We start from the raw sequence: 72,089 nt of genomic DNA on the forward strand, positions 1-72,089 counted from the left end.
ATATAGTCAACTAATCATAGACAAAGAAGCAAAGGCAATACAATGGAGGAAAGACAGTCTTTTCAACAAATGATGCTAGAACAACTGGACATCTGCATTCAAAAAAAAAATGAATCTAGACACAGGCTTTAAACTCTTCACAAAAATTTACTCAAATAGATCGCAAAACTAAATGTAAAACACAAAACAATAAAATTCCTAGAAGATAACATAGGAGAAAAATCTAGATGATCTTGGGTTTGGTGCTGACTTTTTATATACAACACCAAAGGCATGATCCATGAAAGAAAGAACTGACAAGCTAAACTTTATTAAAATTAGAAATTTCTGCTTTGTGAAAGACACTGTTAAGAGAATAAAAAGACAAGCCAGGGACTGAGAGAAAATATTTGGAAAAGATATATCTGATAAAGGACTGTTATACAAAATACACAAAGAACGCTTAAACTTAAAAATAAGAAAACAAGCAACCTGATTTTTAAAACGGGCCAAGTTGTGTATGGTGGCTCATGCTTGTAATCCCAGCAGTTTGGGAGGCTGAGGCAGGAGGATTACTTGAAGCCAGGTGTTCGAGACCAGCCTGGGAACATGGGGAAACCCCATCTCTACAAACAAATTAAAAAAATTTAACCAGGCATGGTGGTGTGTGCCTATGGTCCTAGCTACTCTGGAGGCTGAGGAAACGGGTTGCCTGAGCCCGAGAGGTAGAGGCTGCAGTAAGCAGTGATTGTACCACTGCATTTTTAGTTTTGGTGACAGAGTGAGACCCTGTCTCAAAAAAAAGGGGGGGTGCTAAATGCCTTAACAGATATCTCACCAAAGAAGACATATAGATAAAAAATCATCCCACAAATATATGGTCGACTGATCTTCGACAAGGGCGCCAAGTATACGCAATAGGGAAAAGGCAGTCTCTTCAACAAATGTATTGGGAAAACTGGATATCCACACGCAATAGAATGAAACTGGACCCTTACACCATAAACAAAAATTAATTGAAATTGATTAAAGACTTAAATATAAGACCTAAAAATGTAAAACTCCTAGAAGAAAACGTAGTAGAAAAGTATCAAGACATTGGTCTTGGCAATGACTTCATGGATACAACACCAAAAGCACAGGCAGCAAAAGCAAAAATAGACAAGTGGAAGTCCATCAACCTAAGAAGTTTTTCCACAGCAAAGGAAACAATCAAAAGAGTAAAAAAGCAACCAAAGGAATGGGAGGGAATATTTGCAAACCATATGTCAGATAAGAAGTTAATTTCAAAAATTAAATATTTCTTATTTAACTTCAGAAATTAAATTATCCAGGTGTGGTGGCATGCACCTGTGGTCCCAGCTACTCAGGAGGCTGAGGCAGAGGATTCCTTGAGTCTGGAAAGTAGAGGCTGCAGTAACCAGTGATCACACCACTGCACTCCAGCTTTGGTGACAGAGTGAGACCCTCTCTCTCAAAAAAAAAAAAAAAAGAAAAGAAAGAAAAAGGGGGCTAAATGCCTTAACAGACATCTCACCAAAGAAGATGGATGGAAAATCATCCCACATGTATATGGTCATTTTTTTTTTTTGAAACAGAGTCATGCTCTGTTGCCTAGACTGGAGTGCAGTGTCATGAACTCAGCTCACTGCAACTTCCGCCTCCCAGGTTCAAGCAATTCTTCTGCCTCAGCCTCTTCAGTAGCTGGGACCACAGGCGTGCAGCACCACGCCCAGCTAATTTTTTTGTATTTTTAGTAGAGATGGGGTTTCACCATTTTGGTCAAGCTGGTCTTGAACTCCTGACCTCAAGTGATCCTCCCACCTCAACCTCCCAAATTGCTGGGATTACAGGCATGAGCCACCATGCCCAGCCTATATGGTAATATTTAATTTCAGAAATTAAATAAACTCCTGCAACTCAATAGCAAAAACACTAATAATCCAACTTAAAAATGGGCCTGGACTTGAATAGACGTTTCTTCAAAGAAGACAAAAATGGCCAACATGTATATGAAAAATTGAAAAATACTCAACATCACACTAATCATCAGAGAAGTGCAAGCCAAAACCATGAGATACTACCTCACACCTGTTTAGATAATGGCTATTATCAGAAAAAAAATAAAAAGCATGTTGGTAAGAATGTGGATAAATGGGAAACCTTGTACTATTGATGAGAATGCAAAATGATGCAGCCACTATGGAAAACATTATAAAAATTCCTCAGAAAATTAAAAATAAAAATACTATATGATGCAGCAATCCAATCCAAAACCATTGAAATCAGGATCTCCAACAGATATTAGCACTCCAATGCTCATTGCAGCACTACTCACAGTAGTCAAGATGTGGCAACAGCCTGATGTCCTTTGGCAGATGAATGGATTTTTTAAAAGGTGCCATATACATACAGTGGGATATTATTTATCCTGAAAAAAGGACATTCTGACACATGCTGCAACATGGATGAACCTCGAGGACATTATGCTAAGTGAAATAAGCCAGCCACAGAAAGACAAATACTACATGACTCCACTTATATGAGGTACCCAGAATAGTAAACTCATCAAATCAGAGAGCAGAATTGTGCTTGCCAGGGAATCAGGATGCGGGAATGGGAAGCTGCTAATCATCACACATAAAGTCTCAATTATGCAAGATGTGGATCTAGAGATCTGATGTACAGCATTGTCTCTATAGTTAACGACAGAGTGTACAATAACTACATTGTACACTTAAACATTTGTTAAGAGGTTAGATCTTACATTAAGTATTTCTTATCAAAATTAATTTTTCAAAAAACAACTACAAATGGCAAATAGGCGTATAGTGCTCCCCATTATATGTCTTTAGGGAAATGCAAATAAAAATGAGAGGCCACTACACACCTATTAAAATAGCCAAAAGCCAGAACACTGACAACACCAAATGCTGACAAGGATGTGGAGAAACAATAACTCTCATTCATTGCTGCTGGAAATGTAAAATGGTCCAGTCACTATGAAAGTATGGCAGCTTCTAACAAACCTAAGCATAATTTTAACGTTTGATCTAGCAGTCACTTTCTTTGGTATTTACCCAAAGGAGGTGAAAATTTATGTCGACACAAGAACCTGCACACAGATGTTTACAATAGCTTCATTTGTAATTGCCAGAACATCGAGGCAACCATGTTCTTTAGGAGGTGAATGGATAAAAAACTGTGGTATATCCAGATGATGGAATACTATCCAGTGCTAAAAAGAAATGAGTTATGAAGTCATGAAAAGCTATGGAGGTAACAAATACATATTACTAAGTGAAAGAAGCCAGTGTTAAAAGGCTACATAGTACATGATTCCAATTATACGCAATTCTTGGAAAGGCAAAACTATGGATATACTGAAAAGATCAGTTGTTGCCAGGGGTTACGGAGAGGGAGGCATGACCAGGCAGAACACAGAAGATTTGAGGGAGGTGAACTGATTCTATATGATACTATAGTGGTAGAAACATGTCATTATACCTTTGTCCAAACCCATAGAACGTACAACACGAAGAGTGAACCCTAATGTAGACTATAGACTTTGGGTGATAATGATGTGTTAATGTAGGTTCAGCAATTGTAACAAATGCACCATTCTGGTGTGGGATGTCAATGAGAGAAGCTGTGCATGTGTGGGGGTAGCAGGCATGTGGGAAACTTCTGTACCTTCTGTACCTTCTGTTCAATTTTACTATGAACCAAAAACTGCTCTAAAAATTAAGCCTATTTTTTAAAAAATACATGTAGGCTGTCAGTCCATGGAGCACACTTGGAGTCGCACTGTGGACTGTGGTCTTTCTAGGTGTGGAGACGATTCCTCAACCCTGGGTCCCCAGCCCTTTGTTCAAGTATCTCTGATGGTGGAACAGATCCAGGTGTGAGCTTTGAGGGGGCTAGAGGGCAGAATTGACCTAATCTGATAGGGAGGAACATGAACTGATTGGGTAACTGGGGCAAGAGTGATGCCGTGACCCAAGACATAATGAGGAGGAGGGTATGGAGAGAGACAGGCTTGGGGAAGAGGAGCCAGACGAGGGGCAATTAGGAGCTGTCCCAATAGACAACTGAGCTCCCCATACCCAGGCTTGGGCCAAGGAGAGCACTGAGGTGGAAGGTGGAGCTCCAGAGAGGAGCTACCTTTGAGGGATACACAAATGAGGTGGCCAGCAAAAGCAACACAGGCAGGGGCCAAGGAGGAACCAAGCAATGAGGGACACTGTTCCCTGCACAGAGAGAACAAGCAGGATGAGGACTGAAAACCATCAGATTTGGCAACTAGGCCTTCTAAGAAAACTAAGAAAACCAGGCTGGGCGTGGTGGCTCACACCAATAATCTTAGCACCCTGGGAGGCCAAGGCAGGCTGATCACTTGAGGTCAGGAGTTCGAGACCAGCCTGGCCAACATGGCAAAACCCCATCTCTACTAAAAATATCAAAATTAGCAGGACATGGTGGTGGGTGCCTATAATCCCAGCTACTTGGGAAGCTGAGACAGGAGAATCGCTTGAACCCAGGAGGCGGAGGTTAAAGTGAGCTGAGATCATGCCACTGCATTCCAGCCTGGGTGACAGAGTGAGACTCTGTCTCAAAAAAAAAAAAAAGGAAAGAAAGAAAGAAGGAAAGAAAACCAGATGGCATGGGGCTGCATGAGAAATGAGAGTGGGAAAGTCAACAGAAAGACACCTTTCTATCGAGATTTTTCTAAAAGCTCAGTTAAGGACGCAAATGCTCTCAGTGGAGCACAGAAAGACAGTAGGTCTAGAGGGGATGTTTTAGAATGGAAGGAAGTAAGGAAAAGAAATTAAGTGAAGAGGGAGAATTTTAAGATATAGAAAGAGGTAAGATACCAGAGGAAAACGGAAAAGAGAAAGCAAGTGATTAGCTAGATAGGAGAAAGGCTATCATTCAGGGAGGCCAAGGAGGGTGGATCACCTGAGGTCAGGAGTTCAAGACCAGCCTGACTAACATGGTGAAACCCCATCTCTACTAAAAATACAAAATTAGCCAGGCGTGGTGGCACATGCCTGTAATCACAGCTACTCGGGAGGCTGAGGCAGGAGAATTGCTTGAACCCAGGAGGCGGAGGTTGCAGTGAGCCTAGATCACGCCATTGCACTCCAACCTGGGCAACAAGAGCGAGACTCTGTCTGAAAAAAAAAAAAAAAAGAAAAAGAAAAAAAATTTAAAATTACAGAAATAATGTATTGTGCTTTGCTGAAAAAATTATCCCATTTGGTTTTACAATTAAGTCTGCATTACTTCAGCTTCTCAGTGGGTTTCAAGGTTTTCAAAATGAAAATGTCAAGGAAGTACCAGTTTCCAACTTCCTTCTAAAACCTGTCTATTCAATCTCTATTTTTTTTTGTGCTCATCTTTTTGAGCAAATAAGTGATAACCCCTTATTTCTTAGCCACTCAGGAATAAACAGGAGCTACAATCCATATCTGGTCCTGTTTCTGCTCTAAGGAACAATTCCACCAGCTCCAACACAACAAGCAAAAATTCAAGGCAGTACTGAATCCTTCTTTCCTTTTTCCACCTCTGAATACGGCAGTGGCTTCTGGAGGTATACATGTTCACTCTTGCAGGATTTAAGAGTTGTAAGTCGTCCTCACAATGTATGTTAATTACATTAAGCAGATGCAGACAGTAAGATCATTATCACGGTTTATAATCCACAGCGGGGTTATAAACTCTGTGAAGGAAGGACTATGGCTACCGTGGTCTCCACTTATGGCCAACGCTGTCCCAGTACCCAGTACCTAGTAGGTGCTGAATGAGTATAGTCATGTGCCACATAGCAACATTTTGGTCAATAATGAACTGCATATGTGATCCCATAAAATTATAATACCATATTTTTACTGTACCTTTTCTATATTTAGACATGTTTAGAGACACAAATATCATTGTGTTACAACTGCCTATAGTATTCAGTACAGTAACACACTGTACAGCTGTGTCGACTAGGAGTGATAGGTTACAGCATACATTCGAGGTGTGTAGTAGGCTATGCCATCCAGGTGTGTGTAAGTGCACTCTATGATGTTCATGCAACAATGAAATCACCTAACAAAGCACTTCTCAGAACTATCCCCATCGTGAAGCAGTGCACGACTGTATTTGTAGAATGTCTGTTTGAAGTAATAAGACACAGGTAACATTACATGAAAACCTGAAGATACTAATCATTTGAACATATGTTGTAACCAAACTCATCAAATTTCTAAAAACAAAAATATTCTTAAATGCTTTTTGTCCCTGAAATGTTTCACTCCTCTCCATCTACTAATTGCTATGCACAATAGAAATTTACTACATTTAATTCATTGAAATGCTTACGGGACAACCAGAGCTAGGAACATTCTTTCTCTTTCCTTCTTTCATATACTCCCAAACCCCATCTTTTTCAAAACATTGCCCAATAATATTGAACAGTTTGCCTCACAACTGGCTTTACACAGGACCATGACAGCTGTATTACACAAAAACAAAACAAAAAATAAATAAAAATAACGAAAGGAGACACATTTCTTGAGAAATTTGCTCTTTAAGAGGAAAAAAGATGCAGCAATATGAAAGAATAGATTCCAAACACTTAGGTATTTCAGTCGCGCCTCAAAACCAATTGCTGGACCCACACTGAACATGGATCTTTTTCCTTCTAGACCTAATTCTCCTGGGTCCCAACTCAAAACATCCCCATCCCACCACAACCTAATTGTTTAAGCACTCTGGATGCCATTGATATGCTTTTCCTCTGCCCTCACATGGAATCAGTCATCAAGTCCATTTATTTCTAGCATCTGAGCATTTCCCATCAATTCACAGATCTTTCTCCTTTCCCTGGCCACTCTTAGCTCAGGCCAACAACTACTTGCAGAAACCTAACTGATCTCTCAATATCCAATCTTGCTGGCCTCTAATGCATGCCCCATGCTACCACCAAAGTGATATATTTAAAATGCAGACCTGGTCAGGTAAATGCTTAAAACCTTAAGGGGCCGCCCTGTTCGCACGATGAAATGCAAGTTTGTTGGCCACGCATATAAAAGCCCTTCACAGCCTTGCCCCTGCCTGTGCCTGCTCTCTTCCCTCTCTCCCATCTTTGCTTACATCCCTCATAATCCTCTACACTGAACTATTCCAAGGTTCTCCATTGTCATTGGTCTTTGTTCCCCTTGCCTGGAACCCTGTTCCTGCCAGGGCTCAACCCCAATGCTCTCTCCTCTAGGCAGCCTTCCTTAACTTTGCCCACACTCCATTAGATTTAATTAGTGACTGGGCCCATGTACTCCCATGATCCCTGGAGCTCCCCCTTATCATGCTGTGCTGAAATGATCTGTTTATGGCTTCATCTCTACAATAGGTGATAAGCTTCAAGTTCTGCCAGGGTAAAGACTGCATGCCATTTAACATTTTGTCTCCTGGCCAGAGTCAATGCCTACTTTGTTGAATTCAGGGAATATTTGTATTCATATTTGATTCCCTGGATTTATCACAATGTTAAAACACAGCAGGTATGCATGAATAGCAATGAATAAACAGAACATTCTATTGGATAAAATCCAGTTCTGAGATGAACGTGCTGCTTTCTACTTGTACCCACATCTGGTGCCAAAATGTTTGCATGACATGTACAAATGCAAGTAGACATTTATTTCTGACATTTATTTCTAATGTGAAGAAACTATTATTAAGAATGGGGTTGTAAGACAAACACTGATACAGTGAATTTCCAGAAGTTGGGACAAGCATCTTTAAGTTGGCAGCATTTGCTTTGGAGTCAAAAAATAAGTTTAATCGTATCACTTACCGGCAAGTCATTTCACCTTGCTGGGACTCAGTTTCCTCATCTGAAAAACAAGTCTTCTCCAGCTCCAAAAGCCTGCAAGGGGAAGTAGCCTGCTATTTTTATGCACTGCATTTAAAAGGTAGTTTGAATAAATAGGCTCCTGAAAAAAAATAGTGCATAGATGTGTCTTGCAACTGAAACTTTAGTACACTCATATACAAAGTTTAAAGATGGCACATATGTTAAAGTAACTTAGCAATAAGTTGTTCTAAAACATGTTGTGGAGAAAAAATATATAAACAATTATAGACAAAATTATAAAGTGCCTGGTGTTTTAAAAGAATGTACGGTGAATACAGCAACCACTGCAGAGTCAGGAAGTCTAGTGGTAACCAACCTATGATTTGCAGTATTTGTAAAATTTTTTTAAACTGTCTAAAATTGCACCATTTTCTTTTTATTTTACTTTTTTAACTACTACATAAACAGTAGTACAAGATGATTCCACAATGCTTTGTCATTATATGTACTTGGAACTTTTAAGTCACTGGTCTAATACAGCCCTTTCATAAAATACAATTCATTTTGGTCTCCTCATTGGCAGTGCCACAGAGTTGAAGATATTGGAATCAATATTATTACATATAAAATCCTGAGTATCTTAATTTTAATGTCTTTTATAACCACCTTGCTCAAATTTATGATTTACATAAATTTAAAGAAACTCTGATAGAAACTTACATCTTCTGTTTTCCAGGTTCCCAAGCTAATGGGGCCTTGGCTATATGAAAGCTTCCTATTTTAGCCTCTTAAGATTGGATGCACATTTAGAAAAGGCTCTTAGCTCTTACTACCCTGTACACTTTAACAAAATAATGTACAGAAATAACTGTGTTTTCTTAGGTTGTTCAGGAGTTTCTTAATAAAGCCATAAACTCTATGTATAATCTTACCAAAAGTCATTCGCGTGTATGTGTGTGTGTAGACAGTTTCCATCTATTGCCCAGGCTGGAGTGCAGTGGCGTGATCATGACTTATTGCAGCTGCGACCTCCCCAGGCTCAAGCCATCCTCCCACCTCAGCCTCCCAAGTACCTCCCAAGTAGCTGGGAGGTTAAAAAAATTGGTTAACATTTTTTTTTTCTGTATTTTGTAGAGACAGGGTTTCACCATGTTGCTCAGGCTGGTCTCGAACTTTTGGGTTTCAGGTGATCGCTCTTATCCCCCAGGCTGGAGTGCAATGGTACAATCTCACCTGACTGCAACCTCTGCCTCCCAGGTTCAAGCGATTCTCTTGCCTTAGTCTCCTGAGTAGCTGGAATTACAGGCGTCTGCCACCACACCTGGCTAATTATTGTATTTTTAGTAGAGATGGGGTTTCACCATGTTGGCCAGGCTTGTCTTGAACTCCTGACCTCAGGTGATCCGCCCGCCTCGGCCTCCCAAAATGCTGGGATTACAGGCGTGAGCCATAGCGCCTGGCCTGTAGGGCCTTCTTTATGATGAGTTCCCAGTGCTGGAAGGGCCAGAACATGGGATGCTACAACATGGCTCTAAGAATGAATGACTGTGCTGGTATTCAAAGATGTGTACATCCTTTTACCCAGGTCAGTTTTAAGGGCAAAGACTATTTTATTATCTTGTGTCATTTATTTCACTATGGTCATGACCATAATGAGCTAAAGATTAAACTATATTTCATGAGTATTGAAAGACTGGGGTTCCCTGTGCCTAGTATCTCACTCAAAAAAAATGCTAGATTTATAATATTGACTGCTGTTAGAGGGATCACTGTGAGCAGTCCAATGTTTCATCCTTGGTAACTTTTGTTTTATTTTGTTTTGAGACTGAGTTTTTCTCTTGTTGCCCAGGCTACAGTGCAGTGGCACAGTCTCGGCTCACTGGAACCTCTGCCTGCCGGGTTCAAGCAATTCTCCTGCCTCAGCCTTCCCAGTAGTTGGGATTACAGACGCCTGCCACGACGCCTGGCTAATTTTTGTATTTTTAGAAGAGATGGGGTTTCACCATGTTAGGCTGGTCTTGAACTCCTGACCTCAGGTAATCCATCCGCCTCGGGCTCCCAAAGTGCTGGGATTACAGGCGTGAGCCACGGCGCCCAGCTGGTAACATTTTAAAGTCAATATACATGGCCAGCACGGTGGCTCACGCCTGTAATCCCAGCACTTTGGGAGGCCGAGGTGGGTGGATCACCTGAGGTCAGGAGTTTGAGAATAGCCTAGCAAATCCTGTCTCTACTAAAAATACAAAAATTAGCCAGGCGTCGTGGCACACGCCCATAGTCTCAGCTACTCAGGAGACTGAGGCACAAGAATCACTTGAACCTGGGAGGCCGAGGTTGCAGTAAGCAGCGATTGCACCACTGCACTTCAGCCTGGGCGATGGGGTGAGACTCCATCTCAATCAATCAATCAATCAATAAAGTCAATATACATGATGGAAAATCAGAGTAAAAATTATCCTTGAAAATTATTTCAGTGGGTCTCCCCAGTAATATAGCATACATGGTTGTGTACTACCTCACTATGTCTCAGAGAGCATAACGTAACTTTGCATAATTTCCACCAGAAGTTTGATGGAAACAGAGCTGTTTCCTCCATTCAGCATTGTGTAAAGCTGTCATTTTTAGGGGCCATGTACTAGAAAAAGATACTTTTTCTTTTTCCTAGTAAGTGTATATAATTGAATTAAATGAGCATTTTCTCAACAGCACTCAACAAAGCATTGTAAAGATAATGAGTTAATTCTACAAATAAAAACTGCAGGCCTGAGGGTAGTGACAAACGCTAAAGAGTCTATCAATTCAGAAACTATCATAATACATCCTTGAATGTCAAGTCTCTAGTAACACTGGAAAACTGCCCTCAAATTTCCCAAAGTCGCCTGTCAGCTTTGCAACATCTTTCCTAGAGTATATATGTGTCTTTTATTTCTTTACATAGGAATTGTTTGCCAATAAAGCAATTTTTTCAGAAGTATTTCTCTAAAATAAGAATAAAGTCTAGATTCTGGAAAAATCCTTTCTTATATTTGGCTACAACTTATGTTAAGATTTTATGTTTTAAAATCATTAACAAATCTAGTTAAAAACACTACAAAAATATAGAGTTTCTCCTTGCCTCCCCCCTCACAGACACAAAATCAATTCAAGTCTCAAAAAAAAAAAAAAATACTCTATGTAATTACCATATGACTCACAATTTTCACTCCTGGGCATTTGTCCCAGGAAAATGAAAGTTTATGTTCACACAGAAACCTCTACACGAATATATATAGCACTTTTATTTGTAATAATCAAACACCAGATACAACCCAGAAGTTCTAATTGGTGAGTGATGTGGTACATGCATACCATAGAATATTATTGAACTGAAAAAAAGGGAACAAACTATTGACACATATAAGCTGAATCTCCAGAAAATGATGCTGGGTTTGAGTCAAACCCCAAAAGGTTACACACTTTAATTGCAATTATATAACATTCCTATAAAGACAAATTTATAGAAATGGAGAACAGGCTAGTGGTTGCCAGGGTTAAGGGAGGAGTGAGATGGTCTGGAAGTAGGGGTGGCTATAAAAGGGCAGTAATGAGGGATCCTCCTGGTTATAGAAATGCTCTCTATCTTGACTGCATCAATGTCAATATCCAGGTTGTGATGCTGTACTATACAGTATATTGCAAGAAGTTACTATTAGGAGAAACTGGGTAGTGTTCAAAGATTTCTGTATGATTTTGTACAACTGCATGTGAACTTATAAATCTGAAAAAATAAAGTTAGATCAAAAATAAAAAAGGAAATCTCTCTAGCCTAATAAATTTACTTTATGACTCTGAGATCTAAGCTTAAGAATTCATCATAGCCCTTGGATTCTTTGTCATCATCAGCCTTTGTGGACCTTCCCAGTTCCTTCCCTAAGCACTCCTTCTCACCAGATGTACCCCTTCACAGTGTCCACACCAAAGAGGCTGGAGACCTGTCTGTACAGAAGAATTCTTCCATCTTCCTGTAGCTGCTACAAAGGCCACAACAAGGTATTTCCCAATGGCAAGGTAATCTGTCATTACTCAATTACCCAGATGCAAGGATTCTGTGAAGGAGGTGGATGTCAGCCTTCTTTACAGAGATGAAACTCTGCCAGTTAGGGCAACTTTTTCTCATATATGAAATGAGCCAATAGATTTGTTTGAGGAAGAGACATTCTATTCCAGAGGGACTACTACAGAGAATTAAAATACACACAGGAGTATCTTTCAAGTCTTTTTCCTCCCATAAATGTAAGAGTCATATTAGAAAATTATTTTAAATCGAGTCTAATAATAACCGATTGTCAAAAGAATGACTATGATGGTAAAAGGAATTTTTTGAACCTTTTTTTTTCAGGCATAAACATTCAATCCAATAAAGACATTTTTAGAAAAAAGACATTTTTAGAAAAAAGTCAACCTATACAATTTATTTTATTTTTCCTATACTTTGGCTAAACAAAATATATTCAGTGATACTGTAAAATACTAAGCATTTTCAGTAAAATTGGCAATCAAGTAGAGCTTAACTTTCTTCTGCATGACAACTGAGGATTTTAATTGGAAAAGTATTATCGTCTATAAACAGGAACATCCAAAACATATTTAAACCACTCGAGCACTTTGATTTTTCCATGTCCTTTGCATCTAGATTGAAACACATCACAGGAAATTTCAAAGACCGATCGCTGAATCTAAAATTTAAAAAAAAAAAAATCCATTTAGTTACCATGATCATTGTCACCATCAATCCTTAATATCTTATACTTCACTGGTCACACTTAACTCTGCTATGCTGTTTTATGCTTGGGAGAAGACAAATTACTAATCAATTATGTATACTAATTTAAAATGCTACCTTTAGGAGGCATTTTAATAACTTAGTCATAGGGGTGAAGTGCTTCCTCTAACTGCTTACGTGAAAACACCTTCAATAACACATTAGCCAGGATGCACTGAACATTTGGGAACAATTAATGCTATAGTCTACATAAACTATCAAATTGCCCCCCAAAAGTGGTGGTACAATTCTGCAACTGGTTGAGGTCACATGGAAAATAGAATTATATGCTAATTTGTTCCCATATTAAGTTATCATAAAAGGTCAGACTAAACACAGTAAAACGAATTCTGGAAAAAAATTAACTCAGTAGATTGGTATGTACCGTATCAAAGCAAACTGTTTATCTTAATAGATACAAATACAAGACAATCTTAAAGCAGGGGCATTTTCTCCTTTTTAAAAACAAATGTTTAGCTAACCCGAGGCAATGACTTACATGATTTAAAAATACTTTATAGGAATAGTTTTTCCCTAAAGGAGAACAGGGGCAGGGTACTTTTTTTGCTTTCAAGCAGAGAAAAGCAATGGAAAAGGGCAAAATATCCAAAAAGGAAAAATTTCCCCAGAAAACTATTTCCTCTACTTTACATGTTTCTTAAATTTAATTCACATAGTTCTACATATGAACTATAAAATGAACACACAAACACACATGCTTAGTTTAGCTGAAATTAAAGAGGGGTCAGGAGATGGTAACTATAATACATTTATGATTGTACTCCAAAATAAACTAAACAATAATATACGTGTTTTTCTTAGCATACATTTGTGTTTATGCTTTATTTTCCATATCTAACTTTATTAAGAAACTATTGAGGAAAAAAATTTGTATCTTTTTTTTTTTTCCCTGGAAGGCGTAAGTAATTCTATGGTTACCATGTTGACTTAAAAAACTGTAAATCAAATTAATGGTTGATGAATTTGGGCTACTAGTTTCACATATGATGATCCCTCATATTTCTATATTTCAAAGGTCCTTTTAAAGAAAAGGGGAAATAATTTGGAGGCGAGATGGAGAAATGAAATATTACAGCATATGAAATCACAGGTCTAGTATTTTATAAAGCATCCAGTTTATTACAGGACACAACTAAGTGACAGAGATCATCTGTCACACCCTTAGGCAAACTCCTGAGAAAAAAAATAAAACAATAATTTTGTGTTCTAGAGACTATCCTTTTTTCCATCAAAAGATATACTTGTATTTTTCATTTCAACATTTCCAGTGGCATCCTACAAGAGAACTAGCACTCACAATGAGTCATCTGAATTTTCTTTAAATCATAACTCATTTTTAATTTCTAAACAGGTTTTACTATTGATTTAAAAAAGATTACTATTAGTTACCATAAAATGAGTTCGGTTTCCATGAAATATCAGTTTGACATCTTGTTCAAATACTTACTTTTCTGCTACATATTACCAGCATTGTTTATCCTATTTTCCTTCCTTATCGAGTTAGATATGGAGATACCTAGGCATAAAGTCTTTAGATACCCTGATGGACTAAAAATAAATTTATTTTTATACAAAATATAAAATTTATTATTCTTGTTTTGAAGGATTTTATGTATTGGGAAATAAACCCATAAAAAGTTGAGAATTATATTAAAAGGGGGTAAAAGTCTGACAAAAATGAAAACATGCATTGATGCCTAAAAAATCAGGACTGAAGTAAATTAATCTTCATTCCCACTGAAAGCAATCTGATGTCCAGAGACTGAAAATTATTCTACCATAAAATACAGCACATTAAATACCACAATAGCCCATTTGAAATGTCTTAATATAATTATGATATCATCTACAAACGATTGTACATATATTTTAATACTCATTACTTGAGATTCCAATGCAAAATATATTGAAATTGTAAAAATATTAAGTCGGTTAAAGACCGCATCAAATCAGTAACTATTCTATGACTGAAAGTAAGACTGAAAATAAGAAATGAAAAAAAAAACAGTAAAAGCAGGGTCAACATATTTGGATGTTGCTTATCAGAAAAAACACTATCATTCCTGATGGTTTGCTTATAAAATTCTATATTCCTACCAGCTAGCTGAAAAGAATGAAAAGCTTCTTATAACCAGCTAAAAAGAAAGACTTTACCATGCCCCTTGAAAAAGCTCATTTTCACATTACTCAGGCTTCATTATGCTAAATCAATATTCGTTTAGTCACTGGGGTTATTGACATATTTTAAAATAAAAGTATACCCTTCAGCTACTGCACTCATTACAGGTAATTTGTCTTGTCAGAGAGCAGGGAATATTATCCTAGTCTTTCAGGGGCTGACAGCCCATGGAAATACCTCCCCATGGTTACAACTGTAAATAATTTTAAGGTAAAATATTGAAAAATCAATGACTGTTTCCTGCAATCTGTCACAAACAAATCAATCATAATCTGTACTGCCAGAGAGTATGATTTGAAGGAGATGGGAGCAGATGTAATTCTTGGCTGGAATCTCTCATTTCAAAATCACTTCACATAATGGTGTCATCATTTAAACACTTAACAGTCAGTGCAACTGCCACTGTAACATCTAGTTGGACAAAACCACAAGGAGGGGGAGGAGAAAATGCCATCATTATTATGTTAACAAACATTTAATTTAAATGGTTGCTGCATTAGTAAATTTCAGCTGAAAACAGTTTTACCTGCCCCCTTTCACAGTTCCAAATTAATCAAGGCTGCTTTTCTATAATCTGATGCTTAGTAAATTAGCTCATGATTCAAATTTTGCCCTCTGAAGCACATGCACCTTTTATTTTAAAAGTCCATTATACAGAATAAAATTTGGAATTAATATATAAGATATCTGAATTGTAGAACACCCCTCTAATTCTGTTAATGTAGCAAAGACAAAACAGTATCATATATGTCAACATCATACTTTTAAAATAAGTTTAAAGGTCTCAATTGCCCAGATATTAAATTTATATTTTCCTTCTATTAAAAAATATTACATTTCAACTTTGTAATATTGCAACATATTTTAAGATGACCAGCAAGACCTAGTCAATTCAAAAATACCCTTGCACTTCATACACAAGCTATCCCATAATAACCCAAGTATATGATGTGTAAAAGTTGGTGAAGGTCATAAAACTGAATTTTTTTGCAAATGTAAACTGCTTTCCAAGTAATCACTTTGATATCACCATTTTTTACTAGACTACATTTTAATCGCTTCCTTAGCTGCTTATAACCTCTACTTAGGCATGAATAAAAAGAATCTGAAATTGGTATATTTCCCATTCCTGCTGTGTTAACCAAAAATACTATTTGACTTAAAGATTAAAGAGTCTTTTTCCTGAAGGTTTTTGTTTTTAAATGTACACTAGTTCTTTTAATGAAAGAAACTGGTTTTAGCCATGTTTCTAACCAATTTCCTAATTATATAACTAGACACCATGAAGTCCTTCATTGTTTTATTAATAATATTCCTCCCCAGATATAGTTCAGGGGGCAGATTTTTTTAAGCCAGTCAAATTTAGTGTTGGGGGTTGGGGGAAGTTGGTATGTCAACATTAGTGAAAGGGGCAGATATTTTGGATGCCTAGAAAAGTATATTATTTCCCTTAAAAAGGAAAACAGATATAAATACCATTACAAAATTTCAGCCTGTATAAACATTCCTAGATATAGTAATTGGCCTATTATAAAAAGGTTTATCTCTGTTTTTAATTTAGCCTGCATATTCAGTGTGGCTACATAGCATCAGAGGATTGAATCTTTTCTCATAGATACAAATTGAACCCAACTTTTGTTCTTCAAGAATCTTTGATTCTTAAACACCATTGGGTTTTTGAAAATGAAAAAGCACATGGGTAAATTATCAAAGAAATAATCCACAATAAAAGAGAGCCCTCCATTCCATATGAATCCCTGCAACAGCTGCAAAGCAAGCAGGAAGCCAACCTAGGAAAAGATTACATGAAAAATGGAAAGGCACCTAAGGCTCTGAACCAGGAAAAGACCCCTGTGAGGAGCTCCTGGCCTCCAGGACACTACAGTGCCCCACGCTGGGCCCAACTAACTTCTCAGCAGAGCACTGGAATCAGTTGCCAACCACCAAGTCTTCTACTCAGAGTTTGGTCGTGTCTGGCAGTAAATCATCCAGCAGAAAACACATTCCCCCTAAAATGAAGGCAACAAAGAACTGGGAGGCGAATGAGGACGGTTAAGCAACATGCTAAATGCATGCACGTCAACCACAAACTAAAATGACATCTACAAGAACTGTGCAGGACATCTTTGCAGATCTGATTCTCAGAAAGAAGCTATTTTAAGGGTGCTGAGTATGGCTAAATGATATTTCTCAGCTCTACCAATGCAGTCCATAGCACTAGAAAAGGCAGGCTCAAAAACTCAGCAGAGGAAAATAAAATTGTTTCCATATACCAAATTTAAAGAAATTGCTGTCTACTGCACAAAGTTCTTACATGTAATAAAGGTTCAGGATTACAGAGGAAAGTATTCTTTTAAAAGAGATAACATTACCTCCTTATCTTCAGAATCTCCTCCTTCCAATAGCTAGTACAGTAGCTCCATTATGAATTGTAGACTCTTAAAGAGAAAAACAGGAATAGTTAGCTTCATCTTTTGCACCACTTCCTTCCTTCATGGAATTACAATTTAATTACCAATACTCCAATTGATTTTATTCCTAGATGATACATTTCTCAAAAAGCATGCTCTTTAGCCATTTCCACTAGAGAACGTTTAATACAACCTTCTCAATTAATCAACCAAAACCCATTACTGCTGAAAGGACATGTTTTCTTCATATTTTCAAGAGTGGGAACCCCCTACATCTATTTTACATAGAAAGAATATAAGAATTTTAATACATTTGAATACCTTTAATATACATGAAATATGAATCTTAATAAATATGGCCGATAACAGATATAAAACTCAACCAATCTGCATATGTGTTTAGATTTTCCCTACATTTACCCTTAGGAGGAAAAAAAAATCACTCAATCCTCTTATGTTTTAAATTCAACAATTTTATACATGGTCTAAAACAAAGTAAAACAAAAAACTAAGCTTAAAGGCAAACAAAAAGGAATCAGATTGCTCACCGCCTAACACTTTCTTTATATTTGTGTTGTGTTTTCCAACTCACTGTAATGCTTTAGCTCTCAGTCATACATGAAACCCAATTTCCATAAGCAATCAGTAATAGGAAAACACAAGGATGTTATTTTAAAATTATTATATATCACTTCATATTAGTTAAAAATCACTGTAATGCCTCGGAAAGTATTCAGAGAAACATTTATTTTATTGGAGGCTATATTAACTACTGCCTTCCGTAAAATTAACTTTTATTTTTTTTGATTATAAGAAGCCATTTTTTTTTTTACTTAATATAAGTGTTCTGAGTCAATAAATTCAGTTCCTAGATCTGACCACTAGACAAATATTCTGCAAAACAATTCTTTTTCATAGCTTTTCTTATCTGCCTGTATTCAGCAGTCTCTATTTGATGAGAAATGACAAGTTTTACATACCTGTGTGTACTCTGTCACTAAAAATGTTTGGTACCCCTGACTGGAACTGATATTCCCACTAAATTTGTTCTTAAAGGAACTAGGTAATTGAAACGATTAAAACTCTAATTAGGCATAAACAGGTTATTTCTCTTAAATAATAATTCTATTTGTATAAAATATCACAACCTTCACTTTGATTTTTATGAAAAGCACTGAGTTTATAAATTTTACTGTCCAAGTATACCATTAAAAATAAATTATTCAAAGTAATTCCATGATAAATAGTAAGTAAAAATAAATTATTCAGTTTTATTTCATGAATCTAAAATTTTTCTATTTACAGTAGTCTTGTTTAATGAATTAATAAAAATTTTCAATGATCAAAGGCCTCAAGTAACTGACATTCTCTACATTTTGTACTTAGCCTCTATTATCAATATAAATACTTTGGTAAAACCAACATTGATGCTATTTTGGATTGACTCCACGTACAAGCAAACTGTGTGCAGACACTCACTTGCAGACGAGCCTTGGGATGTGCAAGGACAAATTTCAGCCAACATTTGGAGGAACCCCTTAGTTCAGAAGTGAACTTACCTGACAACATCCAAATGTATTACGGAAGCATCACGCTTATCACCTGCACAGAAAATGGAAATGATTCTGTTTAAGGAAACACAGAAAACTAAGTAATACTTTTGGGATATTAGATTCAAATATCCAATTTTCTCCAAGGTATCACTCCATATTATGGCAAATAAACAAATAAAAGCTGTATCAAGGTGTGGAATATCATTAGCCTGAGAAAAGACTAGAAAAATGGATTACGGAAATGACAACTGCAGGAGAAAATTACATTCTCTTCTCCCGAACAAATGTTAAGTGCATGCTTACTAATAAAGACTTAAACTCAAAGTACATTAGAATATACTGGTTTTCAATTTTGAAGCATCTAAGTTAATTTGCTAAGCTAAATTGGTGTTTAGGTATACTACAGCTATAAAAACACTGCAGATTTATGCAGAAATAAGTCTTCAGCATCACACTTCGGAGTAGTGCTATGAAAGCAAACCAGTCATTATTGAAAAAGGAAAAAAGAATTCCTAGATTTGACATGTTCTTAGAGTTGCACCAGCTGCTATTCTATTAAGAAAAATTATTCCCTATAAACAGCTAACAAATATACCAAACAGATGTTAAAATACAGGAGTCAACACAAAAGAGATATTGAAGAGAAATACACAAAGATAATGAGATACTACCACTCAAAACAGGCTGTACTATCCCAAAGTTAAAACATTATTCCAAAGTATGATGCTATGTTCATAATCTATTGTGAAGAGCATATTTAATTCACTCAGGATTACATGATTTAATTTACTTTCCTGTTATCAACTAAAGAACATTTTTTCCTAAGATTTCTAGAATGTACACATATAGTAATAATTATTGAGTTATTCGTTAAAATGGACAATTAGTTCATATTCCTATTTCATCTCTTTTAATGCAATATATCAAATTTGAAAATAACATATGGATAACACCATAAGAATGCTCATCATAGCTGCCAGAGGGGAAAAATTTTTTTGATTGGGGGTGCTATGGGAGATAAATAAAGCAATTATCTCAAAATTAATGGTCTTGTTTCAGTTTTAGCAAACAAATCTACATAAGTCTTTCTTTTAGTTTACTATGTAATTCTAACCAGCTAATTATCCTTGGAGTCAAGAATGAGCTGTGACTACACCTGGCTTTTCCGATCATATGCCTATGGTCTCCTCCACTTTCATTTCCTCTTTCTACAGTGAGTTTTAATATTAAAGAAAAACATACACACTTCTTACATACACACTGATAGCCAGCTTCCAGGAAATCATGAGCTACAAAGAGAGGGGAAAATCTTAATGCAATACTTATGTTAAAAGGTATTAGGTGCTGGGTAAGCCAAGGGTAATATAATCAACAGCATCCATCTTGCCAGTGTTTTTGCATTCCAAGATTTGGAGTGAAGAACAGTAATATTATTTTAGTGGTCACCCAGGTTATGACTCAGATCCTTAAACGAGTAAGAGACTAAATGCACTATCTTCACTTACTCATCAATTCAAATGCACAGAACAATATTTTGGAAGAAATAAAACAGTTTTCTTCTATTTTTAGAAATAAAAACAAGGCATTCCGTAAACATTGTAGCTAGGTACTTGATATGAAAAAGAAATTGTTTCAGATCATTAAGGCACCCCAGGAGACTGCTTCTTTTCCAAAAAAACGAAATAGCATAAATTTCTCATATATTTACCTCTTATTACATTCCTGTTCCTGCACATTAAGCATGCCTTCCTCACAGATTTATTCTGAACACTAATAAAGTGTTTGCTTAATAAAATACTGCTCTATTTTATGCTTTTCTTTCAAAATTAGAAACCATTATTCCACAAAGATAGAGCACAAAGAAACCGACACAGGCATTACCAAAAAGCCACAAGTAGTATTAGTCCATGCCAGAACACTTAACATTAAACTATCATTTCTCTCTAAAACTTCTGTTGCCAAAGTGCTCACAAAATCTGGAAGCTCAAAGACAGGTTTCAAGTGCAATTAAATTCTCCAAAAGCAAAACTGTACAAAAATATGCCGCCCTTCTTATGTCACCATTTATAGACAACATTTTCTCAGGATCTTAATTAAGATAACGATGCACACCTGTGTCAACATTCGCTGGCAAGACAGCCTTATCAATCATAATCCTTTAAGTACACTCCAAAACAGCAAAGCGATATGACAGAAGCAATCTGTTGCCTTTCCTAGTGTTGGTGTTGTGTCTCTCCCACAAGAATGATGAGATCTTTAAAATACAGCAGACCTACTTTTATGAGTCTTTAAAGTTTTAACTGTAAATAGCTATTACACTAAATAAACAGGAATAACCTCTTTTGCACTTGACTGAAACAATGACAACTGTACAGCCAAAACTTGAAGAACAAGCTCTGGGGCCATGTCTTGGCAATACAACTGCGAATCCTACTTTAAAGCTTTAAATTTTAAGAGTTATGCGAAACTGGATCCGTGCAGACATGACAAACCAATAAACCTTTAGGAAGTTTTAAAATGAGAATATTTAATAGTCCTACGTTAAAAACAACCCGAGCAAACTTATCCCTAGTGTAAGTTTAAATGTTTGGAAAGATACAAATGCAACAGAAAGCAAGGGGAGAAAAAGTCTTCTTGGTAACCTGGGATGGGCGGGATACAGATCCCACCTCTGCTGGAAGAGAAAGCTTCAGAGTCAAGGCACCAATTAAACTACCGCTACCAAGTATGCAGCTTTCCAAACGGAAAAGCCGATGAATAGGAAGTAAGAAGGAGGGAACAGCGAAACAAATGGTCTCGACTATCCAGACAAAAAGTTAAAAGCTCGTGTTTACCAGCAAAAAAAATGAACGCTTTCATATAAAAACGGAGAAAACCCGCCAGACGCTACCTGCATGCAGTCTGCCTGCTAATCATGATCCGCCCTTCCCTTTCTCATATTAAGACAATTCTATCTCAGACGCCGGGTGGCCGTGGCCAGCTGAGCAGCAGAGCCATCAATGTGCAAATAAAGCAGAAAATAGAGACATCCTTAAGAAATGAGTCTTAAATTTGACATAGAGCGGAGGTGACAACCACGGCAACAGAACCATACATTCTAAATGCCTCAATATCTTGCAGGAGTCTCTCCAGTCCTTGACACCAAAAATAAGACAGTACAAGAAAATGGGGTTAAAAAAATTAAAAAACCAACTAACAAACAAGCCACGGGGCGGGGATGGGGGGAGAAAGAGCGGGACGGCCGGAGTGGCAGGATGATGTAATGAGGATGTCTGTGTCAAAGACTCGGGTTCTCGGTGGCACAAACCTCCAGGGCTCTACTCCGGAAAGCCGCGTCCCGGACGAGAGCCGCGGCGACTTAGGGGCCACGCGTGGACTGAGGGGCCACGCCCACGCGCGCCCCCTGCGGAACGCTGACACCCAGAGAGGCTCGTTCGGCGCCTACGCGGCCCGAGGCCCAGGCCCTTGCCCACGGGACGTCTGGTCGCGCGCGGGGCACCGCCGCGTCCGTCCGGTCCACCAGGGGACGCGGCTCGAGGGGAGGACTGCACGGCCAGGGGGCCTGGCCCGGGCGGGGGCTCACCTCTCCTCCGCCGCGCGGGCGCGCGGGCCGCGGACGCTCCCTCGTGGCTGGCGCGAGCCCCCGGCGGGCGGCGCGCGCGGGCCGTTACCGACCGTTAGCGCCAGGGGCTGCAGCTGCGGCGGGCGGAGCCGGGGGCGGGCGCTGAGGGGCCATGGGGCCGCAAGAGGCGGGAGCGAGGGGAGCAGGGCGGGGACGCTGCTCCCGGGAGCTCCCGGCGAAGACTCAGGCCCACCGCGAGTCCGGGAAGAGGCCGCCGGCGAGGCCACCACTGGTCGGCTCCGCGCTGCCCCAGGCTCGGGCCGCCCGGGGCGTTCCGCCTCGCTTAGGCATTGGCCGGCTGGAAGCCACCTCGGCCCAGCTGTCCCCGCTGCCGCTGCCGCCAGCTTCCCGTCTCCATGACAATAGCGCGATCGAGGCCCCGCCTCGCCCCGCCCCTTTGGCGCCGAGACTAGGAGGAAAGCGGGCTTACGTCACCAGGGGGCGGAGCCCAGAGAGGCCAGGGCCCAATCATAGGTGAAGGAGGTGTCAGGCACTGGGCTGGGCGGACCCAGGGGTTCTCGGAGAATGTAGTCTGAACCGGTCAGTCCTCTTGGTGGGCGGTGTCTGGGGGAGGGGAGCGGACGGAGGGGAGGAGCCAAGGCGCGTGCACGAGGGCGCACTGCCGAGCGGGTGCTGGTGCGGCGGGTGGGTTAGTGTGAGCTCGCGAAATAAAGTACATCTCGCCCGTCAAAGTCAATGCGAGAAACTTTGTATATAGTTATGCTTGGGCTTGCGTGTGGCCCCATTATGCGAAGTTTCCGAAATCCCGAGCTTCCGCGGCGTGCCCAAACCTGTGCCATCCTCTGTCCTGGTTCACCAGCGCCCCTCTCTGTCCCAGAGTTCGAGTGCTTCCGTGGCTTGTGGCGGCGGGAGGTGGAGAGGAGAGGAGAGGGTCTGTTTTGTATTCTAACTGTGTGGCCGTCGTGGGCAAGGGCTCTGCCTCTGACTCAGTTGTGTGTGTTTGCCTCGCCAGCGCCTCGCTGAACAAACAGTGGTTGGGTTGGGCACTGCTCTGCCCAGTGTTTGCAGTGGAGCGTGGGCGGGTGCGAGAGTGCGTGCGAAGGGGAAGGCGACTTAGTTGAACAAAAGGGAAGGGGACCTGCTCCCTCCACCACCACCGACTTGGCGGTGCGAGCTGCGTGCGATTGGAAAGCCGGGAGAAAGAGGCGGAGAGGCGTGGGAGTGGAGCTGGGGACGGTCCCGAGACCTCCTCGGGTGTAGCTGATTCTCTGGCAGTTCTTGCCCACCACCCATACTCTAGAAAAAGGCTACCCCGGTAATTCCAGGAACCAGTGTCTTTTCTCTCGCCGTCCGGCGGCGTGTCGGTAGAAGGAAGGCTAGCCGGAGACGTGCAGACTTCTGAGGCCTGTATCTCGCCCACCTGCTGCTGCCCGGTGCAGAGGGGCAGTCATCCCGGACTTCCTGCGCCCTGGGCGCGGGCCATCCATCGGCTCTCCCAGAGACTTTCATTCCGGATCTCCAGCTGGCTCTCGGCCTCCCTGGCTTGGGGAAGACGCCAGAGAGCGGTGGGCAACGAACGGCCTCGGAGCCCAGCCTGCCGGAGAACAAGAAATCCGCTAAGTCCGCAATCTACTGTGGCTAGGAGAGCGCAGAGCGTTCACCGGCGCACAGTCCGCGGCCTTGTTCCCTTTGTGCTTCGGGGCGGCGGGACCCGCTGCAGGGCCGGCCGTGCGGCGGGACTGCCACTCCGCCCCAAGTTAGCAGAAGAGGAAAGTTGGAAGAGATCGGCGCTCCTGGGATGTGATTGTCATCCTGGGGCCGGCGCTCGAGAGTCTGAGAGAAAGCGAGAGAGAGGGAGAGACCGGGGAGGGGAAAAGGGGAGGCAAAGAGGAGGGGTGAGAGGGGGGCCGCGGAGGGGAGGCGGGCGCTAGGGAGGGGCGAGAGGAACGCCAGCGAGCGGGAGAGGGAGCCGGGGAGGAAGAGGGAGAGGGCGAGGCGCGCCTGGCGGCCGGGTTGGCTGCGGCCGCCCAGAAGCTCCTGCCAGTCCTCCCACCGACTACACCCCGGGAAGGAGGAGCTTCGGGCGCGCACAAGGCGTCAGAATCCTCAATTTCCAACTTAGCATCTTGGCAGGACCTTTGCAAAGCCAAAAGCAGAGCCCCCCGGTGCAAAGAGCGAGGGGAAAAAAGAGAAAGCAGCAAGGGAGGGGAGGGGAAAAAAGCCCAGCTGGGGCGAGCGAGGCGCGCAGAGGAGCGGGCGCGGCGGTCGCAGCCGGAGGCGCGCGGGAAGCCAACCAGGAGGCGCCGCGGGCCGGAGCCCCGGAGCCGGGGCCAGAAGAGCGGCGGCCCAGGGCAGCCAGAGGCCAGGTGCCCGCCCGCTCGCCCTCGCAGGGCGCCGCCCGGCTCGTTGGCGGCCGCGGCGCGGCGCGCCCCATGCCCGTGTGTGGCCATGTCCTATCCGCAGGGCTACTTGTACCAGCCGTCCGCCTCGCTGGCGCTCTACTCGTGCCCGGCGTACAGCACCAGCGTCATTTCGGGGCCCCGCACGGATGAGCTCGGCCGCTCTTCTTCGGGCTCCGCGTTCTCGCCCTACGCTGGCTCGACTGCCTTCACGGCGCCCTCGCCGGGCTACAACTCGCACCTCCAGTACGGCGCCGACCCCGCGGCGGCAGCCGCCGCCGCCTTCTCCTCGTACGTGGTAAGTGAGCGGGATCCGCGGCTGGCGAGGGGCGGCAGGGGCCCGGCGGGAGGACGGGGGCGGAGGGGGACACGGGCCTAGGCGCCAACACCGACCTCCCCCGCCAAGCTTCGCGACCCCTTCAAACTTGGGCGATTGTCTCCCCCGGCTTCGCCCAGGCCTCGGACTCAAGAGTTGCTCGGAAAAGAGAGCCGCGTCTTGCTCGGATCGCTGAGCTTGCGGGAAGGGGTTCTGTGGGGAGAGGTAGCTGCAATTAAAGAGCAGCATTTGGTGTAAACGTAAGCTCCGGGCTGCCCTGCAAATTTTATATTTTTGGTTTTGCCATTTTGGAAAAGTAGTTCAAAAGAAATAGACCCGAAATTTGAGCAGAAGCGTGCTAAGTCAATGTAAATGTGTTTGGCCTAGCCTTTAATTAGTCCTCCAAAATGTTGCAAATCCGTAATCCTATCTTCGCAATCCGATTTGCGGGTATTAAATTTCAGAAAAGTCGGTCGAGCTGCGGTGCATCCGGGATTTTTCGGCCGGGTTGTAACTTCGGTCTGGGGTAGTATTTTGGAGGGTGGGAGTGCCTGGGCATGGCTCAGCTTTTTGTTTGCATTTGTTAGCGTGTTGGAAAAAAAAAAAAAGAGCAAGAGCCTTTACTTCCCTTGTTTTCCCCCCTTGCGCCCAACGTGCGGCCGCTCCCGCGCGGACCGCGGAGTCGCCTCAGTTGCCCAGGCCTCTATCTGGATGGAGGCCGGGCTGCCCTGGCCAGATCTGCTCACGGGGTACGGACGTGCCGGAGCAGATGGGGGCCTATGGGAGGCACCGAGGCCCGGACAGCTTCAGGGGCCCCAGAAGGACCTGACCCAGGAATTGAGGTCCCCGCTGCCTTCTGAGGAGGGAGAGGAGTTGCTCCTAGGTCTGAACCCCGCCAGCCTTGCCCCAGAGGAAGCTGGAGTGCGGGCCTCGTCCACCCACAGACCCCGGGGAGCGCAGGGAAAAGGGTGCTTCGGTCGTTCCGATGGCAGTGGAGACCAAGGCCCACACTCATCTCTCTGCGTCTCCACCGCAGGGCTCTCCCTACGACCACACACCCGGCATGGCGGGCTCCTTGGGGTACCATCCCTACGCGGCGCCCCTGGGCTCGTACCCTTACGGGGATCCAGCGTACCGGAAGAACGCCACAAGGGACGCCACGGCTACGCTCAAGGCCTGGCTCAACGAGCATCGCAAGAACCCCTACCCCACCAAGGGCGAGAAGATCATGCTGGCCATCATCACCAAGATGACCCTCACCCAGGTGTCCACCTGGTTCGCCAACGCGCGCCGGCGCCTCAAGAAAGAGAATAAAATGACGTGGACGCCGCGGAACCGCAGCGAGGACGAAGAAGAGGAGGAGAACATTGACCTGGAGAAGAACGACGAGGACGAGCCCCAGAAGCCCGAGGACAAGGGCGACCCCGAGGGCCCCGAAGCAGGTTGGTGGACACGGGAACGGGCGTGTTGGGCGGGAGTAAAAAGGAAAAGAGAGACCTAGAGGGGGCGCGCACGGGGCCTGGAGGTTGGGAGCAGGGGTCTCTACTTTTGCGGGCGGGAACCGAGTCCCGCCGCGCGGCCACTGCGCCTCTGACAGCCTGGGTTTCACCCGCAGGAGGAGCTGAGCAGAAGGCGGCTTCGGGCTGCGAACGGCTTCAGGGACCACCCACCCCTGCCAGCAAGGAGACCGAGGGCAGCCTCAGCGACTCGGATTTTAAGGAGCCGCCCTCGGAGGGCCGCCTCGACGCGTTGCAGGGCGCCCCCCGCACCGGCGGGCCCTCCCCGGCTGGGCCAGCTGCGGCGCGGCTGGCGGAGGACCCGGCCCCTCACTACCCCGCGGGCGCGCCGGCGCCGGGCCCGCATCCAGCCGCGGGAGAGCTGCCCCCGGGTCCCGGCGGGCCCTCGGTTATCCATTCGCCGCCTCCGCCGCCGCCTCCGGCGGTGCTCGCCAAGCCCAAATTGTGGTCTCTGGCAGAGATCGCCACATCCTCGGACAAGGTCAAGGACGGGGGTGGCGGGAGCGAGGGCTCTCCATGCCCACCGTGTCCCGGGCCCATAGCTGGGCAAGCCCTAGGAGGCAGCCGTGCGTCGCCGGCCCCGGCGCCATCGCGCTCGCCCTCGGCGCAGTGTCCTTTTCCAGGCGGGACGGTGCTGTCCCGGCCTCTCTACTACACCGCGCCCTTCTATCCCGGCTACACGAACTATGGCTCCTTCGGACACCTTCATGGCCACCCAGGGCCCGGGCCAGGGCCCACAACCGGTCCGGGGTCTCATTTCAATGGATTAAACCAGACCGTGTTGAACCGAGCGGACGCTTTGGCTAAAGACCCGAAAATGTTGCGGAGCCAGTCTCAGCTAGACCTGTGCAAAGACTCTCCCTATGAATTGAAGAAAGGTATGTCCGACATTTAACGCGGGCTGCGTCGGTCCCGGACTTTTCTAATTTATTAAAAACATGGCCTTGGCAGTTATTTTCCCATCACTGAGAAAGAGAGAAAAAAAATAAACTACCCCTCCTATTCAAAAGTTTATAGTTTATGGAGATGGATGGCATAAAAATGTAAACATCTCCACACACACACACAAAAGTCTTAACCAACCGAAAAGAAAAATTAAAAAAGGATTTGTATTAAATCTTATTCTGTATATTTAATGTAGCATTTTTGTATTTAAATTGATAATTCATTATCTTTGAAGTAAATTATGAAATCAAGACACCTGTACAGGCATTTAATGTTTTTTTGTAATATAAATATATACATTTGTGTTTCCCCAAAACTGTTTCATAGTTTAAAAATACAAGTTTAATTTAATTTTTTACACCTATTGATTCTGCTGGGTATGAGCTAAAGTATTATTACAGAAAGGAAACAGGTTATACTCTTAGATTTAAAAAGTGAAAGAAACTGCAGGCGCCTTTGTAAAATGCAAAATATTTAATTAAAAGAGATTTTAACATAATGAGAGCCACTCATTACTTTTTAGAAGCCTCAATAAACTGTCCATTGCCTTGGTCAAAAGGTGCAAACTGCAACTTTTTTCAAAGTGGGGATTGAAAGGTTCCACAGACCTTCAAGTGTGCCAGGGGAAAAACATAATTAGGTTGCAAGCCCGGGGGAACCTGGCCCTGCCCAGAAAGCAGATCTGGATCACTGATGCGGGCTGTTTGGGAGAGACTGGACCCTGGAGGAAGGAGAAGAGAGACCCAAGTGTGTACCCAGAAGGGAGAAAAGATGGCAAAGCCAGTTAGGGACACGCACCACCCGAGCGCCATCGCTTAACCTAATTACTTCCAATCAGTGTCGTGTTTTATGCAAAGTAATCAGCTGGTGAACTTTGCTAATGAGTTCGATTTTATGCCGGATTTAGCCCTTATTACTATTTCAAGGGTGCTTCGGGCTAATGCAGGGGGGAGTATTCAGGGATGCCAAGAGGAAGGCTTTCCCAAGTCACCGTCTTCTTCTCTGCCCCTTCAAATTTGGGCATTGATCTCTTTGGATTTGATTAAATTATGAACGTTCCATCCCAGACGGTGCGGGTGGCGGGCGGCGCAGGAGTGTCCGCTCAGCTACGGGGCTGGGGTCGAGCGGGACGGGCGAGGGGACGGTTTCCCCCTTTCACAGGTAGGTGTCACACTTGTCCTGAATTTCAAGCCTGCACTTTGCAGAGTCGGAGATTGCAGAGTGGGCGGAGGCGGAGGAGGGAGCGCCACAGCCACTTGGGGGAAGCGAGGGGAGCCCCTGAAAGGATCCCTCCCCCTCACAACGGGCCTCTTTTCGGACAAGTGGCCTTCAGAAGTTCGAGGCCATTTGCCTAGATAACGAGGCCGTTGTGGACTCCATCAGGCTTGTCGTCGCTTTAGCACTTTTCCCAGCTTAAATGCAAGAGTCCGAGCAGCTACAAAAATATTTTTGGGGTTTTATTTTCTCGTTTTAATCCCGCATACTTCATCTCAAAATGAAAAGTCAGGATGCATCTGAATCCCTAATGAGGAAGAATCAACGCCCTGCGCCGGAGGCCGGCCAACGATGTGGGTTCGGGCTTGGCTGCGGTGCTGACGGCTCCATTTTGCAGCCGAGATCTGGAGCCCACTTCGTGGGAAATTTTCAGTGGTTGGGGGAGGGAGTGGGGGTGGGTGTTATAGCAAAAACATACCCCAGCGAGGGGAATTAATTTGCTCTATTAAACCCAAGCCTGAGTGTAGAGAGGGAATGTGTTTGCACATAACACCGGCTTAATTAGGCTAAATCAAAATGCACATATTTGCATTTCTACTGAAGATGACTTTAACCTTAACTCAGTGTTTTAAACCCACCCCGAAGTTTCACTGGAGTTGCTTTTGCTATTTCTTTTTTTTTTTAACCTGCCACGGAGCTCCTTTAAGCTTATTCGAATTTAAACAAGTTTGAAAGCTGCATTGGCCAGATGTTTTAGCAAACAGCGGTGGACTTCAGGGTTTAAATTAGTGAGAAAATTCACGCAGGGAAAATGGTTTCAAAGCTGGAAGTGTGAATGATTAAATATGCATGAGACGATCGTATTTTATTTTGTCCCTTTAATTATAAATGATTTTTTAAAACAATTGAATTCCAGAGATGACTTGCCCTCGCTCTCTCTCCCCCCACCCTGCGCCTCATCCCCCTCTACTCTCCCCTCCCTCCCCCACAGCCTGGTTCACAATCAGCTTTCCCCCCTGTTGAATATGCAGCCCCAGGAGTCACCTTTTCTAAAAAAGTCAGAAGAATAGGCCAGTCCCCTTCTCTTAAGGGAGACTTTAAGGACATCAACTCGGCGGGGTTTTGGAAGCATTGGCCCTAAACCCTGCCCAACGATTTTAAAAAGAAAATTACAGGCCTCCCAGTGTTCCCGGGAATATGCAAATGGCAGGGCGCAGGCCTCCCAAATCAGACCGCGAAGGCTCGGGGCTGGGAGCCGAATGCCCGCCGAGCTGCCTGGGAACGGGAACCGCGCACCCGGGAGCGCCAGGCGTTTCTCTTCATCCAGGGGCTGCGCGGGGAGCCTCCCGGCTGAGGAGCTAAACCGCTGGGGGCTCGGCGGCTGCTGCCTGAGTCGCTGACCCCTGCCCGCATCCTCCCGCCCTGGGCCTCCGCAGGGTCTGCGGTTTTCTATGCGCACTTGATCTTCAGTACTAGCACCCAATTACGTCTGGGTTTTTCTTCTTTACAGAGCTGGGTTTCGGTGGTCACCAGCTTTTCTGGTGTTTAGCGACTTTGAGTTTGGAGGTGGCCTACCAGGCAAATGGGGGGTTCAGGGCATTTAGGAAATGTCTTCCTCGCTTAACCCCAGAAGTGGTTGCGTGTCTGTAGGATCCCAAGTTCCTCCCGGAGCCTCTCCTTTGCGTCTCGGGCCCTCCAGCAGGCGAAGCCTCTTAGACGCTCTGGGGAAAATTTCCAGCGTGTACGGGGTTCAGGGTTTGTTATCAGGCATGGAATGGGGCGCAGACGTTGCGCGAGGCAGAGCCAAAGGTCCCGAGGTGCTGAGACTGTGCTGGCGTTTGCCACCTGCGCCTGGCTAGACAGTTTCTGGGCTTCAAGAAACGCCTACCTTGGCATTTAGGGACCAGAAGCCGCTGGATGTCTAGCAACAGGGGTCACGGGATCACTGCATGGGGTCTCTGTAAGCAGTCCCCTGAGGCAGTGCAAAAACGGGAACCTGCTCTGTGCCGGGCCGAATCAGTTCATGGAATTTGGGAGTCAGGAGAGATTCCTTTCTTCTTCCCACTCCTACACTCCGGGTACCAAGGCCCGAAATGCTGTTCCCCCAACCCGGTTGCGGGGTCTGCAGCAAGGCCTCCTGGTTTGCAAACCCCTCCAGGCCGCTTATTCCGGGTGCCATGCGCAGCCCTTGGGACCTAGAAAATTGAGGGGGAGGGAGGGTCGCGCGTAAGGTTTTGGAACCGGCCGTGCCTTCTAGTCCACCTGTCCCGCACAGTTAGCTGCCCACTCGGACCCAAGCGCGGAACAGCGCAATGCAAACCGCCCAAAGTGAAAGGAATGTAATTGCGCTCCCATAACTGAGCCAGACGCGGATGCAGTTTAGGAAGGGCGCCGCCTACCGGTCCCCGGGAACCATGCGATTCGCAGGGAGGGGGACGAGTGGAGACCCCAGCTATCCCCGCACCCACCGTGGGGCCTTAGCTTTGAACTCTGGCCCGGAGAAACTTAAACTGCTTCTCCACCCCAACGCGCCACAGCCCTGGACCTAAGACCCAGTTAGCATTCGGGATTTGGGGAGCAGGGCCCATGACTTGAACAGTGTTAACCCTACCGGTTCCCGCCACAGCTTCAGCACATTTCAAAAAAACAGGCGTAGGCAGTTGAGAAATATGCTACTGGCTGAAATAGCCTGCGGGTGGGGGCTGCAACCCTGAGCGCCCGGCAGCTCCCGCCCTGCATCAGGTGTACTCTTTTCCACTCCTGCGGGCCCTTACACGTTCAAACTGTGGACCCCGCGCAGTTTTAATTTGCGGTTTGGAAAATGGGGGTGCTACCGTGCAACCGCGCCCCAAAGACCGTTTTGGTTTTTAGAGTTTTTGGCCTGTGGGTGAACATCTGTAGAAAAAGGAAAAACAAAACAAAAGTACCCTCTCATTGCGTCGAACCCTCCTATTTCGAAAAGAACTTTCATGAGGTCAGCGTGGCAAGGCCTGCGGTGCTCACCTCGGCTTCGCCCTATCCCTCCAGAAGCCCTCATAGGTTGTGTTCACTGTTCTCCCTCAGGTGCAGGGTTGTTGGGGAAAGCCGGGCGCGCCCTCAGGCTGGATCTTTGTTTCCCTCGTCGCCCGGCCATCGAACAGGAGGGAAATCGGGCCCGACTGGGACCTTGGTGCCCGCCTTCCCCTTAAACTGGCTAAAACTTCAGGACTGTCCCTAGACCCACCCCGCGGGTCTTCCTTTGTGTCCAGCGCAGAGCGGATCTCCTTTTCGTTTTCACGATTACTGCGACTTGGGCCCCGGGCACTAGTCGAGCCCAGGTTGTGGCCTAACAGCAGATCGCCTCGGGGGCTTAGCTGCAGCTCTGGCCGCACCTCCAGCGCTGGGCGGCCTCTCGGGGCCAGTGGGGGTCTCTGGCCTCTTGTCAGCCGCAGGTCCCAGCCCTGGGTCCCCAAGGCCGCTCGCCGGGCAGCGTTCGTTTCCGGCACCGGGACGAGCCCAGCGCGCCCAGACACCACTTTCCCAGTGAAATCTGCTTTTATTTGCTCCAAGCAAACCCCGGGCTCTCAGCGCTCCCGCCTGATGGATGCAAATGTAAATGTGCACTTATTTAATTGGATCAGGCCCCAAGATAAAAGAGATAAACGGCTCCCCGTTTGCTAACTTATTTTCCGAGGCATGCAGCGCCGCGTGGAGGGGAAGCTAATGAAGGAGCAGCGCAGCGCTTGGCACTCGAGCTCTCCGAAGCGGTAGCACGCCGGCCGGCCGGCTCCGCGTGGGCTGCAACTCCTTGTCGACCTGCTTTGCACTGGCCCTGCCCGCTAGATAGGGTCCCCGCAGGACCTTCTGTGCGCCAGGCTGGGAAAGTGAGAAGGCGTGATGTTGGCATCGCGCTTGCAAATACCCCACCCTCGCCACAACTTTCTCTTTTCTCCACCTCGGTTTGTCCCCCTCTCCTTTCTTACCCAAGTCCCCATGCTTGGGTCGTACTGGCTGGGCCCATTCCATAGAAAATCCTTCCTATCTTCTTTCCCAGGCATCTTCTTCATTCCCCAGGCGTCGTCTTCCACCCCAATTGGAGGTTTCAGAAAAAGACGCGAGGGCCATGAAAAAGACCAGGTGCGACCCTCCAGCCTCCAGGGTCCTGCGGAGCCGCCCTCGAGAAGGAAGGACCCCCTTCTCTGTTCCCACAAGGCCCTTTTTTGGAGCATGAGATTTCTTTCAGAATCAGCTGGAAGACATGGATTAACCCCTTTTCTCCCAAATAATGTAGGAACACAATACACAGAGCCCTAAAGTCTTTGCAAGGGGTCGCGGAACCCCGAAAACCAGACATTAGGAGAAAGGGGTGCCTGGCTCTTGCCTCCCTGGGGCGGGAGTTCGAACCTCAAGGACAGCGCATCCTCCTTCCCAACAAGTTTGTTTTCCATTTTGGGGTCTTAGTTTTTCGTTCCTGCAGTTTCTCTCATGTTCAGAAGGGCTGCGAGGAGGTCGGGATGGGCTTGGGAGAGAGACCTGATGAGACAACCTGCTGAGAATGGGTGCACAGCAGTCGGTGGTGAGGGGCGCCCTAGGCTGAGACACTGTGGGCGGGAGGGCTGGACTGGCGAGGTTGCGAAGGGCTGGGTGGGAGGGAGGCCCGGTCGGGCAGGGCGTCCCGGCCACGCCCCGTCCCCAACGCGCTGATGGATCGGCTTGTCAGGAGAGCTCTGTGCGCGGAGCCCATCAGAAAGCACTTACCTCGCTAAACTGAAATTACTGTCTTTTCAGGGGCTAATTTGTGTAACTCCCATGGAGGGGCTTGGAGGGGTTTGATGAGGCATAAAATGATGATTAATGAATTTATTGGCCGCTGCTCATCAAACAAGGACTGGAGAGTTCGCGTCTGCACTGGCGGCCTGGCGGCGGCGCTCAACACAACTGGGGTTCAGCCTCCAGGGGCTCAGCGCCTGCTCAGGTTTCCCCAAGTGCCCGGTCCTGAGTGCTTTCCTTAGCTACTTCCTGCTGGCGGTCTCCCCTACGACCCCAACCTAATTCGGGGCACAGGCTCTAGCTGCCGCCATCGCCCCTTGCGAACCAGCTGCCCAGGCCTGGGGGGAGGTCCGCTGCAGACCCATGGGGGCAATGGCTTCTCCAGGACTGAGTGTGACTGTGGCACGCGAGGCAGCCTGGAGCTGGGGGACTGGAGTTGTCTTCCAAAAATGTTATAGTTTACTGGGTTGGTACTTGGGCTTTGGTGGCTCAGTCCTGCCTCTGCAACTTACTAGCTATGTGTCCTTGGACAGATCCAATACCCAGTCTGAGCCTCAGTGTCCTCATCTGTGAAATGGGGCTTTACCACTCCTGGCTTTGTGAGGATTCAAGTGCATGGCGCATGGCTACCCTTCAATACAGTTAATAAATCATGCTATTTTAAGACTTCAGTTCACTGAAGATGCTAGCTAAGGCCTGGGAACAAACAGAGGGTGGGAGACAGAGGCTTGGGTTGTGACTTGAGGGAGAGAGAATCCTGCCTGAATGGCTGATCTTTCTCAGCACTTGCCTCAACCTCCCCACCTTTCCTGGCTCTGTCTTGATAGCCGGACAGTGAGGGAGACCGGAAGGCAGTTCAACCAGGGAGTGACCTGCTCAGAGTTGAGCTTTCTGGAGCTGACTGGAGCTGCCACGTGGCTTGTTTACGTGGCAGAATCTACTTTCAGGTTAGTCTGCTGGACGGTTCAGAACTTCTTCTTCTCATAACCCACCCTTTGTCTGTAGACTCCTGTCTTTTGGAATCTGTCCACAAGGACCTTTTGGCTATTTCTGCTGGTTTTAATCAAGAACCTGCAGCCCATGAACTTATCATTTCAACCTGGATTATTTTCTCTGATTGAATCACCTCCCCTGCCTATCTCATACCACCTCACTCTGTCCCTCCCAGATCTCCCAACAGTGGACTTCTCCCTTGCCTTCCCAGGACATCCGGTGTTCCTGCAACAGAAGACAGGAAAGACCTTGACATTGACCTCTCTAGTGGAATGCCTATCCTAGTCTCTGTGTTAATACAGCCCCACTTAAACTGTTCCCTTCCCTTCTTCTAACCACTGTCAATTAAGCACCTGTGATATACCAGATGTACTGTTCTAGTCATTGATGATGCAGCAATGAACAGAACAAAGTCCCTGCCTTCCTACACTTGAGAATATGACAGAAAATAAACAAATGAGTGAGGTAATGACTTATCACCATGTCCAGGTGATAAGAGTTATGAGAAAAATTTAGTAGGGGTAAGGGGTTAGTGAGGGCAGTCTGGGAACCCTCCCTTAGGAAGCTTTCTTAGGTGTTTGCACAAAGTCCTGGAACAAGTTAGGGAACAGGCCATGCAGATATTCGCAGGACGAGAGTGCCAGGCAGAAGGAAGGGCAAATGCAAGGATCCTACAGTGGGAGCAGGTTTGAGCAGCAAGGAGATCTTTGTGGAAGGGGAAGAAGCCTAGGTAAAGCTAGGGTCAGGTTATATGGGACCTTGTAGGTCCTGGTGGGATATTTGGGATTTATGAGAGAGGGAGAAAAGGAAGAGGTGTGGAAGGATTTTGAGGGGAGTAACAAAATCTAACTTATGGGTTTGTTTTTTTTTTTTTGGTGGGTTTTTTGTTTGTTTGGTTGGTTTTTTTTTTTTTTTTTTTTTTTTGACAGTCTCACTCTCGCCCAGGCTGGAGCACAGGGCGCGATCTCAGTCACTGCAACCTCTGCCTCCCAGGTTCCAGTGATTCTCCTGCTTCAGCCTCCTGAGAAGCTGAGACTACAGCCACATGCCACCATGCCTGGCTAATTTTTTGTAATTTTAGTAGAGACGGAGTTTCACCATGTTACCCAGGATAGTCTCCTGACCTCGTGATCCACCCGCCTCGGCCTCCCAAAGTGCTGGGATTACAGGTCTGAGCCACCACGCCCCGCCCAACAAGATCTAATTTATGTTTTAAATGCATCCCCAGGGTGTGAGGAGCTGAAAGTCTGATAGGGCAAGAGTGCAAGTAGGAAACAGTTAGGAGGCCAATGGAGAATTCAGGGGGCGGGAATGTTGCTTTGCACCAACCTCTACTTGGTGGTACCCAGAGAGGCAGGGAGAAGTGCTCAAGTTTGGGCTATATTTTGAAGGCAGAGTCAGCAGGCTTTACTGATGACGGATTGTATATGGGCGAAGACAGAAGAGCGGGGAATGCTGGATGCCCCTAAGGATTTGGGCCTGAGTCCCCAGGATAATAGGGGGTGTCATTTGCTGAGATGCCTAACATTAAGGGAGGTGCAGGGATTTTTTTTTTTTCCTCCAGAAAGAGGGTAAGTAAAATACTCTTTGCCCTGACCCTCAAGCCATTGGGCCAAAAGGAGCTGCTTTTGTGGACATGTGAGGCATCTAATGACAAAGCAGTCAAATGCCCAAGGCAGACGCACAAGTCCAGGGAAAATTCAACAGATCCTCTCTCCTGAAACCATAGACTTTACAGTTCTTTGACCACATCTCCCATTTCTTTTCTTTTTTTTTTCCTTTAAAAAATAACCTCTCTATCCATTCTCTCTCTCTCTCTCTCTCTCTCTCTCTCTCTCTCTGTCTCTGTCTCTCTCTTTCTAGTAAAGATGGGGTTTCACTATGTTGCCAAGGCTGGTCTTGAACTCCTGGACTCAAGCAATCCTCCTGCCTCAGCCTCTCAAAGTGCTAGAATTACAGGTGTGAGACACCGGACCCTGGCTTCCCTTTTTATTTCTTTTTTCCTTACCAGGGTAGAAACTGAGACTGACGAAATGAAAATGACTTCTCCAAGCTCATGCCATGGGTTTAGAGACAGGGATGGATCCAAAACCCAAGTCTCCTAACCCCTAGGCCTGCGTTCTTCCCTGCCTCATCCAAGCTAAGTTCTCTGGGATATCTGTATTTTAACGGAGAACTCCTGGAAACAAAATGCTTTAACAGAGAGGAATGAATTTATAATGGCAGAATCTCAGACACCGTGACAGGCTGTCAAGGGAGATATATTTAGGCTGGGCCGGGAAACATCTTAGCCCTCCTCAGACACTGCTGGAGGATGAGTGCCTCCTCAGGACTCCGTGTGTGAAGTACAGATGAAGAAAAAGCTCGGAATGTGCTGTCTCTCCCAGAGACTCAACAACAAGGAGAAACTGGGGCCTTTTCGCCTACCAGGGAATGTTTTCTTTCCTAAACAATTGCTGTTTGAAAGGATTTACTCATTTCTTCTATTTGAAGTGACGTCTGCCCACCCACAATTATCCCATGTGATGCCAGCAAAAATTAATGTTCCTTTGCCCATCATTTCACAGCAACCCCTATCAAAGACAGATTGGAGTTGGGGGCAAGGCCCCTCATCATGGGTCCTTCATGCATTTATTTTGATTTTTTTTCTGACATTTCAGCTTCACTGTTTTTTTTTTTTTTTTTTTCCAGTCTTTTACTTGACTTGGGGATTTTGTTTTGTTTTATTTTTTTCTGTAAATGATTGATAGCTTTGTCCCCAAGGGAATCCACAGGCCCTTAGGAACAGCATCTCAACATCTTTCAAGCAGAGTGAGACATCTGTTATGCCTAGATTCCAAATCCCCTCACCATTCCAGAATGTTCCAGACACCTTCCTGGCTAACATGGTTTGACATCAGACATCACATAGTTGTTTCTGAGACTGTTTTTTTAGATCCAAACCACAAGATTTTTTGTTTGTTTGTTTGTTTTGTTTGCCCTCTATTTGTATCCAGTATCTAAGTCCAAACCCTGTGTAATAGGTGTCTTTTTTTCCAAATACTCATCTGTGCAAAGATATTCATTGGTCGCTGAGGGCCAATTTTCCTGGATCACATAAAAGAGAAGATTAGTGGCAACGTGGAGAAAAGGGCTCATTTGGAATAAATACCACCTCTTTGCTTTCATGAAGAGTGTGGCAGAAAAGTCATTGGCCTGGTTTATTTTGGTTGGTGGAGTTATTTTTCTTTCTGGGTTTTTTTTTTCTTTTTAATTTTCCCTTTCAATCTGGCTAAGGCCTGACAAGTTCTAGAGCATGTAGGAGGAACATCTGGGGCTCCACAGGGCTGGAGACTAAAAGGAACCAGAGCCCTGTACTCCACGCTCTTCAAACTCACTCATTCCAGGGCTGGAATGAGTGCAATTTCTATTGTGATTACTATTTAGAAAATAATTTCCTTCCAAGTTTTTCATGATTTATTTATTTAGGAACATTTATAATGCTACTGAAACTGAAACAGAAGACACTTATAAAAAAAATTAATTCAATGAAATTCTTGACCCCATGGGTTTGAAAGTGACTGAGATTTCTCAGGGTCTCTGATTGCTTCTAGAGGCTTCCCCTGACCCTGTTCTTTCTTCTTTGCAGGCTGCCCTCAAAGTTATATGGGCTGCATGAGTATCTCTTCATCCTCACCTAAAATCATGTCCTGTCTTTCCAGAGATGTGCTTACCACACTTTGGAAAATAGCAACTGCTTATTTTACAGATATGGAAACTGAAGTCCTGAGAGGTAAAGCAACTTACTCAAGATCAGTCAGCTGGTTGGGGACAGAGCCAGGGGTGTCTGTCTTCCCTTCCCCACCCTGCTCCCCCTACTTCCTCACCGGTTCCCTCTGGGAGCACTTTCTTATCAAACCCCTTGCACTCAAATCCTCATCTCAAATGTGGTTCTATGGCGCGAGATTCAAACGGGAGCGGCCTTGCAAACCCCTGAGATTTCATTGCTTCTGTCCCACTGGTCCTGCAATACCTGAACCCTTTTTTCCCGTCTGTGGGTCACTCTTTGGGGGTAAAAAGCCAAGACCAATAACCAAATATGCTCTTTGACATCATAAAAGTCTCTGGCCCTTCTTTTCTTCTGCAGGGACAGGAGAGGTGGCCAGAGTTTGCACCTGTGAGAAAACACAGCGGGGCGGGGCGTTGGGGTTCTCAGGTAACGTCACAGTGAAGGGGTAGATGTCATCTTCCATCCAGAAGTTTCTGCCCCAGGAGCCCCTCGTGTCCTCTTTCTCCAGTTACTCACAAATGGTTTCCCATCCCAGTCCTCTCCTTCCTAAAGCCAACCACAGTGACATGTGGTAATTGTTGAGTGTCAACAAGTGGGGGCTTTGGGCTGTAATGTCACTCAAAGTCAACTCCCCCTAGCTTGTCCCTTTTCCCTTCTTTTCTCCTTGGGTGGGGGATCAGATAGGCCCTGCCCTACCTGCCCTGGAAGGTCAGCCATGCCCCTCAGTGCTGCTACTGCCCACCTGGCTTAGCACCCAGCCCTGCCTCTCACCCTTGCTCTAAGCCACACATCGACTAGCTGAATTATATACAGGTTGGGCATCCTTAACCTGAAAATCTGAAATCCAAAATGCTCCAAATTTCAAAAATTTTTGAGTGCTAACATGATACTGGGAGTGAAATATTTCACACCTGACCTCATGAGACAGGTCACAGTCAAAACGTGGGTAAACAACACATGGTGTATTCAGTGTCCCCCAGGGGAAAATAAAATGACCTTCAGGATATGTATATAAGGTGTATATTAAATATAAGCAAATTACATGTTTAGATGTGGGCCCCATCCCCAAGATATCTAATTATATATTTTCCAGTATTCCAAAATCCCCCCCAAAATGCAATACAAAACACTTCTGGGCTCAAGCATTTTGGATAAGGGGTACTCAACCTGTATCTCCAACTAGAAGGACCACATGCAACTCAATTTCAAAATGCTGCAAACTGAAGTTATGCCCTCCCCGTTCCTCCCCTTAGCCCTAGCTTCATATCAGCTTCTCCCCCGTCCTGCACCCAGTCACCAAGTGGAGGGAGTGTAGAAACCTCCTGGCACCTCTCTTTCCTTCCCTTCCATACTCTAATTGGAGTCTTTGTCCTCTGTTGCATGGACTGTCACATATCCCTGGAGCATCTACCTGCCCTTATCAGCTTTGTACCACTTACACCAAGCCTAAAGCCTGATGTGTCCTGGGTATTCAATAAATGCAGATGGAAATGAAAACAAATGAATGAATCCTAAGCCAATGTATTTGTACTTTCCTATGCAATTTCCCTATGAATTTTGAAAGCGAGCTGGTATCAGACAGATGTGGGTTCAAATCCTGATGGCCCTCTGTTATTTGGAGTATATTAGTGAGCTAGATTAAATGCTCACGGAATCTAGACAGAGATGCCCAGGACACGTGGGGCGTGAGAAGGTGAGCTCCAGAGTGTGCCTGCCTGTGTTCCATTCCGGTTTGTGACATGTGCCAGCTGTGGAATCCCAGGTAAGTTCTTTCACCCTCTGAGCCTCAGTGTTCTCATCTGTAAGATGGAGATAACAGTATACAGCTCATAGGGCAAATGAGATAATGCCTGCAAAGCCCACCAAAGCACATGGTCGACAATCAATAAATGGAAGCTGGGCCAGGCATGGTGGCTCACGCCTGTAATCCCAGCACTTTGCAAGGTCGAGGTGGGTGGATGGCTTGAGCTCAGGAGTTTGAGACCAGCCTGGGCAACATGATAAAACCCTGTCTCTACTAAAAATACAAGAATTAGCCAGGCGTGGTGGTGCACCCCTGTAATTCCAGCCACCCAGGAGGCTGAGGCATGAGAATCGCTTGAACCAGGGAGGCGGAGGTTGCAGTGAGTCGAGACCACATCATTGCCAGCCTGGGTGACAGAGCGAGCTATCTCAAAACAAAATACAAAAAAACAAAAAACCAACAACAAACAAAATAAATGGAAGCTGTGGCCATTATTACTTGATAAATATTGCTTCATGTTATTGAAGATGTCTTCAACTGAGAATTTCTAAAATTGTATAGTGTGTTTTCTTCAGTTCTTAACTACTTCACATCTTTTTGCTGACCAGCAATGTTTAAGGTGTCTAGAGTTAAAAAAAAAAAGCTTATTTTAAGAATCATGCTTCGGAACATTATTTCATTACTTAAACTTGCTGCTGACTCATCTGTCCCTTGGTAACTGAGTCTTTCTTTACCAATAACTTTAATTACATCAATCACTCATTTCAAAAACTGCTGAATAATGAGAACTCCTAGAGGTGACACCGTGGACTTCTGTCACACAAGCAGGGACTTGTGGAAGGAGAACAGGTTTTTCTTTTCTTTTTTAATAGCATTCAGTACTTCAAACAGGGAAAATACATTCAGTCTTCATGATTTACTTTCTGTCTATCTATAATTAGCAATCTTCATAGCAGGGGAAAATGACAATTCATAACTTCTTGAACTGAATTGAATTTGTTTCATCTTCTGACATTTCTGAGTCATAAGGCCCAAGTCTCTCCCTCTGGGGTAAAATAAATGTTTGATAATTCTAGCACCGATTCCTTTGCTAAAAGCTGCTAATTACATAGTTCACGATTTAACATATTACCTAAACAATTATCTTGTTATTAATAACAATAGCTACTTATTAAGCTCTTAGTATGTGCCAGTTATTGCACTGAAGCTTTTATATACATGATCTCAGCAGAATCTCGTCAAACCCTACAGAGTAGGTGCAATTATTATCCCCATTTTACAGATGAAGAAACTAAGGCATTGCAAGATTAACTTGCCTGAGGAGGTGTCAAAGTAAGATATGTGTGTAGGAATGTCTGTCTCTTTTTCTGTGCCTAGACACAACCACGAGAGAGCTGCTGGCTGTTCTTTGCTGCTACAGGCATTAAATGCTTCTCTGGCTATTCATGGCTCGGTTCTACTGTGAGTTGAATAAGGTACCTGCTATTTGCTGAGCTTGAAATGCTGTCAGACTACAGGGAAGCAGCAGGAATCCTCAATGTGGTGAAAGGAGTAGGTGGATGCCTAGGCTAGGCATCTCTCAAAACCCTGCCCCTGAGCACACAGTCTTCCTTCCTCCTCTCCAAGCCCTTGTCCCCTGGCTCCCAGACTGTGACATCAGCCTCCTAATAGGTCTCTCTGACTCCAAATTCTCCCTGCATCTTTTCATCTGCAAACTCTTCCCTTGTTAGCCAGGAGACAATGGAGCTATGGAAGGTTGTGGAGCAGGAGGGTGACAAAAATCAAAGCTACACTTCAAAAAGAGTAAAGTCAGGCCAGCCGCAGTGGCTCACATCTCTAATCCCAACACTTTAGGTGGTCGAAGTGGGCAGATCTCTTGAGGTCAGGAGTTCAAGACTAGCCTGGCCAACATGGTGAAACCCTTTGATTAAAAAAAAAAAAAAAAAAGTTAGCTGGGCGTGGTGGCGGGTGCCTGTAATCCCGGCTACTTGGGAGGCTGAGGTGGGAGATTCACTTGAACCCAGGAGGTGGAGGTTGTACTGAGCCGAGATCATGCCACTGCACTCCAGCCTGGGCGACAGAGTGAGACCTTGTCTCAAAAAACAAAAACAAAACCAAACAAACAAACAACAACAAAAAAAGGAGTAAATTCTCAGCTCCTGTATCTGTCATTCAAAGCCCTTCTTCAGTCTGACCCTTCTCTCCTTATAGCCTCATGTCCCAAGACTCTTAACGGGTATCTTGTGGTGAACAGTCCCTGCCCACACCCTTTTCCCAGGCTCTTCCTCTGCTTCAATACCCTTCATCCAGGTCGCCTGTCTAAATCTACCTGCCCTTTTGAGATTCATCTCAAGCCCTTCTAGAGGTCTTCCTCAATGGTTCTAGCCCATAGTGCTTCTGCCAAGCCAGAGGCGATGGAGTTTACAGGCTCTGGGGTCAGGAGAATCTGGGTTTGCATCTCACTTCTGCCACGTATCAGCTGTACGACCTTGGGTAAGGGCTCAATTCTCAAAGCCTCAATTCCACAATAGTAAAGATGTGAATCTCTGTGTCCTGAAGCTGTTAGGATGAGTGTGGACACTTCTGGGGAATGTCTTACGAACTCACTCATTCTAGCACTGTCTACAGAGCCATGTATGTTCGTTGGCCACATACTGAGTGCCCAGGTAGAAGACTGGAAACAAGATGATTCCAAAATGCCCACACTCCAGTGAGCTCTGGGCTGGCTACTGTGATCTTTTCATGTATGTTCCCTTGAACACATAGATCTGGCTCTGGGCTTTCCTGCTCTGTTTGTCCTGAGCCAGTACCATACTGTTTGTCTTAACTATGGCTTTGTAATATGCTTTAATATCTGGTAGGGCAGTCCTTATATCTTGTTTTTCTTCATCAAAACTATTTGACTTGACTATTTGGGGGCATTTAATCTTCCACACAAATTTCAAGATGAGTTTATTAAGTGTTTAAATCATTATATTTGTACCCTTTCTGCGCCCGACACAAAGTTTTAGCTTCAAGACTATGGGCGTGAGAATATCCAGGTGATTCTCTGAGGACACAGGTTGAGAAAGTAATAAAGTGTTCTGACAGGACCTGTCTTGTGCACCCTGATGGTTCTCAGGTGAACCGGAGGGCCCAGGTGCCTTGCCTTGGGTGGGTGGAGGGGAAAAAGCAAAGTCCCTTTGTGGCTCTGAGGCAGTATGACAGAGGAGTGCATGCCCTGGCCCTGGAAGGCAGCGCTCTCCTGTGCCTGCTGCTCTGGGCAGGGTGCAGAGCTGGCTGCATGAGTACTTGGGGCTTCTGGTACACCCATACCCAATGAAGGAGGTTTCCTTATTTAAATCAGGTTTCCCTATTTCAATCAGGTTTCCCTTAAAATACCCTTGGCCCAGTCCTGACTCTTTCCTATCAAATGACAAGTACCAGGGATCCAGGTTATATGGTGACTAATAGCATGGGCCCCAGAGTCAGGCTGCCTGGGCTCCTGTCCCTCTATGATGGATCCCTCCTCCGCCTATCCATGCCCCCCCCCCCCCCCCCCCTAGCAAGTGGCAACACTGCCATCTAAAAACCCAGGAGTCAGCCAGCTCTTCTCATTTTCTGCAAATTGTCACATCCTGTTACCAAATCTGGTTGATTGAACATCCTTGACTTTTTGCTTGAATCTCTTTTGTTCTCGATTCCCATGGCCACCACTAATCCAGGCCATGGTCACCTCTCACTTCCTCAGTGACCTCCCAGCTCCAGTACTGCTCCCTGCAGCTGAAATTCCCCACTGAGGATGGCTGCAGATGTTGTGATATGATTCCGCTGCCTAGAATAGTCAATGGCTCCCTATTGCCCTCCTACAAGGCCCAGAGACTCCTAAGTATGATGCTGCTTCAAATTTTAAGCTCTGAACCTGTAAAACAGTTTGTCATATCTGTACTCTACCTTGCCTCTGAGGCTTTGCACACGCTGTTCCCTTTGCTTGGCATGCTCTGTCTTTCCCCCTTTCCTGCTACCTTCCTACAGTCAGCCCCTGCATAGAAACATCTGTATTTGAAGCCTCCCCTCCCTTAGTGTCCTGCCTCTCTCTATGCAAAACACGTAAAATAAGGGATAAGCATGAGTTAAAAACCCCACTTCTACCCTTTACCAGTTGCGTGCTCCTGGATACTTAATTCACCTCTGAGATTCAGTTTCTCCATCTGTAAAATGAGGCACAATCATAATGTTAGGAGTCCATTTCAGGCAGACACTTTAAAAGTCAGTGTCTGCTTTCCTGGCTCCTAGGATTGTTTTGAGAATTAAATGAGATTGCTGCAGGCAAATTTCTAGGCCCGTGGATTGTCGCAGGCAAACTTTGTAAACAGATGCATAAGGCTCAGTCTTACCCTAAGGAACTTTCATTGAGGTCAGACTCATAGCACAATGATTAACAGCTTCTTGAGAACCATTTTTTCTTTTTGTTTCCCAAGGGGACCCCAGTCTTGTTTGGGGTGGCAATGTGCCCTGCCCTAGGGGAGGAACCGATTATATCTAGGCCTGTTGTAAGAATTCCATTTCCCTTTTGCATGATGCTCGCTTTTCCAGCCTTCCTTGCAGCTATGTGGTCATGTGACCAATTCTGGCCAATAAGATATGAAAAAAAATCTACTAACCTTTCTGAATCTCAGCCTCTTATTTTATAAAATCAACGTGCAGTGATGTTTAATCTCCCCTTTTCTTTTCTTTTCTTTTTGAGATGCAGTCTTGCTCTGTTGCCCAGGCTGGAGTGCAATGGCATGATCTCGGCTCACTGCAACCTCCGCCTCCCAGGTTCAAGTGATTCTCCCACCTCAGCCTCCTGAGTAGCTGGGATTACTGGCATGCACCACCATGCTCAGCTAATTTTTGTATTTTTAGTAAAGACAAGGTTTCACCATGTTGGCTAGGCTCATCTCAGACTCCTGACCTCAAGTGATCCACCCACTTCGGCCCCTCAAAATGCTGGGATTATAGGTGTGAGCTACCGTGCCCAGCCCTTTTTTTTTTCTTCTTTTTAATGCAGAAAATCCTCTTTTTTGTTGTTCCAAAGAAATCTTACATGGAATCCTAATATATAACCAACAAAACACAATTGCTGTAATTGAAATGGAAATTGGAGAGTGCAGGAGTCCTCTCCCAGCCTTTCTGGGAAGTCCCTGTGGATGTCTACAAAACAACACTTGGAAATCCTCTGGGTTGGAGAATATCTGTATTCTGTAGTGGATATGTGTTATCTAGTTTAATTTTTGGGACACCCAGATTCCATTCCTGCATCCTGAATTTCTCCCTGAGAACAACCATTCCATTCCCCCAGGTCCATATGCTTTTGATAAAGTTAATTCAATTTGGTTCCAGGGCTGGACATATGATTTTGGCATGCCCAACATTTCATCCCACTGGACACAGTGATTGGTTCAGGAATGTGCACATGACCCAATTTAGCCCAGTGAGATTAAATCTGGGATTTTTATTAAAATTAAAGAGAGGTGGAATTTTTTTCCCCGTTAAACTTGAACCCTGGGACTATGAAACCCGAAAATAAAGTCTACATGGAAGCAAACAGAGCTGAAAGACGGAAAAAGACCAGATCTCAGAGGTGTTAAGCCATTAGATTAAGATTTGCCTGAAGACAGACAGATCTGCCACTGGACCTTTGGTTTTGTGAGCCAATATTTTCTTTTATTTAAGTGGCTGGAGTTTCACCTTCTATTATTTGCAACCTAGAGTCCCAACTAGTACGGATTCCTTCCAGATCCAGAATCCCAGCATCCTCAGGGAGGTAGATTTTGGGGCTGTTCACCAACTTTCCACTTTTTCTTCTCCTGGGCACATGGTAGGATTGCACTTCCTCCCTCATTCTGAGTGGGGCATGACATATGACTATGGTGTATGACTTTCCTTGTCAACAAAATGTGAGTAGACGTGATATGTGTCACTTCCAGGTGTGCTCTTTAAAGTCAGCACATGATTCACTCCTCTCTCTTTCCTTCCCATAATAATGTTCCAGATGTTGGAGACTCCATCATCCTGGGTGCCAGATTGAAGACAACGAGGAGCACAGATCTCTGCTGACCCTTGATGGATTTGTACTGTGAGCAAGAAATAAACTGTTATTATTTTAAACTATTGAGATACTGGATCAGTTGCTAGAGTAGCGTACCTTAGCCTACCCCAAATGATAAATGAATAATTCTTTTTCACTTCCTACTCCTTCTCTTCTTCTCTTCCTCCTCCTCCTTTTCCTCTTCTCTTCCTCTCTCCTCCCTTTATCTATCTCTTTCTTCTTGCAGCCTTGTTCTGGCCAGCAGTCTTATAACTCTATTTCTTAATTTACCTTCTGGCAACAGACCATTAAAAGGGTTCCATGATTGCTCTTCTCCAGCCTTCCCAGTGACATCCAAGCGGACACTGGCAGGAGATAATCCGTTTACCTCAATAAAGTCATGCTGGTGGCATCCCCACTAGTGCCAATCAATTACAACTGTCAGTCATTCATTCTTCCTAATACTGGTCTCAGTAGGGGCCAACTTCCTGATCGTATTGTTGGACACACAGGGCTCTGAGTTCTGGAATAAAACTTTCTCCAGAAATTTCCATTCATTATCTTATGAAAATTAAAAAGATTCTGAAGTCTGTGGCATGGTATTCATAACATAATGCTCTACCAAGATAAAAAAATGGACAGGCTAGGCATGGTGGCTCACGCCTGTAATCCCAGTTCTTTGGGAGACCAAGGTGGGAGGATTGATTGAGCCCAGGACTTCAAGACCATCCTGGGCAACACAGGGAGACCTCGTCTCTACACAAAATTTAAAAATTAGTTGGGCATGGTGGTGCACACCTGTAGTCCCAGCTACTTGGGAGGCTTAGGTAGGAGGATCACTTGGACCCTTATAGTTGAGGCTACAGTGAGCTATGATCTTACCACTGCACTCCAGCCTAGGCGACAGAGTGAGACTCTTTCTCAAACAACAACAAGAACAACAACAACAACAACAACAACAAAATGGACAATTAAAAAAATTATATGAATCAACTTTAGTTATTAATAAGTAATTTTTAGGGCTGATCAGCTAATTAAGCCAATGCACAAGATTCTTCATCTGGGGTGGAGGTTTGGAAATGACTAAGTTCTTTTGAATGAAAAAGTAGAAGTAAATCATTCCTGAAGTTTGAGTGTGATCATCATCATTAACATATGAGATACTGTACAGCTCAGGAGTCTCAGACACATCTGCTAATAGGGACCAGACAGACCATGACATTATTCGAGCAGGCCAGTGGGAGTAGTTGGGACCATGGGGACCTTCACAGGGATGCTTCTTCTACCTTCAGCTCTGGCTGATTGTCCCCACGTAGGAATGTAGGCCCAATGTTGCTAGTTCTTCCATTTTTTTTTTTTCCAGGAGACTTGAAATCCATCTGGTTGTCAACTGGATTTTTTTCTAAAATACTGTGAAGTTCAAACTTTGTCAGCGACCACAAGTAGAATGTTTGATAGTGTATAACACATAGTCACCCTTATTATGTCTTGCCATCCTACATTGTCTCCATTCTACAGATTAGGAAACCAAGACTCAGGAAGGTGTAGTGACTCCCCCAGATGGACATAGCCAAGTTCTGAAACTTGAACCTACACCATTTGGCTCCACGTCAACTGTCAACTGCTTTCTCTTCCTCCTCTGTCATAGCTGTCTCCTCGTGACTGAATATGTAATGGAGAGACCGATTGTGCACCAAAGATTCATGCTTCCATTTCCATAGCCCAGGTGGTGAGTGGGAAGTGGCTATGAGCTAGGGACTGCAATTCCCAGCCTCTCTTATTTTTTATTTTTTATCGTTTTCTTTTCTTTTTAATTTTTTCTGCAGCCTCTCTTCTAGATCAAGTCATGTGACAGGTTCTTGCCAATGAATGGAACATGACAGGAAGTGATATGTGTTATTTCTGGGCAACAGCAATTAAGAAATGGGTGCGTCTTCTCCACCCTCTCTTTCCCTTCCCACAGCTTACTGCAGAGCAACACAGCAAACTTGGAAGCCATGTGTTGGAGATGAAAGGACCACAAGATGGAATACATCCGGGTTCCTGATGTATTTTCCTCCAAGTATGTCATTTGGAGGAAAGCGAACTCCAATGCGTAGCACTCATTTTGGACTTAATAAATAAACTTTCGTTGTCTTTAATTCATTATATATTTTTGGTTTTGTTATAGCAATTAGCGTTACCTTAACTGATACAAATATGAATGGACTTTAAAACATTTTTCCTTTTTCCCTTCCATTGTAACAGGAGGAGTTCATAATGGACAGGGTTATCCACTTGAATCCAGTAGGTCTTGGATGAGAAAATGACTCAAAATAGGTTTGGTTTCTAGGGATGGGAATGTAGTGGCCCTGAGAGTCCCAGTGTCACTGCCTCTTGACCCTCTGCTGTCTTCCCAACCTGGCATTAAAGGGGGCCTCTTCATGCTTCAGCCTGGGGTGAACATATTATCATTGCTCTCTTCTGGAGGAAGGCAACAGACAAAACAAGCATTCGGCCTGTCTGGGCCGCACACCCTCAACCAAGATAGGAGTCAACATGTTTGGGAACATCAAAGACAGTGTGGTATCTTAAGCATAAGGAGATTAACATTTACAAAGGTTTGCCCCTCGGCCTATTCCTAGGAATCCAGCAGACAGAGCCAGAAGGGACAATTAACATCGCCCATCCACACTGGGGTCTTCTGGCATCTCAGAAGATTTTCTTTTGAGCTTTCTGCTAGATCTGGGATGGAGGAGGCAAAGTCTAGTCTCGTATTTGAGCAAGAACCCTCTGCACTCAAAAGCGATGTTAAAACATGCTGGGCATGACAGCATAGGTGTGAAGTCCCGTGGGAGAATTCTGCCCCTCTAAGTACTTGCCCTGGCACTCAAAGGGAGAGAGTTTTTACCCAGAAAGTCAGTACCCTCCTAAGCCAGCCAGTCAGTACAAAAGGACTGAGGTGGGCTGTGTGGCCAGAGGAGGGGTGAGGCACTGGTTTGCCTCTTTGAAGCAAGAGGTCAAGAATAACCCAACACGCTCCAAGCATCAGCAACAGTAGGCAATAGATGGGGGAACTAAATCCCTTACAGCTGTTGGAAACCATACCCTATTCAGAGATAATTGGCAATTAGTTAAACAACTCCTGTTTAAAACACTCCTCCTCCCCATCCTTAAAGACAGCTGTGTTTAAAAAGGGAAGGGGAGAGACTTCTCAGGAAACCTAATCTTCAAGTCGATAAAAACATAACAGAGCTCTGGGAATCAATGAGTTAGAGAATTTAAAACTGTGTCCAGGCAATAGAACATCTTTCTAAGACCTATTGCTCCATTTTTCTCTTGCAGTACAACATAGCGGCCAAGAGCACAAACTTGGGCATTAGAAAGGCCTTGGTTTGAGACCTACTCTGCCACTTACAAGCTATGGGAACTTGGGCAAGTTGCTTAAACTCTCTAAACCTCAATTTTTTCATCTGTAAAATGGGCATGATAGTAATTGCACTATGAAGACAAAATGAGATGGTGCCTGACACAGAGTCAGTACTCAGAAGTGTCAGCTCATAGGCATACAAGCATATTCAAACCCAAATTCCTTAGCCTGGTATTCAAAGTCTTTTATGGTTTATCTCCAATCAACTCTTCCTAACTCTGCCCCACCTCATGTCCCCTATTATCTAGCCAAAAAGAACCAACCCACCAGGCTTTAGTTTTCTCTTCTGTGAAATGAGATCAATGAATTAGATTCTCTCTGAGGTTTCTACCAATCCTACTCTTCTAGGCCTTGGGAACGCCCCACCCCATGCCTTTGACCACACCGTTCCCTCTGCCTAGGACTCCTTTCTTCTCATCTTACCAAGCCTTCAAGAAACTTTCCCTGGGAAGGGATTTGTTTCTTCTTGTAAATCAGCTCAAACCAAAGTTGTCAATTGGTGCCCTTTTGTTTGTCCTGGACTGTTGTTGTTGTTGGTTTTTTTTTTTTTTTAGATGGAGTCTTTCTCTGTCATCCAGGCTGGAGTGCAGTGGCGCAATATTGGTTCACTGAAACCTTACCTCCCAGGTTCATGCAATTCTCCCTGCCTCATCCTCCCAAGTAGCTGGGATTGCAGGTGCACAACATCACACCCCGCTAATTTTTTTGTATTTTTAGTAGCGATGAGGTTTCACCATGTTGGCCAGGCTGGTCTCGAACTCCTGACCTCAGGGGATCCACCCACCTCAGCCTCCTAAAGTGCAGGGATTATAGGCGTGAGCCACCATGCCCGGTCCCGTGCTGTAGTTTTTAAAAGCAGAAATTATTACATTATTTTAAATTTTCAATTTATTTTATTTTTATTTTACTATTATTATTTTGAGACATAGGCTTGCTCTGTTACCCAGGCTTCAGTGCAGTGGCACCATCACAGCTCTCACTGCAGCCTCAAACTCCCAGGCTCAAGGGATCCACCCGCCTCAGCCTCCTGAGTAGCTGGCATGCCCAGCTAATTTTTTGGTAGAGTCTGTGTCTTGCTATGTTGCCCAGGCTGGTATTGAACTCCTGGCCTCAAGTGATCCTCCCACCTCAGCTTTCCAAAGTGTTGGGATTACAGGCGTGAGCCACCACACCCAGCCGCAACCTCTTTTAAAAAGTCAGGCCGGACACAATGGCTCACGCCTGTAATCCCAGCACTTTGGATCACCCGAGGTCAAGAGTTCAAGACCAGCCTGACCAACATGGTGAAACCCCATCTCTACTAAAAATACAAAATTAGCCAGTCACGGTGGTTCATGCTTGTAATCCCAGCTACTTGGGAGGCTGAGGCAGGAGAATAGCTTGAACCCAGGAGGTGGAGGTGGCAGTGAGCCAAGATAGCACAATTGCACTCCAGCCTGGGCAACAGGAATGAAACTCAGTCTCAAAAAAAAAAAAAAAAAAAAAAAAAAAAAAAAAAGGAAAAAGGAAAAAGAAAAAGAAAAGTCAGAAGACTTGGCAATCTGGAACCTGGACAGTTGTCTGGAGATGGCTAACTGCTGCCCCCTACAGGTGGGGCAGGTGTTCCTGAATTTTTTTTCACCTCTGATGCTTTCCTAATTGACTGATTTTCTGCCTGGGACCGGAAGGCAATTTGCCTCCTCCTCTGCTCCTTCCTCCTCCTCCTCCTTCCCCTCCCTCTCCTCCTCCCCCTCCCCCTCCCCCTCTCCTCATCCTCCTCCTCCTCCTCCTTCTTTGTCTGGTCCTCCTATTCCTTTGTGTGTGTGTTGGAGGGTGGTTGTTATTTTTTGTCTCCCAATTTATGTTGGAATACTGATGTTTATAGGCACCCTCATCTCCTCTACTGGCCTGTGAGATCCTTGAGGACTGGACTCTTATTCATTCATGAAGCCCAAAGGACCTGGCCTAGAGTCTGACTGCAAAGACGGAATGAGCAGGAGCCCTGCATGCCTGTGAATGGAATCCCTGCAGTTGTACAACCCAGCCAAGTGAGTGAGTGAGCTCGTGAGTGAGTGAATAAGCTGATGAATGATGAAGATGTGCACTTACATAGCACCTTTTATGTGCCAGGCACTGAACTAAGTACTTTACAGATGTTAACTTATTATAAAATGAATGGACATAGGAGCAAATATTGAATGAATGGGTCCCTGTGCTTGGTTCTCGGCTTAGGGCTGATGACCTCTTTTCTCTGGGAGATATGAACATACATTCTTGGTTCTGAGCCCCAGTTGGCTTGGGAGCTCTGTCCATGTTCTAGACCTTAGTTCAACAAGCTTTACTCACATCAGTGGAATGGGGATGAGGAGATTGTGATTGTCCCAACCTGATAAAGTTGTTGATTTTCCAAAGAACTGCCCCATCCCCTGGTGGAATTCTAAACAATAGACAGAGGTCACTATAGTGGCAATCTAGACAGTCTGCTTGGTTTCCCTTTCAATGCTGAGTCTCATTCCCTGAGAGTAGGGCATTCTTTGTGTTTGCATCAATTGTTTCATGTATATGACATTTTAGAGCTTAGTATTTCTTAATTCATTATCTACTTTGATCCTGAAGAGTTACTTATTTCTCCCTGTTCCCTACCTCCATTATAAGGTACGGAAAACACACATTCCTTTATACTCATTTTACAGATGAGGAAACAGAGGTCAAAATGGAGAAAAAGGATTTGCTCTAGATCTTACTGCAAGGTAGAGATTCTAACTTGCACTTCTGGCTCAACTCTTTTTCTGTTTCATTGCAAAAATGTATGATACTTAGATGGAAAAACATCCCAATCCACTGGTCACCATTGTGATATCAACAGAGAGGAGGACATGCTGGTTCTGTCGACTGAGGGTGGTGGAGGGAAAGTGCAGGAAGGAGAGGCCTGATTGGAGGTGGCTGGGGAAGACGTTGAGAAGAGGCTTGGGGACAGGGACAGAGGAAGCGAGAGTGGTAGTAGGGGAGACGAGGGTGCAAAGGCCATGGAGACAGATCCTAAGGGAACTGAAGAGGCAAAGAGCAGGGGTCTCGGGAACAACAAAAATAGTTAGCAAGGTGGAACCGCTAGGAGCATGGCCTCTGGAGCCAGATAGGCCTTGGTTCAAATCTTGCTCACTTCTAGCCATGCAACCTTGGGCAACCAACTTAACCTTTCTGGCCTCAGTTTGCTCATCTGTAAATTGGGATGGGATTGCCCATGCCTAAAGGTTGTTGTAAGGATGACCTGAGACAGTATATAGTGAGTGCTCAATAATTGGTCACCGTTGTAAGTATCAGCTACTTTGATCTCCTGGCTATACATTTGAGGGAAGAGAACAAGCTTGTTTCTAGTTACACAGTAACTGGGGCACAGGTATTGGGCCTCCTGCATTCCTGCCTACTGTTCTTTTAACACATCATTCAGGATGGGTGTTCGGGAGGCCCCTGAGTGAGGAAACCCACTCCCCAGCACACCCACTGTTTCCACACCCATGACTTGACCCAGCCTCAGCAAAGTTCCCTGTTGGCCCAAAAGTCAGAGTAGAACTCCCAACAGGAGATGCTATTGTATGCCACCTTAATCTCTCCCTCTCCCCCCAGAAATATGTGTCTTCTTCCTAGGCTGGGAGGGGGGTTTCAGATCTAGCCCTGTCCCACTGAGAAGGTCCCAGGACCACAGGAAGCAGTTTAGCCCTCCTGAGCCCATTTTCATAGTCTGCAGCTAATGCCTTCTCCTCTTTCCCCACTGCCCCCATGGCCCCTCTTCCTAAACCTGCTGCCCTTTCTCCACATCCTCACTAAACTTCAACTGCACCCTGCCTCTGAGCCTGAGCAAAGTCAACCATCGCAGAGCCATCAACAAACGCAATAAAAATTAGAGCGAGTGAGAGAGAGAGAGATACATAATTTATGATATGGTGGAGTGTGAGTGACAGGCAGCCGCAGGAGGCCTCAGCACCTTATCGATCCTTTCAAAAAACCCGAGAAAGGGCCCCGTGCTGAGGGCCAGGGGAGGCATTGAAGGTGCAGGCAGGGGCAAGGCCATTAAGGACACAGCGCGACAGGGCGGCCACCGGGGGGATGGGCAGGGGGCTTGGGCAGGTGGGGCACACACATGCATGCCTCCGATCAATGACACCATGTCAAAACATAAAATGCATGCTTTGGCTCTTAAGCTAAATGTGCGTGAGATTTTTTTAAAAGCATTGATTCAGGATGGATCGATGAAAATTGAGGCATATATATTTTTTTTCCCTGTGCAAAAACGGGGTAAGAACACGCTGCAGAGAGGTGCCTGGCAGGGGTGGCAAGGATAAACGTTCCAGGAGGGTGCCTTCTCCTCTGCTGGCCACCAGAAAGCTCTGGAAGGAGGTTCAGGTGTTAGCTTCCCTGCCTTTGCTTCCAAAGCAGAGGCACCCATGGGAGCTGTGAAGGTCTCATCCCCAGAGAAGAGCTACAGACCATTCACTCATACTCACCTTCTCATCACCCAAGGATGACACTAACTTTCTCCATTTCCTAAGCAAATCCAACTCTACCTTCAAAATACATCCAGGATCCCCCAGCCTTACTGTTTCCACTGCTTCCACTCTGCCGGATCATTGCATCAGCCTTCCTGCCTCTGTCTCGGCCCCTCTACCCGTGGCCACCACAGCTGGAAGAATCATGCCGCTCCTCTACCTTAGCTCCCAACTCACCCGAGGAAAATCTAAAATCATGTCCTGCAGGATCCCACATCACAGGATGTTATGTGATCAGGATGTGATCCCACATCCTGACCTTTCCTTTTACCACTTTTCCCCTCATTCACAGACAGCATCAGGAGCACCTTTCCTCACTGTCCAACCTAGTATGGACACCCCCACCGCCACTTCTCCAGCCAACACGATGACACTCCTGTCTCACCCCATGGCACTCCTGCATTTTTTTTTTCATAGCACTTAACACTATTTAGAGTATTGTTGGTGGTGAGTCTGTAGTTGATGGTTGATTGCCTGTAGTTTCTTTATAGAATGTAAATCACATGAGGCCAGGGACCTTGTCTGCCTACCTTGCTACTGTACTCCCAGAATGTAGAACAGAGTTTGACATAGAGTAGGTGCTCAATGAATGTGTGTTGAAGAAAGGGAGGGAGGGAGGCAAGGAGGAAGGGAAGGAAAGAAGGGAAGGGAAGGGAAGGGAAGGGAAGGAAGGAAGGAAGGAAGGAAGGAAGGAAGGAAGGAAGGAAATGAAGGGGAAGGAAAGGAAGGGAAAGGAAAGGAGGAAGGAAGGAAGGAAGAAGGAAGGAGGAAGGGAGGGAGGAAGGGAGGGAGAGAAAGAAGGAAGAAGGGAGTGGGGAGGGAGGGAAGGAAGGAAGGAAAAAGGAAAGAAGAAAAGAATGGAAGTAAGGATGGATGGAAAGGAGGATGGAAGGAAAGAGGGAAGAAAGGAAGGAAGGAAAAAAGGATGGAAGGAAGAAGGGAAGCAGGGAAGGAAGGAAACAAGGAAAGGAAAGAACGGAAGGTAGAAAACAAAGCAAAGAAGAAAGGAGGGAAAAAAGGGAGGGAGAGAGGGATGAAAGAAGGGAAGAACAAAAGTGTTTCATGTAAGTAGGAGACAACACCACACCGTGAAGCTACTATCAACACTGTAAAATATCAACAAAAAGAAAACCACCTGTTATGATCTGCAAAGACTTCCACAGAAACTGTCCATCCTTAGCTAGGAGCTCTAACCAGGGGCTCTGAATATGGGACTTGGAGTCATCAAGGGAAATGTACCTCTTCTTGGGAGGAACAAGTTTATCTTTCTGCCTGAGTCCAATGAAACATGTTCCCCCTCCCAGCTCTTTTGGGGTACGGGTGGTATTCGGGGGTGATTTGGCTTTTCCTGGAGTGCAGGAGGGTGGCAGGCTCTTCTGCCCTAAAACCATGGGGCAGAGGACTGCAGATTTTGCTGGAGTCTCAGGGGAGGCCTGGGCTCCCTGTCATTCTGGGCGCTGGCATCTGGGTTCTACTTAGGGATGGAGGCTGCGGCCTGCTTTATGTCTCTAGTTTTCATTATCTTGGACACTTACCAGGCTGGGAGAGTCAGACATGACAATGAAATACATCTTCACTTGTGAAAGAGACAGAAACAGAGACAGAGAGACAGAGCAACAGAGAGACAATTCCACCAGCAGGCCTGTGACCTGCTCCCCACCTCTCCCTCTCTGGCCCCATCTTGGGAAAAAAAAGGAGACAGAATCGTTGTATTTGGCCAGTGCTCACGAAGACAATTATTTATTTCCTGAAATCATTTTTCAAGAAGCCAGTTCCATTTTATTTGTTATTTATATGATAACTTAATCGCCAACTTAGAGGTGGGAGGCAAAAAGGAATGGAGTCAAGGGTGTGGGGGTTGGGAGATGAAAAAGAGCCTGCTGAAAATTATGCTGTCTTCTTTGACTTTTTTTCCGTTTGCTTCAATATGTCTCCCTTCTCTTCCCCTTCTCTCTCAATCTCACTCTCACTCCCTCCCCATCCCATCTCCCCTCCTCTCTGTCTTCTTAATAGCCGTCTCCTCTCATCTCCCCACTGGCTCTGCCCTGGCTCCCAGCCTGGCTCACAGACAACCTTGACCCCTAATAATTTCTGACACTGGGATCTCCTCTGTGCAAAGCAAGGGGCCGGCCTTCCCAATCAGCAACATCCTTTACTGGGCATATCCTGTGGGCTTCCATTAATGAGAACCCAATGAATTCCCCAGGCTGCCAAGCCTCTGGGGAACATCTCATTGTCTCATTCTTGGGTTCTCAGCATCTCAGCTGAGGGTGCCTCCCAAACCCTGGACTGGGCTGCACCAGAGAGCATCAGCTTTTATTCTGGTGCTTTTCAGAGTGGAAGAGGCTGATGTTTCCCTGGATACAACTCTCCCATACCTACATGCTATTTCTGCACAGTGTTTCATGTCCCTCAGGCCTAAAATGGGCCTTTGTCTAGCACACAAGGCAGAAAAGAAGAAGGGCTCTGGAGTCAGACTGTACCTGTACCACCTACTTGCTGTGTGATGCTGGGCAAGCTACTTAACTTCCCTGGACCTCGGTTTCCTCATCTGTATAATGGGGATAAGTCGTATGTACTTCATAAGGCCCATGTAAGGGTTGCATGTGTGAATACTCACAAAACACTTAGAACAGCAGCTGACACATTATGCATACACATTCAGTGCTAGCTATGGTCAGGATCTATCATCTCCACTCCTGGGGTATGCACGTGAAGGAGGTGTTGTCTGGCGTGGACTCAAGCAGAACAAGGCTGTTAGCTTACCGCTTGGCCAAATCACCTTTTCTCCTTGAATCCCTGTCTTATTATCTCTACAACGCAGGCACTGATAGTACCCCTAACACAGGAGCATGGGCAAGATGAAATATGCTAATACATGTTAAGAGCAAAGACTCTAAATCCAGGCCTTGTGAGTTCAAATCCCAGCTCTGCCGCTTATTAGCTGTGTGACCTGGCGCAGGTCGCTTAACTTCTCTGATATCGCATGTTATAATCTTGTCTCTCTCCCATATGGCTATTAAGGTTTTGAAATAAGTTAATTCATGTAAAGCCCTTAGCACACAGTGTCTGCCACAGGGGAATATCCTGTCGGGTATTAGTCACTACCATCAACCAAGTAACATAGTCCCTGAAAACTGTTTTCTCACCTGCCTTCTCTCTCTGAGGGATTTCTTTTCTCCTTACTCTCTTCCCATTGGGTGGCTTGGGGCAGAAAATCCTAGTTTTTAACTAAAACCCAAATCTTTCTGGCAGACTCTGTCAAGCAAGTCTTACCTCTGGAGGCAGAAAGGGGAAGGTGAGCCATTAGGAGGGGAATTAACGTCAGTAAAACCTGGAGAAGGTGATGAGAAACTGAAACTCCTAAAGTCAGGCCTTGGATTCTGGTCCTGGCTAGGCCAGTAGCTCACAGCGTGACCTTGGACAAGCCCCTGAACTCTTTTTGGCCTCAGTTTTTTCATCTGTCAAATGGGGAGGACTCCTTGCTTCCTTCCCACATGATCACAAAACTCAAATAAGATAACCAGCAAGATGGCCTGAGATGGGGAACAGTACCACGAAATCCAAGCTGCCTGTTCCATTTTGTTCTATTGGCAGCAAGGCTACTCAGGGACCTCATGGAATGGAGGGCAGGGGACAGGACCTAGAGGAAGAAGGACAGCTGGCCTCCAGAGGGCAGGGATGGGAGGGTGGTTCTGGCCCTAAGACAGAAGTGTGTGGATTACCTGTCTACATGGGCTTTACCAAGCCCAGTGGTTTATGGGTGGTGGGGGTGATTGGCTTCATCAGCTGCCCCAGGAGTACCTTGTTCCTCTACTTTCCTCTACTTTCACACCTCTTGCTTCCTTAGAGTTTTGCTCCCTTAAAACATGAACATGCATACGTCCTTGCTTGGGTTCCGGGTCCTCTGTCAACATCATAGATCAGAAATGTGCCTGCCCATGGGCCCAGGGAGCTAACACATATGGGTGTAGTGGGTCAGGTGACACAAGGGACAGCATCTGTGCTATCTGAAGGATAGTGGTCATCCACCTGTTTGTTCTCAGGTCCATCCCCTTCCCATTTCTTGCTGTGCTCTGCATGGCAAGGGACAGACGCCCCCATATCACATTTCCCATGCTCTTTTAACAACTGGCTTCCAGCTAGGTTCAGCCAATAGGAGGTGCAGGTTGCAGACTGGGGCGAACAGGAAGAAGGGAGAAGTCAGGATAGAACCACCTTGCTGTTGTGGGTGGTGTGGCTCCTCTGTAACTTCTCTTCCCACCGCTCGGCTCCTCCCTCTGTGGTTCCAGCTTTGGCAGGGTTGGCCCTCCATGGCTCCAGCCTCTGCTGTTGGCCTCCAACAGCACCATCTCTACTCTCTGTCCCTGTAGTCCCAGTCACTAATGTCTGGTTTGCCTCACCTCCTCATTGCTTTTTCAGCTCCTCTGACATCTTTGTGGACAACTCTCTGAGTTCATTTCCCTCTGTTGAGTTTCTGGAGTGGATTTTGTTTGCCTGGATGCGTTCTGAGTGACAGATTCGAGGGGCAGTCACTACTCAGTGCTACCCAGCTATTGCTCATCAAGAGCAGCCTCGTGGGCCTAGCATGGCCTGCTCTTCTAATCTCTCAAGCAAAGCCAAGTGTCTGGATTTTTATACAATGCCTCATTTTTACAGGTTAACACCAATTCAAGCTTTAAAACAACATTCTGAAGGCTGAATACAACCAGTCCGTGGGTCCCAGTTTGCAATTCTGCTCCTTATCATGACTCAATGTTTTTTGTCACTGTTTCCTTCTCTCAGTACTTCTTGGGTCAGGTCCTAAGGAGGGGAGTAGGTCTGGTCAGCTCATGCCTTAGGGCTAGGTCAGTCACTGACGACTCAATGGATTCTCTGTTTTTGAGTTAGGTGCCCTCCCTTGGCCAAGCACCTAAGGTTAGGGGGTGATCTCATGGGACAAAACCACATTGATTAACGCTGTCTATTTGGCAAGATGGCTTGCCTTTTAATCCAGTGTTCTTTCCATCTTACCACTTAGACTTCCTTTAGTTATTAAGTACTTTGTTTTATTTTGTTGAGAATCAAAGCCAGGACTATAACCTGGATCTCCAGATTTGGATGAATCTATTAGGACTTCAGCTTATTTTTATGAAAGACGAGAGGCTCAGACCTTCTTTCTGACGATCCTTCTAGGCCTCGTGGTCTGCGGTTCTAGAGATGTCCTTTCTGTGGCATCCATTCATCCATTCGTCCATCAATCCATCCATCCATCCATCCATCCATCCATCCATCCATCCATCCATCCATCCATCCATCCATCCATCCATCCATCCATCCATCCATCCATCCATCCATCCATTGATCCTTTTATCCCATCTATCCATCCATTCATACATGCATGCACTCATCTATCCCTTCATCCATCTATCCATTTATCCATCCATCCATCCATCCAACCATCCATCCATCTATCCATCCACTCACCAATTGATCCATGTATCCCATCCATCCATCCATGCATGCACTCATCCATTCATTCATCCATCCATCCATCCATTCATCCATCCATTGATCCATTCATTCATCCATTATCCATCCATCCAGCAAATATTTATTAATTATCTACTATGCACCATACCAGGCACTGTACTGTGCTGTATAAAGTAGTAAATGACACAGATAAGCACTGTCCCCATAGAACTACATTCTAGTCAGAAGAAAGAGACAATAATTAAGCAAATGAATACATATATCAAGTAATTTTAGATAGTGATAAGTGCTATAAGATAAAGAAAACCAAATAGAAAAATAGGACCAAGGGTGAAGGGATACTGTAGGGTGGCTGGTTAGGAAAAGCCTGTTTGAGGATGACATTGGAGTTCAGATTTGAAAGTAGATCTGAGGAGAAAATATTCTAGATAGACAATATTCTAGATAGAGGGTCAGTGAGTATAAAGACACTGAGAGTGAAAGGAGGAGCAGAATGAAGGCCAGAGTCGTTGGATCCACAAGGGAGAGAGTGATAGGAGATAAAGATGGAGATACAGCTGGGCCCAGATCTTCCAGAGCTTTGTAGGCCATGAAAAGAACTTGAAGCTTGATTCTGAGTACCTGGGAAGCCATCTCTGACCAGAGGAGCTCCTTTGCCTGTCATCTAGCTGTGACCACTTCTTGGGTATTATATCCTTACAGAGACCAGAAGCAGCTAATGTGGCCAGGCCAGGTCCCAGAAGTGAGCCTGTGTCATGAATGTGGGAGGCTGGACATCCCACTTGGCCTGGATGAAGCTCTGAGACCTGTGCTGTCAGCTGCACCTGTGCTTCAGGATTCGGGTGGGGAGAAAAGTCATGAGGTCAGGCAATTCATGGTGGCGGCTAGGGGTCGGCTAAGCTGGGGTTAGGTCCTGACTCTGCTGCTTGCTACCTGATAACGTTGCACAAGTTACCCACCTCCTTGAGTCCCGTTTTCCCATCTGTTAAAAGGACACAATCGCAATGTCCTCCTGTGGCTGTTGAAATGATTAAGTGAGATAATGTACAGAAGAGCTGAGCACATGGAGTTCAATATATTTTAGTTATTTTTTTCCCCATCATCATACTGTATCAAGAGCAGAACTCTCTGAAGTTTGGGTTCTTGAGGAAGGAGGCAGGGCGGGGATCCTGGGTACCATTTGTTTTAGTCCAGGGCTCTATTAGAGGAAGAACTACTGTCTGAGACAGCTGTCTCTGCCCCCAGCTTAGAGTGTAAGCTCGGGATCCTCATCTGTAACATGAGGAAAGTGGGCTCAGTACCCTCTTTGACCTTCCCCTCTGACATTCAGAGGCTCAACTCTGACCACTCCCAGAGGTGGGACTGAGTCTGTCTTGTACTGTGGGGAAGTTGATCAGCCCTTGAGGCTCAAGGTTGCCTGAGGGTCATCTGCGGGCATGAAGTGATCCAAGGTAGGATCCTCAACTCCTAGTCAGCTGAGATAAAGGTCCTTGCTAACCAACTGAGAAGAAGCTGGTTAAGAGCAAATAATGGTTCCCATTGTGCTTAGACTATATTTCAACCAGCCAATCCAGCATTCATCCATCTGCAAAAAACCCAAACTTCTAGCACACACTCTGTTCCCAGCATGGTGCAGAATTACTTTCTGACGACTACTTGAAATAGATTTCTTCATTTTATAGATGAGGAAACCAAGAATCTAAGAGGTCAAATGGATTATCAAAGATCACACAGCGAACGCATGTCAGGATTTCAACTCTATCCTGTTCTCCATGCCTTCACTGCTTCCCAACCAAAGTCACCACTGTCTCTCATCTGGAAGACATCAATAGCCTCCCTATTGGCCTTTGGGCTTCCACTCTGCCTCCCTCCAATCCATTTTCTACAATAAAGACAGACTGATTTTTTTTTTTAAGTAGAAACATCATACCTTATATGTACCAGACACTATCCTAGGTACTGGGGATACAGCAGTGCAAGCTGTCTTCATGCTACTCTGGCTTCCTGTTGCTCACAGGATAAAATTCAACAAACCAAGTGTCTTGACTGTGGTAAGGGCAATGGGAGTGACCTGCCCTAGGGTCAGGCAATAGGGATTTTCTCTAGAGAATGTAAACACAATAATAAAACCAACTGAAAACTGATCTTTCTTTATGATCATCCTGCACCAGCAATTCTATACAATGTTAGGAATAAAATACTCCTCTCTAATTGACTCGTAAGTGGGTGGCCATATAATTGATCACTACTAATAATTACATCAAGACAATAGGCATAAACAGGGACATCTAAGGCCCTACCTGTAAGGCCTTATGGAATCTGGTCCCTGCCTACCTCTTTAACCTGATATCTTTAAAGTTCTTACCTCATTTAAGCAAAAAAGCCCACTTTTGACTCTATACACATTTCCAACTTCTCCTTACCTTAGGGCTCTGCCAAAGACCTAAAGGATGGCACTTGTCCAGAGAAGGGGACTGGCACTGCAGCCAGAGGGAGGGACAAGGCTCAGGGCTTTGCAGCAATTCCCTTGGTTCTCATCCAGGATCTGCAGGCCATGGGAACTAATTAGGGTCTTGGCTGAAATACTGCATCCTCAGAGAAGACCTCTCTAAGCCTAGAAAACCAGGAAGTCTCTACTGCATGGTTCTTTCCCTTTATGTCTCTTATGACAATGGTGATTGTTTTGTTACTGTTGTGGTTACTATTTTATGACCCTCTCTTCCAGCCATCTCTAAGTGCCATGACATTGGTGACCATGCCTGATTTGCTCATGGTTATACTCCCAACACCTAACACAGTGCCTGGCACATGGTAGACACTCACTAAGCATTGCTGGAATGGATGGATGGATGGATGGATGGATGGATGGATGGATGAATGGTGAAGCTGAGCTCCAAATCTAGACTGACTCAAAAGCCCATGATCTTCCCACCACCTTAATTCCAAGGCTGCCAGCATGGTTGAGAAAGCAGATTATATCCAGGCAGGAGGGCCTTCTTGTCAAAGTCAAGGCCAAGATCGGTGGGAAAGGATCAGGTAAAAGCAAAGGATCCAGATGTGCAAATTCCCTTCAATGAGGCAGATGTGACCCAGTGATTCCATGCCAGGCGTAACCGTTGCATCTGGTTGCTCATTTCCATTAAAGGAATTGTAGCAGGTGCAAAAACCGAAGATTATCCCAAGAATTAAGATATGAAAAGCATGTTAGATCACTAAATTCCAATTAGGGAAATTAAATTGTGCACACTCCCTTCCTGACGCAATATTGGGAGCTTGCATTAGCTCTGGGCTCCGGTTCTAATAAAATTAGAGAATAACACTTTAATTGAATTGTGCTTAAAAGGATCATGCTGACAAATGTGATTGTATCTGGCTGGGATGCACACCTTCTCCAGCAATCATTAAATCCAATGAAATGCCAGTCTCAGGATCTTGACAGTTTTCTGAAACAATCTGTGAACCGTGCTGTATCTTGGAGTATCTAATCAATTTAGAGCCGCCTCATTAGGACTTGGCTGCTAACGGATACTTAAAAATCAAAGCAAATTACTGCACTCCATGGATAACTAGCTAATCATATCGATACAACATGGCTGGATTGTGTTGCAACAATTCATTTCCTCTTTAAGAAGCCACTGTCACCTATAATTTAGGGATTGAGATTCATAAGCCTGATGCAGACAGCTCCGATGTCAAGGATTTTCCTGAGCACAGGGTCAAGGGGTGCACATCACCCCAGCTAATTAGGGTAAGCTAAAGCCAGCCTCTGACTCCCATCATTCACACCCTACTTCATCCCCAGATATTGAGCCCAAGACTCTGTTGTACAAAAGAAGAATCAGAGGTTCCGAGATGGGTAGCATCTTTCCCAAGATCACACAGCAAATGAGTAGCAGGGCCAAGATTTGGCCCTTCTTGACATCACATCAGACTTTCCAATATAATTTCAATAGCAAATTAGAACAGTGATTTCTCTTTCACTGATAATTTACATAGGTCTCATTTTAATGATCTTACTAGTAATGAACATCACCGTCATCATTATAATACCAATGGCCTATCCTTATATGGAACTTATTAGAAATAGAATTCATTTAATCCTCTCAACATTCCTAGAGGTATGTTCTGTGATTACTGTGATAGGTGTTAATGCAGTCTACTAAATATGTCTGGTTCTCCTGCTCCAGGACACATGGTAGGTCTGTACTTCTTGGCTTCCTGGGATCAAACTGGCCAGGAGGCTGGTTCTAGCCAAAGGGTTGTGAATCAGAGGACTGTGTGTTATTTACAGGCAGAGCATTTAATTGCTGTTTCAAGATCTCTGCCATTCTTTTTCCCTCTGCTTCATCAGGCTAAAATATTTGAGTCAGTGGCTGCCCTGAATACAGTAAGCAGAAACTCCTAGCTAACCAACAATGGTGATGTAGCATGAAAGTAAACCTGTACTTTTGGAAGCCTCTGAGATTTTGGGGTTGTTTGTTACTGCAGCATAATCCAGCTTGTCCCTACTGATGGAATCACCACCCCCATTTTACACATGAGGAAACAAAAGCACACAGACATGAAGTGGCTAGAACTAGGTCATATTCGGACACTGTTGGTCGATTTCTCACAGCCCAGATGTCTCTTTGGGCCCACAGAGTCACAGTGAGTGGTGGGTGCTGGGAGCTGCTTTTCAGAGACTTGGGTCAGGCGTGTTGAGAGCATTTGCCCCTGCCACTCGGCTCATGCTTGGGCAGATGTACTTTTTAATCTGCTCTTTTTTAGGCATGTGAACCACTGGCTGCCCTGAAAAAAGTCCTTTTGATATCTTCAGAGATAAACTCATCTCATCTTCAAAGATGTGAGTCCATGCTATACCAAAAGGACTGGCTCTTTGATGGAGAAATTGCAGGCACAGGGAAGGTCTAAGCAGGAAGCTACATTCCACAGGGACCTTTCTGCACCCACCCTCTGAGCCTGACTAAACTGGCAGCCATGGGTTTTAGTTATGGATGAGGAAGACTCTGCAGCTATGCTCTCCTGAGGGTGCTGTTACATTGGCCTTGCAGAACCTCTGAGGTGTTGGCTGCTTGGAGTCCCAGGAGCAGTTTGAGGGGTGGGGTTGGTGGGGAACCCAAGACCCCAGAGCTTGAAGAGGGAGTGGAGGAGAAAGTCTGTAGAAATTGTATACAGCTTCAGGAAATGTATACCCTTGGCGAGCCATATCTGAGTCGGTTAAGACAATAATTGCAGGCCTTCCCAACACAGAGAGAGGGCAGGATGACAGAGCCTGCTATTATCATGTTCTCTCAGGCACAACAGCTTGTTTACAGGAGGGCTGTGGACTGCAAAGTGATTGTCTGGTGGCTCCGGAGGCAAAGGCTGCTCCCCACACCCCCTGCTTGGGTCCAAGCCTGGCCATCAACCTCAGTGCTTAATCCTGGGGTGCCCATTGCCAGGATGCTCAAGGGAGCAGCCACTGGGGTGCAGATGGTTAACCAGGTGCCATTATCAGCACCCATGCATACCTCAAGTCTTCTCCACCTGCCAGAGGCCCAGAGAAAGCCAGCACTGCCCTGGCCGGGATGTTTAGTTGGAAGGCACTTAGGACCTAAAGGCAAGAAATCCAAATTCTGGTCTGAACTCACTGCTCACCCACTGTGGGACCCTGGCTGGGTTCTTCCCTATCACATCCTCCGTCTTCTCATTCTAAAATAAAAAGAGTCCCAGCAGATCAGCGTTTTTCAAATTCAGATTATATTTTCAACTCTTTGAGGGTGTGTATGTATGTGTGTGTGTGTACATTTCTTGTGGATGCCAAGGTTTGACACAGATTATTTTTAGTTTAATGTTACTTCCATATTTATACGTATGTCACAAACAACAGAAAACAATGGTGGCTAATTTAAGCAGAAAACATATTAATGAAAGGATATAGGGTAGATTATAGATGATCCCTGAAGATCACAGAAAAAGAATGGAGGCTTCAGCACATCAAACCACATGGCAGAATGGGTCCTGTAGAGACTGGTGTGGGACTGCTGCTGGTGTCGATACCAGTGCTATCTCTACAGATACTACCCAGGCTGCACCCTAGATACTGCTGCTGGAGTAGCGGTAGCAGCCACCCTGGCAGCCAACCTTCCCTAAAAGGTTTTCACATAGCCCTGCTCCTTTTTCTTTTTCTTTTCTTTCTTTCTTTTTCTTTTCCTTTTTTTCTTTTTTTTGAGATGGAATCTCGCTGTGTTACCCAGGCTGGAGTGCAGTGGTGCCATCTTGGCTCACTGCAACCTCCGCCTCCCCGGTTCAAGCGATTCTCTTGGCTCAGCCTCCTGAGTAACTGGGATTACAGGCGCCTTCCACCACATCCAGCTAATTTTTGTACTTTTAGTAGAAACGTGTTTTCACCGCGTTGCCCAGGCTGGTCTCAAATTCCTGACCTCAAGTGATCCACCCACCTTGGCCTCCCAAAGTGCTGGGATTAGAGGCCTGAGCCACCATGCCCAGCCTGGTTTTCTTCGTTTGCTGAAGGCCTAGTTGCCACATCTGATGGTTTTCAGTCCTTATCCTGCTTGCTCTCTCTGTGCAGAGAACAATGTCCCTCGTTGCTGGGTTCCCCCTTGGCTTCTGCCTGTGTTGCTTTTGCTGGCCACCTTGTTTGGTGTATCCCTAAAAGGTAGCTCCTCTCTGGAGCTCCTTCTTCCACCTCAGTGCTCTCCTTGGCCCAAGCCTGGGTATGGGGAGCTCAGTTGTCTACTGGGACAGCTCCTGATTGCCCCTCGTCTGGCTCCTCTTCCCCAAGCCTGTCTCTCTCCATACCCTCCTCCTCATTATGTCTTGGGTCATGGCATTGCTCTTGCCCCAGTTACCCAATCAGTCCGTGTTCTTCCCCATCAGGTTTGGCCAATTCTCCCCTCCAGCTGTCTCAAAGCTCACACCTGGGTCTTTTCCACCACCAGAGATACTTGAACAAAGGGCTGGGGACCCACGGTTGAGGAATCAACCTCTCCTCACCTAGAAGGGCCACAGTCCACAGTGCGACTCCAAGTGTGCTACATGGACTGACAGCCCTGCCTCTCCTTTTTCTATCACAAGCTTCCAATCAAAGTCTGGTGAGAGCACATCTGATTGGTGGACCCAGGTCAAGTGATTGTTTTCTAGCTGCACGGGAAGATGCGAAAGCATATTCCTGGCATTTCCAGCTCTTCCTTTAGGAAGTGAACCCTGATTCATTAGGTGGGGATTCCATAGTCATAGAGGAAGAGAGTTCAAAGGTCATGAGGTCAGCAAGGGTCCCCTACAAGTTACAAATATAAAACCAGCTTATAGCCCTTATAATGCTATAAAATGCAAACATATTGATGAATGAAATACAAATTTTAGTTAAAGAAGCAGTAACATTCACATTAAAAACACTTATTTAAGATGAACAACATTGTTTTGCTGAAACCAAATTACTACTTGAAATAAGAATATGATGCTGATTACTACATCAATGCTCTTCTGAGGTGTGGAAACATTATGTAATACATTTGTCAACTGGTCTTTATTTGGCACTAAGACTTCTTTCCATATTAAGTTTTTATCTGTTCTTTTCTCCTTAGCCCTTAACAATTATACTTGTACTTCTTTTTCTTTCTTTCTTTCTTTTTTTTTTTTTTTTTGAGGCAGAGTCTCACTCTGTCACCCAGGCTGGGGTGCAGTGGCGCAATCTCGGCTCACTGCAAGCTCCGCCTCCTGGGTTCACGCCATTCTCCTGCCTCAGCCTCCTGAGTAGCTGGGGCTACAGGCGCCCGCCACCACGCCCGGCTAATTTTTTTGTATTTTTAGTAGAGACGGGGTTTCACCGTGTTAGCCAGGATGGTCTCGATCTTCTGACCTCGTGATCCGCCCACCTTAAGCTTGTACTTCTTGATACCAATATGATTATAGGCACAAAAACAGACATGACATTGGAAAGTGTGGTAGTTCTCAGTTACGTGGTCATCCCAGTGGCCTAGAATATTCTGAAATAGTAACAAATGTGAAAATTATTTACAGTCTCCAAAGTATCCTACAATGTAAGAAATTCTCTCATATGCTCCTTCTCAAATGATAGACATCAGTCTTGCTTCCCAATATTTCCCGACTTTCTTCCCTTCCATATACACAGGGGAGTTACATTTTTTTCTCTCTTCAACATTAGGTGTGGTTTTGTGACTTGCCCAGACCAATGACTGTGTCACTTTTGCATGGAAACATTTCTGAGTTAATTCATGATTTTCAACTTCCCCTTCACACTGTCATGATGGCTAGTGATATTCCAGGTGGTGCCTCTGCTATCCTAGGTGAATGAAGATGACATGGAACAGAGCCCTTGCCAACATGTGATGACATGTAGTATGAGTGAGTGAATAAATCTTTCTTATATTAAACCACTGAGGCTTTTAAAGGTATTTGTTATGCAGCATGGCCTAGTCTGTCCTGACTGACACACCTAGTAAGGCATGGATTACAATTGCTGTTATCTCCTTTTTATACAACAAATACTTCTTCACAGAGAGTTTGAGAACCTTGCTCAAAGTCAGACAACTGGAAAAATTCAGATACAGGACTCCAAACCCCAGTCCAAGTCATTCCGAATCCCATGCTTCTCCTAGCAATTCCAAAAGTTGAGAAGACAGAGTTCCAGCAACCAGCAAGCAAGGCTGATAGAAAACATGGCAAGTCTCTGAGTGGCTTGAGTCCATGTTTTTTGAGCCACTGATGTAAGCGATCATTTTGAGTGCCAAACACATTTGTACTTCAGAGCTTCCCAACTTTAACAATGGGGCATTCTGAATCTTTGGATTTAAAAAGTCATAGTTCTCAAATTCCCCTCCACTGCCGGGGAGGTCGACATGATGATAGATGCATTTGGAGTGGTTGAGCTTCCGTTCCAAGAAGCACTCTGAGGCCATAAACCTGTTCACAAGAGTGATGTGTGTCCCTGGGTCTGTGGGTGGTCATGTAGTTTTCAAGAGAAGGACTCTACTTTCTGCCCTAAGGGCTCTACCCACTTTCACTTGAGAAACAAGCCTCTCATCTGGAGGCAGAAAATGTGGTGTATAGGACAAGTGGCTCAGGAAAAACACCAGGACTGATTGCAATGCTCCCAGTCATTCCTCACAGGATGATATTAGGGGGAAGTAGGCAGAGGTTGCATATTTTAACCAACATTTTCTCCAAGGGAAGTAGCATTTACTGGGGTCTTAGAGCTCAATTCTAGTCACATGTTTTGAGAACCAAGTGCTTCCTGTGGGTTCCTGAGCATTTCCAACTTGAGGCTTCTTGCCAAGCCATCTGGGCTGAGACCAGATATAATAGTCAAAGATCTTCAGAAAAACAGAACCAATGTCCAGATCTACATCTATATATCTGGCTTCTGTTTCCTATATATATGGAGAGAGAGAAAAGAGAGAGAGAGAGAGATTTACTGTCAGAAGTATCATGAGGCTCACACCTCACAAGATTAGGGTTGGTAAGACGCAAATCATCTGTAGGGCAAGTTGGCAGGCTGGAGATTCAGGTAAAAGTTTTTGTTGCTGTCTTGAGTCAGAAGGCTGGTGTATTAGTCTGTTCTCACACTGCTGTAAATAACTTCCTGAGACTGGGTAATTTGTAAAGAAAAGAGGTTTAGTTGACTCACAGTTCCACATGGCTGGGGAAACCTCAAGAAACTTACAATCACGGCAGAATGGGAAGGGGAAGGAAGGACTTTCTTCACATGGCAGCAGGAGAGAAAAGTGCAAGCAGGCAAAATGCCAGATTCTTATAAAACCATTAGATCTCATGAGAATTCACTCACTATCACGGGAACATCATGGGGAAAACCACCCCCGTGATCCAATCACCTCCCACCAGGTCTCTCCCTTAACACCTGGGTATTACAATTCAAGATGAGATTTGGGTGGGGACACAAAGCCTAGCCATATCAGCTAGAAACTCAGGTGGGATTTCTATGTTGTAGCATTCCTTCTTTGGGAGAATTGCAGGCTTTGTTCCTCAGGCCTTCAACAAATTCCATGAGACCCATCCACATTCAAAAGGGTCATCTGCTCTAATTAAAGTCAACTGATTGTAAATGTTGATCATATCTTAAGAGTATCTTTACAGCAACATCTAGACTAGTCTTTGACCATACAAAGACTAGGTTACCATAGTCTAGCCAAGTTGACACATAAAATTAACCATCATATCAGGATTAATCCTAAAAATGTGCATTGCAGAGAGGCTTATCTATGAACAATGAGGCCAGTTAAGGCCTTATGGACCACAACAATATACAAGAAATTTCACTTCCTTTAAACATTATCAAATTCTTTTTATTTTTATTTTTTAGTAAAGACAAGGTCTCACCATGTTGCCCAGGCTGGTCTTAAACTCATGAGCTCAAATGATCCTCCTGCCTTGGCCTCCCAAAATGCTGGGATTACAGGTGTGAACCACTGTGCTCAGCTTTCCTTTTTTTGTTTTTTTCTCCCAGAAATGGTGTTGCTCCGTGGCCCAGGCTGGAGTGCAGTGGTGCAATCATAGATCACTGTAGCCTTAAAACTCCCACCTCAGCCTCCTGAGTAGTTAGGACTACAGGTGTGTGCCAGCACTCCTGGCTATTTTATTTTTATTTTTATTTTTATTTTTATTTTTATAGAGATGGGGGTCTCACTACATTGCCTAGGCTGATCTTGAACTCTTAGTCTCAAGTGAAGATTTCCACTTCTGATGTCTCCAAACTCCCAGGTCCACCTCCAGTTTGGGGCTCTTCTGATGAGTGATAACATTTGATAAAAGTAATAATAAAGATAGCAGATAGTATTTATTAAGGCCTATGCTTTACATACACGCCTCCATCTAACAGAACAGCCCTGTGAATTGGGGACTATTACTATTCCATTTCACAGATATGAAAACTGAGACACAGAGAGAGATACAGTCAGACCAGTAAGGACTGAAACCTAAATTCCTCTCACCATCTATTCTTTCCCTCATGAACTTCCTCTATAGTTCACTGCGGAGGGAGCTGTCATTTCATTTTCTTCATCATGGAGCCAGAAACACCAATGATCTAGAACTGTGTAGCCCAACATATTCTTTCTGTCTGTCTAGGGTACAATTGGCCCCAGGACCCTATGCAACCAGGGTTATTTTAGTTCTTTGCTGGGAAGAAAACACCTATCTCTTTGCATCTGCCAGAGCTGTCAGCTCTTCCTTTTTCTCCTTTACAGTGTCTCACTCATTCAAAACATTTGTTCAGTATCCACTCATTCCAGTGTTAGGATGCAATCATGAATAATAATGTTGATAATGGTGGTGGTGATGCCGCCACCGCCACTGGTAATGATGATGAGGGCAAAGGTGGTAGCAATGGTGATGATGACAGTACAGTCTCCTGGGTGGGGTCCGATCAGTGCAAGACTAACATCTCCCTTGCACTAGACATTATACTTCTACACATATATCCTGTGCTCACGGTCAGGGGAGCTGATTTCCTGCTCCTTGTTAATTTCATGGCCCTGGCAACCTGTGAACATACACAGCTGTAAACAGGTGCCATCAACCTCATTACACCCTGGGGACTTCCATGTCTGTGTACGCCAGAGCACAGGAGGCCCTAAACCATGGCAGGGTAGAAATCAGGGATTCAGTCTCAGACTTTAAGGTCTTATCTGCTTGTTATAGGGGCATGAGTGACAATGAGCGGTGACTACATTTATTCATCTCATAAGGGTAGGTTCTCACCTAGTCTCATCTCTGCTAGAGCCGGCTTAAAAGAGAAGCAGAAGTGGGGGCCGCTTCCTCTGGCCATGCCACCTTATCAGCCTCTGCCGGACCAAAGGCTGGGGACGACGGTAAGTCCTCACTTAGCATTCATATGTTCTTGGAAACTACAACTTTAAGCAAAAACACATATAACAAAACCAATTTTATTAGAGGTAGTTGGAATAATCAAGAGTGAAGTTCCTATGGCACATTTCTGGCCACAGAAATATATATCACCAGACTTCTAAATAAATACCAAAACATTCCAACATTATACATTGAAATACATGTGAGCTACACATACACTTAAGAAAGGTTAATAAAAACACATGAGATCATAATTTACCTGCTTATTCTTATTTCAGTTCAGGGTAGAGGGTGGCTGGAGCCTATCCCAGCAGCTCAGGGTCCAGGTAGGAACCCACCCTGGACAGGATGCCTTCTCATCTCAGGGTGACTCCTACACGCATCCACACTCGCTCACACTGGGACCCCACAGATGCACCAGTTCATGGAACATGCACAGCTTTGGGGTGTGGGAGGTAACCGGAGTACCTGGAGAAATCCCAGGCAGACATGGGGAGAATGTGCAGACTCCACACAGACAGAGGCCCCAGCCAGCAATCCATTGTTTTTCTCATCAACGTTATAACAAAATGACATTGAATGGACCATTATTCGAGGGCCTGCTGAACGGTGAACATGTGGAGCTCCTTAATGAAAGGCTGGCTACGTCTCAGAAAGGTCAAAAAAAGGAGAAATAAGGGTTGTGTAGGATCCCTCGCCTGGTCATTCCCTTGTTCCAGGAAGGCCTCTGAAGATTCAGATATCAGCAGGGATAGCCCCTGAATTTCCT

General features: G+C 45.1%; 1 protein-coding gene across 2 annotated transcripts; it reads left to right on the plus strand.

Moving 5' to 3' along the window:
• Positions 1–24,741: 24,741 nt before the first annotated feature.
• On the plus strand, positions 24,742–28,105 carry IRX5 (iroquois homeobox 5). Of its 2 annotated transcripts, none has more exons than XM_025370717.1 (3): positions 24,742–25,067; positions 26,122–26,527; positions 26,701–28,105. In XM_025370717.1, the coding sequence occupies exons 1-3, from the start codon at positions 24,819–24,821 to the stop codon at positions 27,495–27,497; spliced, it is 1,452 nt and encodes a 483-aa protein (XP_025226502.1). In that variant the 5' UTR covers positions 24,742–24,818; the 3' UTR covers positions 27,498–28,105. The 2 variants fall into 2 exon arrangements, with proteins under 2 accessions (XP_025226502.1, XP_025226503.1); XM_025370718.1 differs by having other exon boundaries at positions 26,704–28,105.
• The last annotated feature ends 43,984 nt before the right edge of the window (positions 28,106–72,089 follow it).

This window comes from Theropithecus gelada, chromosome 20, assembly GCF_003255815.1.
Source record: "Theropithecus gelada isolate Dixy chromosome 20, Tgel_1.0, whole genome shotgun sequence".
Lineage (NCBI taxonomy): Eukaryota > Metazoa > Chordata > Mammalia > Primates > Cercopithecidae > Theropithecus > Theropithecus gelada.

What these genes read in the sequence shown, in the direction of transcription:
- IRX5 (XM_025370717.1), top strand. Translation starts at nt 24,819, where the DNA reads ATGTCCTATCCGCAGGGCTACTTGTACCAGCCGTCCGCCTCGCTGGCG. An exon ending in CCGCCTTCTCCTCGTACGTG is followed by an intron (nt 25,068 to 26,121) that starts GTAAGTGAGCGG and finishes TCTCCACCGCAG; the next exon opens with GGCTCTCCCTACGACCACAC. An exon ending in CCCCGAGGGCCCCGAAGCAG is followed by an intron (nt 26,528 to 26,700) that starts GTTGGTGGACAC and finishes TTTCACCCGCAG; the next exon opens with GAGGAGCTGAGCAGAAGGCG.